This window comes from Coregonus clupeaformis, chromosome 23, assembly GCF_020615455.1.
Source record: "Coregonus clupeaformis isolate EN_2021a chromosome 23, ASM2061545v1, whole genome shotgun sequence".
NCBI classification, from domain to species: domain Eukaryota; kingdom Metazoa; phylum Chordata; class Actinopteri; order Salmoniformes; family Salmonidae; genus Coregonus; species Coregonus clupeaformis.
Window position 1 is genome coordinate 32,128,746 of NC_059214.1, and position 72,089 is coordinate 32,200,834.

The 72,089-nt window shown below is 44.9% G+C and overlaps 2 protein-coding genes across 4 annotated transcripts; both read right to left on the reverse strand.

Annotated features, from left to right (window-relative positions):
* Positions 1-218: 218 nt before the first annotated feature.
* LOC123481705 (nectin-3-like) lies at positions 219-14,817 on the reverse strand. Its single transcript, XM_045206455.1, has 9 exons — positions 14,616-14,817; positions 11,564-11,651; positions 11,190-11,262; positions 9,348-9,695; positions 2,592-2,897; positions 1,530-1,632; positions 1,056-1,210; positions 385-487; positions 219-270 (listed from the first exon to the last, which is right to left on the reverse strand). The coding sequence occupies exons 3-9, from the start codon at positions 11,242-11,244 to the stop codon at positions 219-221; spliced, it is 1,122 nt and encodes a 373-aa protein (XP_045062390.1). The 5' UTR covers positions 11,245-11,262; positions 11,564-11,651; positions 14,616-14,817.
* Positions 14,818-16,217: 1,400 nt separating this feature from the next.
* LOC123481745 (nectin-3-like) lies at positions 16,218-34,294 on the reverse strand. 3 transcript variants are annotated; one of them, XM_045206641.1, is made up of 10 exons: positions 34,056-34,288; positions 33,682-33,754; positions 32,308-32,655; positions 25,546-25,851; positions 24,501-24,603; positions 23,631-23,785; positions 22,948-23,050; positions 22,791-22,833; positions 22,613-22,690; positions 16,218-17,516 (listed from the first exon to the last, which is right to left on the reverse strand). In XM_045206641.1, the coding sequence occupies exons 2-9, from the start codon at positions 33,734-33,736 to the stop codon at positions 22,655-22,657; spliced, it is 1,149 nt and encodes a 382-aa protein (XP_045062576.1). In that variant the 5' UTR covers positions 33,737-33,754; positions 34,056-34,288; the 3' UTR covers positions 16,218-17,516; positions 22,613-22,654. The 3 variants fall into 3 exon arrangements, with proteins under 3 accessions (XP_045062576.1, XP_045062575.1, XP_045062577.1); XM_045206640.1 differs by lacking the exon at positions 16,218-17,516 and adding an exon at positions 22,216-22,500 and having other exon boundaries at positions 34,056-34,287; XM_045206642.1 differs by lacking the exons at positions 16,218-17,516; positions 22,613-22,690; positions 22,791-22,833; positions 22,948-23,050 and adding an exon at positions 23,222-23,262 and having other exon boundaries at positions 34,056-34,294.
* Between the last annotated feature and the right edge of the window lie 37,795 nt (positions 34,295-72,089).

Below are 72,089 nucleotides of genomic sequence, written 5' to 3' on the forward strand. Positions count from 1 at the left end.
TTTTTGTAATATTTCAAAATATAAAAAAATATCATACTGTGTGTTCGCTTACATCATGATACTTCGTCCTTATCCGCCTTCCTGGTTTTTGTTAGAACCCAGACGTCCCAAGTTCATCTTCCTCAACCTTGTCATCAGACATTATAACAGTATAATTACATAGCAAAAGTGGCTGATGTGATAGGGTAATCACGCAACAATGGTGGACTTTAACATAGTCACATACCTGTGGGGGGTGCCTGGAACTGGTGATTGGCCATGATTGAATTCCTTGGATATCGTCCAGAAAAAAATATAATATGAATTTGAGCCAATCATCAAGTGAAAATGAAATGTTTTCATAATGCAAAATGATGTTCATAATATTACAGTAGTTGATATTACCAAGGACACTGTCCGTATTTCCTCCAGTACCATACGAGTGCAACCGCAGTAACAATCAGACATAGAATGACAATGAGTAGAACCCAACAGGCAGCAGAGGTCTCTATGAGGAGAGAGGGGATACAGTTAATATAGGAAATAGTCTGTATTTACAATTACATATAATTGTGTTGACCTAACAAGCATCATGGCTCTGATGCAAACACTTTCCTGCAGAAAGCAAAGAGATAATACTAAGTAATAAGACATGTACATATGCAGTAAGAGATAAGTGTGTATCATGACCATCTTAGTTAGTTGTTATACAGTACCTTCCTGTAGAAAGAGGAATGAGGACATAAGTCTGATACTAACACATGCAGTGAAAGATAAGTGAGCATCTGGCTCAACTTTGTTATCCATGCTACATCACATTTCTCATAACCTCATATATGTGTTTTATGTGTATGCCAGGAATGCCTGTATTGTTGCCAGACAAATTTCCATACAGGACAATAAAGTATTCAGTAAAGTACTCAATCAAGCAAGCAAGCAATCAACCAATCAATCAATCGCATAACAATTATAAGCAACTTATTAAACAGTATAAGCAACCAGTATGAATACTGTGTGTGTGTGTGTGTGTGTGTGTGTGTGTGTGTGTGTGTGTGTGTCTCTCAGGTGCTTCTCACCAGAGGATGTGTGTACATAGAGGGAGCCAGTTGCTCGTCCGTATAGGTTGGAGGCCTCACAGACATAGAGACCATTCAGCTCAGAGCTGAGACTGAGGAGGTGCAGTATGTCTCCCTCTGCTCTCACTGAAGACACAGGCCATGGCTGGACCACTCTGGAAGAGAGAGAGAGGAGAAGAGGGGCTGAGTGTGTGACTGTGTATCTTGTGTGTGTGTGTGTGTGTGTGTGTGTGTGTGTGTGTGTGTGTGTGTGTGTGTGTGTGTGTGTGCGCGTGTGTGTGTATGTGTGTGTGTGTGTGTGTGTGTGTGTGTGTGAAAGACAAATGCATGATTTGACTGCCAGCAAAATTCAAAAACTGTCCTTTAGACATGAACAAACTGAAGCTTCAAGCTAATTTAGATATCACGTCTTAACAAGTTTAGCTAACATTTAGATTTAAACTGGATTGAACTAGTTTACATATGAGTGAGTACCTGCTCCAGGTGTAGTTGGGTTGTGGGTTGCCATCTGCTACACATAGGAAGACTGTGGCTTTAGAGGCCTCACTAAGGGTGATGTTCACTGACTGAGGTGGATCTATGAGAGAGAGAGAGAGAGAGAGAGAGAGAGAGAGAGAGAGAGAGAGAGAGAGAGAGAGAGAGGGAGAGAGAGAGAGAGAGAGAGAGTCAGCCAGCCAGCCTACAGGTAGGAAGTCAGTGACTTAACAGTGTGGAGCCAGGACAACATCTCCCTCAACATCAATTAGACCAAGGTGCTGATCGTGGACTATGGGAGAAAGCGGGGAGAGCACGCCTCCATCCACATTGACGGGCTGTTGTGGAGCGGGTCGAGACCTTTAAGTTATTTGGTGTCCACATCAGTAAGGACTTAACATGGTCCACACTCACCCACACAGCCCTGAAGAGAATGTGTCTTCAGATCCTCAAAGAATTATACAGCTGCACCATCGAAACATATTTTCTGAGTGCATCACCGCCTGGTATGGCAATTGCATCGCCCTTGACCAAAAAGCGCTACAAAGGGTGGAACTAATAGGTGTTAATAAAAGGTGGAACTAATAGGTGTTATTCAAAGGGTTCTCCTATGGGGACAGCCGAAAAAAACATATTTGGTTCTAGGATAGCACGTTATTATCTAAGTGTATAGACAGACAGGGACTGTTTAGAGGGACTACTAGGCTATAGCCAGTGAAGACAGTGAGAGTCTATACTTACAGTGGATGTCTATGGTCTGTGACAGTGATAGTGGAATTTACATTTAAAGTGGATACCGATAGTGTAGGACAGTAGTAGTGGAGTATATACTTACAGTGTCTGTCTATAGTGTAGGACAGTGGTAGTTTAGTATATATTTACAGTGTCTGTCTATAGTGTAGGACAGTAGTAGTAGAATATATTTACAATGTCTGTCTATAGTGTAGGACAGTAGTATTAGAATATATTTACAGTGGATGTCTATTGTGTAGGACAGTAGTAGTAGAATATATTTACAGTGTTTGTCTATGGTGTAGGACAGTAGTAGTAGAAGACACTTACAGTGGATGTTTATGGTGTAGTTGTAGCTCCTTTCTGTTGCCAGGGCAGACTGGTTGACCACACACTGGACCTGCTGCTGATTGGCTGCTCTGGTTGGCACCCCGAGCAGGTGGCTGAGTACTGTGGTAGTTCCATTGGCGTGCTGGGTGGAGTTTGTCATTGTCCTCAACAAACTGCCGAATGTACCTGAAATCCACTTCACTTCTGCCTGTGGCTTGGCACCAGCAGCCACACAGGTTGCCAAGACAACCTCATTCTCCCCAATGACAGGAGGAACATCAACTGTCACCCTCACCACTGGAGGAACTATGACCAGAAAACAAACAAACAGAGAACAGAAAACATGAACAAGTCACTCATTATTGTGTTTCCCATGTAGCTCAGTTGGTAGAGCATGACGCTTGCAACGCCAGGGTTGTGGGTTTGATTCCACAGGGGACCAGTATAAAAATGTATGCACTCACTAACTGTAAGTCGTTCTGGATAAGTGTGTCTGCTAAATAACTACAATGTAATTATAAATGTGGAACTATATGTGAAAAACAACCAAAACACACACAGCCTGTCATGTGAAACTTATCCAAATGCTCATGTTACATGACCAAAAACCCTACCATGTATTCTATCTGGCCAATTGCAATATACATCATTAGTAGCTACACATTTACTGTATTGGAGGTTTGGGCAAATCCGGTTTTAACAGGTTTTAGCTCACCCTGATGAGAGGCTCACCACCTAGAACCTAGAACCCTCTATGCAAGGTTCTTCCATAGAATTAGGAATTAGAATATGATCTCTATGGGTTCCTGATAGATTCCCCTGTAAATGGTTCTGCCTAGAACCCTCTATAAATAATAACATATATTTAAAATGTTTTATTGTCACATACACAAGATAATTGCAGTGAAATTGTCACGGTTTTGTCTTGATGTTGTACACCTGTGTCTAGTTAGTCCTCGTTAGTGTCCTATTTAGTTCTCGTTGTGTGTGTTTGGTGTTGTGTGTGATTGCTCTTCTGTTTTGGTGTTTGAGCTATGTACTTCCCTCCATTGTTTTGGAGAGGTTTTCGCACGTTAGTGCGCCGTTTGTTTGACGCCTGTGTGCGCCTGTATTTCGCCTCCGGGCTTATTGTACTCGTTTACTACGTGAATATTTCACTAAAGTCTTTTGGACTTAGCTTCTGCGTCCTGCGCTTGATTCCTACACCACACCCACCTTCAGCACCTCTTGACAGAATCACACACCATTTGAATGGAATCAGCAGGAGCAACAGCCACGCCTGAGTCGCTGGAGGAACATGTCCGCGGCCAGGATGACCAGATACGACAACTGGGGACCGCTCTACAGGACGTCATCAACACCCTGCACCGATGGGGAGTCCAGAGGGGTACCCACACCTCCACCTACCCTACCACCCCCATAGGCCGGTCCACCAGTCCCAGGTCCGGAACCCAGGGGGATTTGGCTCTCGCTCCCGAGGGCGTATGACGGAACAGCTGCCGGGTGTCAGGGGTTCCTCCTGCAGGTGGAGCTCTACCTGGCCACTGTACACCAGGTGCCCTCGGGACACGAGAGCGTTTCCGCCATCATCTCCTGTCTCACGGGCAAGGCGTTGGAATGGGCCAACGCCGAGTGGAGGAAGATGGACGCCACCACCATCTCCTACGTCGAGTTCTCCCGTCGCTTCAAGGCCGTGTTCGACCATCCACCTGAGGGCAAAGCGGCGGGGGAGCGTCTAGTCCACCTGAGACAGGGGAGGAGGAGCGCACAGGCGTTCGCGCTGGAGTTCCGGACTCTAGCGGCAGACGCAGGGTGGAATGAACGGGCCCTCATCGACCATTTTCGATGTAGCCTACGGGAGGACGTTCAACGTGAGTTGGCCTGCAGGGATACCAATTTTACCTTCGACCAGTTGGTCGATATGTCCATCCGTCTGGACACCCTGCTGGCCACCTGTGAACGTCCCGAGTGGGGTCCGTCCATTCCACCCTCCGGCACCTCCGAGCCGAGCCCTATGGAGCTCGGAGGTGCTGGCGCTAGAGAAAGGAGGAGGAGGAGCCCGAGGGGGCCTGTCTAATGCACCAAGTGCGGTCGTGGAGGGCACACTGCGGCCAGGTGCTGGGGAGGGTTCCCCGAGGGAGGAGACAACAGGCCACGCACTGGGGAGCCCTCCCAGGTGAGTAGACGCCCCACTTACCCAGAGCTCTCTGTTGCGCACTTTTGTATACCTGTTTGTTTTCCACAGGTTGCACCTCATTCCCAGCATAAGGCGCTAGATTCAGGCGCAGCTGGGAATTTTGTTGATCGGAAGTTTTGTTTAGATTTAGGGATCCATCTCCTACCTGTTGACAAACCTTTTCCCGTTCATGCCTTAGATAGCCGCCCGTTGGGGTCGGGGTTGATTAGGGAGGTCACAGCACCACTTAGGATGTGTGCGCAGGGGGTCATGAAAAGACTATACAGCTGTATCTGATCGACTCTCATGCGTACTCCAGTGGTGCTGGGAATTCCCTGGTTACACCCATAACCCTGCTATTTCGTGGCAACAGAGGGCTCTCAATGGGTGGTCTGCTCAGTGTGAAGGGCGATGTCTGGGTGTTTCCGTAGGGGCGACTTCGGTGGAAAGTCCAAACCAAGTGCCCGCACTGCACATTCCGCTTGAATATGGGGATTTAGCTCTCGTGTTTAGTAAAGCTAGGGCGACGCAGTTGCCTCCTCATAGACAGGGGGATTGTGCGATTGATCTCCAGGCAGTAGCAGCGCTCCCATGGAGCCACATGTATCCTTTGTCTCAAGAGGAGAGAAAAGCTATGGAAACTTACAAAGCCGAATCTTTGAGACAGGGATACATTCGGCCCTCCACTTCTCCCGCCTCCTCGAGCTTCTTTTTTGTGAAGAAAAAAGATGGAGGTTGCGCCCGTGCATCGATTACCGTGGTCTCAATCAGATTACTGTGAAATACAGTTATCCACTCCCTCTGATTGCGACCATGACGGAGTCATTGCATGGAGCGCGGTTTTTCACAAAACTGGATCTCAGGAGCGCGTATAACTTGGTGCGCATTAGGAGGGCGACGAATGGAAAACAGCGTTTAGTACCACGTCAGGTCATTTCGAGTATCTCGTCTGCCATATGGGTTGATGAATGCTCCATCAGTCTTCCAATCCTTCGTAGATGACATTTTCCGGGATATGCAGGGGCAAGGGGTGGTCGTGTACATTGATGACATTCTGGTGTACTCGTCTACCCGAGCCGAAAGCATATAACCCTGGTGCGTCGTGTATTGAGGAGGCTGTTGGAGCACGACCTATATGTCAAGGCAGAGAAATGTCTGTTTTTCCAGGAGTTGGTCTCCTTTTGGGTTATCGGTTGTCCGCGTCAGGGGTGAGAATGGGGGTGGATCGTGTGTCCGCTGTGCGTAATTGGCAAACCCCAACCACTGTCAAAGAGGTGCAGCAGTTTTGGGCTTTGCGAATTACTACCGGAGGTTTATCCGGGGGTTTTGGACAGGTGGCAGCTCCCATCACGCCCCTTCTGAAAGGGGGTCCGGTGCGCCTGCAGTGGTCAGCTGATGCGGACAGGGCCTTTAGGAGACTGAAGGACCTGTTAGAAGTCGGCTCCGGTGCTGGAGCATCCGGATCCCGCTACCCTTTCAGGTCGAGGTGGACGCGTCTGAGGCCGGTATAGGGGCCGTACTATCTCAACGGTCCGGCACGCCACCTAAACTCCGCCCCTGTGCTTTTTACTCAAAAAAGCTCAGCCCGACGGAGCGTAATTATGACGTGGGGGACAGGGAGCTGTTAGCTGTAGTTCAGGCCCTTAAGGTGTGGAGGCATTGGCTTGAGGGGGCTCAACAACCTTTCCTCATTTTGACTGACCATCGGAACCTGGAGTACATCTGGGCAGCGAGGAGACTGAACCCTCGCCAGGCTCGATGGAATTTGTTTCTCACCAGGTTCGCATTTAAAATCACGTACATCCCTGGGTCCCAGAATGGTAAGGCAGATGCGCTGTCCCGCGGTATGACACGGAGGAGAGGTCCGTTGAGCCTACTCCCATATTACCGGAGTCTTGTCTTGTGGCACCGGTGGTGTGGGAGGTCGATGCCGAATCGAGCGAAAGCGCTGCGTACCGACCCCAGCCCTCCACAGTGTCCTGAGGGTCGGAAGTACGTTCCGCCCGAGATTCGGGGATCGACTCATTTACTGGGCTCACACGTCACCCTCCTCTGGACATCCGGTATTGGCCGGACAGTGCATTGTCTTAGCACTAAATACTGGTGGCCCACGTTAGCCAGGGATGTGAGGTTTTATGTCTCCTCCTGCTCGGTGTGGTGTGCGCCCAGTGTAAGGCGCCCAGACACCTGCCCAGGGGTAAGTTACAACCCCTGCCCGTTCCACAACGACCATGGTCCCACCTCTAGTGGATTTTGTGACAGACCTTCCCCTCTCTCAGGGGAATACCACCATCCTGGTCGTTGTGGACCGGTTCTCTAAGGCCTGTCGTCTTCTCCCTATGTCGGGTCTGCCTTCTGCCCTACAAACCGCAGAGGCCCTATTTACCCACGTCTTCCGGCATTACGGGTACCCGAGGATATAGTGTCTGATCGAGGCCCCCCAGTTTACCTCCCGAGTATGGAGAGCGTTCATGGAGCGTTTGGGGGTCTCGGGTTAGCCTTACCTCAGGGTACCACCCGGAGAGTAATGGGCAGGTAGAACGTGTCAACCAGGATGTGGGTAGGTTTCTGAGGTCGTATTGCCAGGACAAGCCTGAGGAGTGGGCTCGGTACATTCCCTGGGCCGAGATGGCCCAGAACTCTCTCCGCCACTCCTCTACCAACCTAACCCCCCTTCCAATGTGTGTTAGGTTACCAGCCGGTTCTGGCACCTTGGCAGCAGAGCCAGATCGAGGCCCCTGCGGTGGATGATTGGATGAGGCGCTCGGAGGAGACGTGGGAACGCTGCCCACGTCCATCTGCAGCGGGCTATCCGTCGTCACAAGGCGAGCCGATCTCCACCGCAGTGAGGGGCCGGTGTACGCACCCGGAGATCCAGTCTGGCTCTCTACCAGAAACCTACCCCTCCGCCTGCCCTGCCGGAAGCTGGGTCGGCGGTTTGTGGGGCCTTTTAAAGTCCTGAGAAGATTGAACGAGGTGTGTTATAGGTTACATCTGCCTGTTGAGTATAAGAATATTAACCCCTGCGTTCCATGTGTCTCTTCTCAGGCCGGTGGTAGCTGGTCCACTCCAGGAAGGTGTGATAGGAGAGACTCCTCCGCCCCACTGGACATCGAGGGGGCTCCGGCGTACACCGTTCGGTCCATCTTGGACTCAAGACGCCGGATGGGGGCGTCTCCAGTATCTCGTGGAGTGGGAGGGGTACGGCCCGGAGGAGCGGTGCTGGGTGCCGCGGAGGGACATCCTAGACCCAGCTCTCCTGTCGGAGTTCCACCGGGACCATCCTGCGCGCCCCTGCTCCGCGTCCTCCTGGTCGTCCCCGAGGCCGGGGTCGGCGCACGGCTGGGGCCGCCGCGTCAAGGGGGGTACTGTCACGGTTTCGGCCGAGGCTGCTCCTCCTCCTGGTTCGGGCAGGTTTCGGCGGTCGTCGTCCCCGGAGTACTAGCTGCCACCGATCTATGTTTCATGTTCGTTTGGTTTTGTCTTGATGTTGTACACCTGTGTCTAGTTAGTCCTCGTTAGTGTCCTATTTAGTTCTCGTTGTGTGTGTTTGGTGTTGTGTGTGATTGCTCTTCTGTTTTGGTGTTTGAGCTACGTACTTCCCTCCGTTGTTTTGGAGAGGTTTTCGCACATGTTAGTGCGCCCGTTTGTTTGACGCCTGTGTGCGCCTGTATTTCGCCTCCGGGCTTTCGTTTACTACGTGAACATTTCACTAAAGTCTTTTGGACTTAGCTTCTGCGTCCTGCGCTTGATTCCTGCACCACACCCACCTTCAGCACCCCTTGACAGAAATGCGTTGTTTTACAGGGTCAGCCATAGTAGTACAGCACCGTTGGAGCAAATTAGGGTTAAGTGCCCATTTTTTTATTTCTAAGACATTCTAAGGTTGGTACTGCCACAACCCTACCCCCAACCCCATCAAAGTTGCCCATCCCTGCTCTACTCAGAATAAATTACACAATCACACTCAATTCTCGTTATTAACACCAACTCCTGAATCAACACTAGAAATGTTACACTGAAAAATCTACACTGCTGGTTCACTCATACTTCAATCTATTCTCTCACTCCCTGCTCAATACAATTACAAAATATAATTTATGTCAGTATTGTATTTGTAAAATGATTAAGGGAATCATTGCACAAATCATATGCACAAATATTCCCATATACTGTAGGTACAGTTTTAAACATATTTAAACATTTATCAGATTACTGGAACTCCTGATGTTAAAGTTTAAACAATTAGATAAACACTAATGCTCATGCACTATTTAAAAGTAAGAAAAAAATTACAATAAAGCAAATAACTATTTCTTCCAAAAACAGATCTTAGGATAAGAAAAGGTTATAGGTCGAATCGTATCCCTTTGGAAAGAACCCCTTTGGCACCCTTTTTTCTAAGTGTAGAGAAGATGGATTTTCCTTGGCAAAGCAAAACCTGTAGATGAGGGCTCCGCTCTTGCTTAAATAATGAACCTTCCAACTATTTAGCTTTCTAGCATTGATTATCACATGCAGTCTTTCTACACTGTCAAAAGTAGAAACAGTGATACAAAGAGTGAAGGAAGAGTTCTTACCAAGCACAGTCAGAGGAATCTCTATATTGTATGCTCCACTGGGGAAAATAGTGAAGATACATGTGAAGGTGCCTTCATCCAACAGTCTGACAGCTGTTATTCTAATAGATCCAATGTTTTCTGATGGGTTCCCAATAAACTGGACTCTACCTTTCAATCCATTTGGTGCAATAAAGTTCGTAACCCCATTGGGATTAATCAGCAGAAAATTATGGTTCTGTGTTTCTTCCAAAGTACTTTTCTGCCATGTTATCTGTTCGAGGTCCTCGGTTGTCTCTATCAGTCTGCAGGATAAGTCCACATCCTCCCCCTGTACCACAGTCCTACATCCACCAATCACCCGTATACCTGAAGAGAAAACATAAGGCAAAAACACTGTCCATAAGATACCTGTAGAATAGATGCTTATGAACTCTAATAAACAGAGAAGTTACCTAAACACACCGATAAGACCATGATTTGTATTTAGCTGTGCTTATGAACTATGATATCCTATTGATATTGAATTGTGGTTATTGCAATAACTAATGTGCCAATTTCTCAATATTTGACACAATGCACATTTGGGCAGCCATAGTCAGAGGAGATGGCTAAAGCACATACTGATCTGGGTCCAGTCTAGTCTGAAACTACTTAGTGAATACTGTATGTTATTAGAATAATAAGCCAAAAGCCCTGACATTATTATTACACTTACTCAAGAGTAAGATATTCAATACATTCCCAGATACTTGGGCATGCTCAGCATATCTCAAAACTACTGAGTTAAAAACATAGTAAACATACTGAGTTAAAAACATAGTAAATATACTGATTTAAAAACATAGTAAACATACTGAGTTAAAAACATAGTAAACGTACTGAGTTAAAAACATAGTAAACATACTGAGTTAAAAACATAGTAAACATACTGAGTTAAACACATAGTAAACATACTGAGTTAAAAACATAGTAAACATACAGAGTTAAAAACATAGTAAACATACTGAGTTAAAAACATAGTAAACATACTGAGTTAAAAACATAGTAAACATACTGAGTTAAAAACATAGTAAACATACTGAGTTAAAAACATAGTAAATATACTGATTTAAAAACATAGTAAACATACTGAGTTAAAAACATAGTAAACATACTGAGTTAAAAACATAGTAAACATACTGAGTTAAAAACATAGTAAACATACTGAGTTAAAAACATAGTAAACATACTGAGTTAAAAACATAGTAAACATACTGAGTTAAAAACATAGTAAACATACTGAGTTAAAAACATAGTAAACATACTGAGTTAAAAACATAGTAAACATACTGAGTTAAACACATAGTAAACATACTGAGTTAAAAACATAGTAAACATACTGAGTTAAAAACATAGTAAACATACTGAGTTAAAAACATAGTAAACATACTGAGTTAAAAAACATAGTAAACATACTGAGTTAAAAACATAGTAAACATACTGAGTTAAAAACATAGTAAACATACTGAGTTAAAAACATTGTAAACATACTGAGTTAAACAAAAAAAAAAAAAAACATAGTAAACATACTGAGTTAAAAACATAGTAAACATACTGAGTTAAAAACATAGTAAACATACTGAGTTAAAAACATAGTAAACATACTGAGTTAAAAACATTGTAAACATACTGAGTTAAACACATAGTAAACATACTGAGATGATGTGTGCCTTATTGTACCCTAAAAGGACCAGGACTACAATTTAATGGCGGGATTGTGTGTTTGGTCTGTGTTATTTTCTGCCTAGTGTTAATAAGAAAAAAGTGACAAAAACATGAGCGCAATAATATGACATTTGATTAAATCAATTGAAAACCTACTTTCTGTATCCCTCTGGATGATGAGTAGAATCACACAGCACAGCTTCCGTAACATGCTTTGCTCCTCTCATTGCTAGGGTCACAGGGGAAATGTAATTATGGAATTGTATTACATTTTGAGATTGCCGTTTGTAATAATGAGGTCCTATTCTTTGTTTATGCAAAACAGTTATGTAGGCTATCTCAAATGTTAAATAATGTTGAATGCAATGCAATTTATTTGAGCAATGGTCAGCAATCATCAGTCTTTGATGGAGTAATGCACATCTTGCAAAGTAGCCTACACCTTATTGCAAACATAAACAAACAGTCCTACATTGGTCAGTAATAATGGAATAAAACAGATGAATATGTAAATGTAATAGGCCACTAACCTTTGATGAATGTTAGTTCCTCTGCTGAACTAGCGTAGAGACATTTGTTTTTTGCTGTTTGTGCTGACAGACAAACGTCCTGTTGCACCTGTAGGGAAACCGTTTTTCAGTAAGCCACAGCAGCTATTGCACAATTGGGTGGATTATGGACATGTCTAATCTCCACCCCACTCACAGACTCCTGCCGTTTCATAGGCTGTGTGCTACCTCTTTGAAAGCCCATATCACCATTTACTGGTTCTGAAACATACCCATAGGCCTTATTACAAACAAATGTTTTAAAAAATATATTTATTTTCTTTAAGAAAAACAAAGTTAAATACAACAACAGGCCAGATTCTGTATGACTTGGGACCCCTCTCTCTGATGATACACTATATATACTAATGTATGTGGACACACCTTCAAATTAATGTATTTGGCTGTTTCAACCACACCCATTGCTGACAGGTGTATAAAATCGAGCACACAGCCATGCAATCTCCATAGACAAACATTTGCACTAGAATGGCCTTACTGAAGATCTCAGTGACTTTCAACGTGGCACTGTCATAGGATGCCACCTTTGCAACAATTCAGTTTGTCAAATTTCTGCCCTGCTAGAGCTGCCGCGGTCATCTGTAAGTGCTGTTATTGTGAAGTGGAAACATCTAGGAGCAACAACGGCTCAACTGTGAAGTGGTAGGCCACACAAGCTCACAGAACGGAACCACTGAGTGCTGAAAATCGTCTGTCCTCGGTTGCAACACTCACCATCGAGTTCCAAACTACCTCCTGGACGCAACGTCAGCACAATAAATGTTCGTCGGGAGCTTTGTGAAATGGGTGTCCATGGCCGAGCAGCCACACACAAGCCTAAGATCACCATGCACAATGCCAAGTGTCGGCTGGTGCGGTGTAAAGCTCGCCACAATTGGACTCTGAAGCAGTGGAAAGGAGGTATAATGGTCTGGGGCTGTTTTTCATTGTTCGGGCTAGGCCCCTTAGTTCCACTCAAGGGAAATCTTAACTCTACAGCATACAATGACATTCTAGACGATTCTGTGCATCCAACTTTGTGGCAACAGTTTAGGGAAGGCCCTTTCCTGTTTCAGCATGACAATGCTCCATCCACAAAGCGAGGTCCATACTGAAATGGTTTGTTATGATCGGTTTGGAAGAACTTGACTGGCCTGCAGAGAGCCCTGACCTCAACCCCATCGAACTCCTTTGGGATGAATTGGAACGCCAACTGCGAGCCAGGCCTAATCGCCCAACATCAGTGCCCGACCTCACTAATGCTCTTGTGGCTGAATCGAAGAAAGTCCCCGCAGCAATGTTCCAACATCTAGCAGATAGCCTTCCCAGAAGAATGGAGGCTGTTATATCAGCAAAGTGGTACCAACTCCATATTAATGCCCATGATTTTGGAATGAGATATTCGACAAGCAGATGTCCACATACTTTTTGTCATGTAGTGTATCATACAGAATGAGTGATCAACATCCACAAATGAATGCTTACCATATGAAACGTAACATATCATACTAAATGGAGTGTCTCGCATTTACATATAGAATAATACGAAATGCTCTGAACTAGGAAACTCTGTAATGTCGGACTTGCTATCTGGTTGAATATGGCACGTGCATATGCAGGAACCTCTCTTTATACTTCTATTGGTACATTTAGAAGTTTGGACAGGAGTGAGGTGGGCGCGCTCCAGTACAGTAGGTGGCATTAATGCACAATAACGTTTTTTATTAAAAAAAAAATAATAATAATAATAATAAAAAAAAATAATATATGTATTCACTAACTGTAAGTCGCTCTGGATAAGAGCGTCTGCTAAATGACTAAAAATGTAAATGTAAAAAAAACGTTGGATGCCATCTGGCGATAAACCCCACAGAAGAAGGAGCGGGGGCGACAACGGTAGCAAACTAGCCATACGCCTGTAGACAGTCTCCTTTGCCCCTGCTTGTCAGGCACTGTTTTCCTGCAGTTCTGTTAACGATGGTGAGGGCAGATGTTCAGCAGGCGGAAGTGATGCACACTTTGTCCTACAGTAGCTTAGCCAGCTAGTCCTAAGGACACGGTGTCGCTAACTATCAAGCTAGCCAATACACCGTGTCGCTTTAGCCGGGAGGCAGGGACAACCAGTGTATTTTTAAATATATATTTATTCACAAAATTAGTGCAGTGGGCCTTTAATAATCCTGTATTAGCAGACCGATATAGCCGTCTGCAGTGCCAGCATGTGGAAAAAGATGTCAAGCATTGTCCCAATAAATCAATAAAGTTGCCTTGTATAACCAGACTGGCTGTTATAGTAATCATCTCATCATATAGCTTACAACCAAAAGGCTATAACCATGCAGAAACAGGCCAGGGCTATCATGTTTTATGTGAGGATGCAGAGCCCACTGCCAGGTAGTACCAACTCCACGATTCTGTAAGAGGCTCACAACAACAGGTTTTGAAACCTCTTACCCTGGCAATTTGACTATTAAACTCATGGGTACACTTGCAATGGCTGCCAGTCCTGACTTGATTGGGAACACCAGGCCTATGATTTCTTAATCCGGCCCTGATTGTGTGTAGTTGTGGGAACTGTTGCAGTGGTCAGCATCACTGTGGTGACCTTGTTCAGAGACTGCAAAGTTAATGGTTTACTCTTTACACACACAACCTCGATTTCTCGTTGAGTCTACAACTTCATTCACATTACCTAAACTCAGCAGGAGATACCGTTTTTTTGTGATGTGTTGATGCCTCGAAAATACAAAAAAAAATACAAAAACTCACCTAAGATTAGATATACTCAAGAATACTTAAAGACTGTTCTGAAATAACATTCTTCTCTCCCTGTTGGTTTTCCCTGCTCTTTGCAGACTGTATATTGCACAGGTAACTAACCTAGTACAACCATCCGGAAACATTCTGTGTCGGTGCGCAGCGGTAATCATTCTGGTAATTGCGAGGCTTAGAGACAGAACCCTGGCAGTTAAAATGGTAGGTCAATATAATTGTACTGAAGTTACAAATTGCATGAGCTTTTACATGTACTTACTTACTTAGTCCTCTTCGTCCCAGTGGGATATAAGACTGCAACAATCTTCTGCCATTGAAGTCTATAGTTGTTGTGCTATCAGCCTGGGTGATTTTGCGCTCAGCAGTTTATCTATGGCCAGCCTTCTCTCATCTATTTTCTTCAATGTATCATGTGTTAACCACTTCTTACCCTTCTTCTTTCTAAAGACAATAACTTTCTTTGGTGTTTCTGTGTGTGCATTCTTGATGTTACTCCACGTTGTTTCAACTGTGCCCGGTCTTCTTCTTCTGCATTGGCTAATGGACTGAAGCAATTTCCAGCTCGATTCTAAAAGCTTTCTTTATTTTAGGAGATGTGAGCTTGTTGATGTCAAAGACTTTCTGCCCTTGCTTTATGGTGTGTGTGGCTCGCAGCTTCAGCCTCACCTGGGCTATTAGCAGGTAGTGGTCACTGTTGCCCCACGGTGGACCTTGACATACTGCAGAGACCCTTGCCATTTATTTTTTATAATGATTTGGTTGACGGTGTGACCATCTGGGGATCTCCATATTATCTTATGGATGTCTTTCTGAGGGAAGAGTGTGCCACCAATCACACAGCTGTTATTGAGAGAGAAGTCGACAAGCCTTTCACCATTGTTATTGATGGTACCACAGCCGTGTTTTCACATAGCCTGTTCACAGTCTGTGTTATCGGCTCCAACCTTGGCATTCAAATCTCCCTTTATCACGATCACATCGTGTTGTGGGACCTTGGATACTGCTTGTTGTAGCTGCTCCTCTGCCTTGTTGGTGGGGGGCATAGCATTGCAGGATGGGTTCCCATTCCAAGAGTGATTTGGCAGCTGTTCTACTGATAATGAGGGCTACATCACTAGAGTGGGACTCATCCTTTCCTGAATAGAGTATTGTTGAGCCATCACTTGCCACCTTGCGTCCAGAACCAGTCCACTTGCTTTTGCTTACACACAGGATGTCCACGTTGTACCTGTCCATCTCTCTGATAACTTGAGCTGCGTTTGAAGTTTTAAACATGGTGGGGACGTTCCATGCACCAAGACAGACTGTCGTTTTTGTGCCTAGAAAACTCCTCATTGAGCTCATGATTTCCCGGGTAGGCCTTTCATCTGAAGCCGTTATAGTGCCTATGGATTGGCTGAAGTTTCCTTTTGGGTCCCTTGTTGTTGTAGTTTTCAAAGTTGTTGCAGTTTCTTTAACAATGTGTGTTTTTATGGGCTGGGGTTGTTAGCCCCACACACAACCCCCAACCTGGAGGGCCTGGTGCTGTGTTTAGTCTGGCCTCTCACCTGGAACCAGCCCGGCATGGTTGAACCTGCCTGGGGCCAAAACCCCACCGGTATAGCTTTCAGGATCACTGAAACATGCAAGCTTCCCCACAAATGCCAAGGAAACAGCACTCAGGGAAGAGCTTTTACATGTAATTACCTTTTACTGTGTAATGGTTTGGCACAGGCGTCTGCAGTTCTTTGTTGGTCAGGAGTGGCATTTCAATAGCCTGGGGCCAACTAAAACCAATGTTGACCTGAAGGAATTCCACAGTCTGCTCTTTATGTTCCATCTCTCTATAATGTCATTCACTTTTGTCGTTTTTTTAGGTGCAGCAGGAATGCACAGAGGAGTTGATTGATGAAAACTGTCTAGCAACGGATGCTGAACAACACTGTCAACATGGACCCACAACACTGAGAGAAAAGGAGGCAGAGTAAACAGGAGGAGAACAGAGAGGGCGACTGAGGGGTGGAGGTGTGGGTGAGAGAATGCACAGCACTTCTATTTCAGGCATTGACCACCTGATAACAACAGTGCTGAGTTGATGGAAATATATGGACGTCATTTGTACCAGAGCATGAGCAACAGATACACCTCTGTACTATATAGGCAGAATGTGGTGCTCAGGGTTAATGGCTGTCGAGCCTGTTGTGGGCTAGGATTTCCAGGGAAGATGGAAAGCTAAGGCTTGTTTACTGAAAAACAACAAGCCCATGGGATTTTATTTATGGATCAAATGCAATATATCTCAGTTGTTTCTAGATAGCAGTGTCCCTGCTTTATTTTTCTATTCAGAAGACTATTCAAATAATGTATCCACCCAGTTGATGTGTGTCCAGGCCATGAAATAGACATAAAGCAATAAGAAGGCCTGGTAGCTGGGTGTAAGTAACTAGATCTACATAGTAACATGTCTATTATCAATAACAGCATGAGTAAAGGACAACTACATTTCCTGCACTTGGTAAATAGATCACCATTCAATAAAACATAAACTGTTACCATTATTTACAGTATTCACAGCAGTACAACTGCTCTTGCCTTCTCTCTCCTTTGTGTACTAAGAAAGTAGTGAGCAGAGGGACACAGCTGAACGCTTCACAGCCATAAAGCCATGTGAATGAGTTAGAGGCATTCCCATGCTCTACTGATCTCTGCCGTTACCAAAGGGATGACGTCACGGGACTTTCCATCACAGCCACTAGTCCATATTAGATTACATGGGTTCAGTTCTCAGAGTAACAGCATAATTCTCAAGTTGGGAACCTGGCCGGAGGCATAGTTACTAGCATTCAGTTCTGAATCTGGTGTAGAGGGCGGAGGCTGGTAAACAGTGACTTCTTTGAGGAAAAGAAGAGAGCTTCAATGTCTGTTCTCTGATATCTCTTTCTCTTGTTAGTTATTTTTACTGTTTTATGTTTGGTTTTTCATCAATCTCTCTGTATCACCCCTCTGTCACTGGTTACACATCCCAAAGGGAAACCCCCCCCATCTCCGGGGAACAGAGTCATGTCAGGGAGTCATGTTGTTGCTGTATATGCACTGTACTGTTGAATTCAATGTGTTTTTTTTGTATTTACTGCTAATCCTTCTTGGCCAGGTCTCCCTTTTCTGGCCTCAATGGGTCTTCCTAGTTAAATAAAGGTTAAATAAAAAATGTATAAATCTAGCAATTCTTTACATACTGCACACAACACTTAAATATAATAATAATAATAATAATAATAATAATAATAATAATAATAATAATAATAATAATAATAATAATAATAATAACAATAATGATAATAATAATAATAATAATATATAATAATAATAACATATAATAATAATAATAATAATAATAATAATAATAATAATAATAATAATAATAATAATAATAATAATGACAATACAATAATAATAGGTCACTATAACACACTCAAACTTTTGCATGATATTTAACAGTTTACAGTATGATCAAAAGCACTGAAACTAAAGTGTTGTTAAAAAATATATTCTCAGGAAGGAAACAACTGCTAATCGTCTAACAGATGTTCTCTGATGCAAGTTTGGGGATTGCAACAAAACTGGGGTTTTCCCTGACTTCCTTCCCCTAGAGTGGTCTAACAGCTACTGTTCACTACAGTGCCTGGTCACCACAGATATTGAATTATTTTTCATTTCACTGAAGAACGAAATGCATGCCCCACTCAGTATAGTATAGGTTTAATAAGCATCCAACCAATCAGCATGTGTGAATAACACCAACACAAAGAAATGTACGGACTAGTACTGTACACACACACCAACCACTACCACCCCTAAACCCACACACCTGTCTCTTCTTGTTGATAAAAAGGCAGGTGTGCATACTAGGTTAATCTTTAGGAATGTTTTAACTTGATAAGATTTCATGTATTTTGGAAGATGGTGTTGGGAGGAAGTTGAGGCTAACACAGTTGATGGTTCTGGAGGGAATGAATCTGTCTTGAATCTCCATGTGGTCTATAAGAGCCACTCCCATATCATCTATCAAGCAGACAGAGCACAGCCACAAAGAACCCACAGGCAACAGCTTGTCCCTGTGTGTTTCTAGTTCCAAGGCTGATATCAAAACAGATCTAATTTTATTTGTCACATGCGCCAAATACAACCGGTTTAGACCTTACAGTGAAATGCTTACTTACAAGCCCTTAACCAACAATGCAGTTTTAAGAAAAAGAAGTGAAGTAAAAAATAAAATAACAAACAATTAAAGAGCAGCAGTAAAATAACAGTAGCGATGCTATATACAAGGGGTACCAGTACAGGGGGTACTAACCTGTGTGGGGGCACAGGTTAGTCAATACAAGGACTTCACAGTGCACTAACCAAAGCAAGGCCTTGAGTAAACGTTGAACATGGCATGACATAACAGTCTCTTTCTAACCTGCATTCTAACTATTAATTTAGTGAAAAGATTAACATTGTAACTAGACCTGCATTGTAACTACTAATGTAGTGAAAATACCTGCATTGTAACTACTAATGTAGTGAAAATACCTGCATTGTAACTACTAATGTAGGAAAATACCTGCATTGTAACTACTAATGTAGTGAAAATACCTGCATTATAACTACTAATGTAGTGAAAATACCTGCAATGTAACTACTAATGTAGTGAAAATACCTGCATTGTAACTACTAATGTAGTGAAAGTACCTGCATTGTAACTACTAATGTAGTGAATATACCTGCATTGTAACTACTAATGTAGTGAAAATACCTGCATTGTAACTACTAATGTAGTGAAAATACCTGCATTGTAACTACTAATGTAGGAAAATACCTGCATTGTAACTACTAATGTAGTGAAAATACCTGCATTATAACTACTAATGTAGTGAAAATACCTGCAATGTAACTACTAATGTAGTGAAAATACCTGCATTGTAACTACTAATGTAGTGAAAGTACCTGCATTGTAACTACTAATGTAGTGAAAATACCTGCATTCTAACTACTAATGTAGTGAAAATACCTGCATTCTAACTACCTACAGTAACTACTGGTGGACAAAAAATGCAATGCTACACTAATGCTAGGCTAAAACAACAAATATCGTAGGGTTAATCAAGGATAGGGTTAATGCGTGGATAGGGCTGTGGCAGTCATCAGCCGGTGATTGTCAAGCAAATAACTGCCGGTCTCACGGTTATTGACAGTAATTGACCGTGAATTAACATAAACACATTTAGCATCTCCTGGCTAATACACATAGCCTACAAGACACTGATGCAGACCTTTGGAACATCTACATTTTAAAAAGTCAAATAAATCCATGTAATATAGCCTACACCTTCACAATAAACACATTATTTATTTTAGACAGGTCTAAAGAAACATGATATGTAGAAAATGTAGTCAATTACAGAAGAAGAGAATAGCATACTCTGAGTTGTCCTTATGTTAGGTCCTGATCTGGCTATGCCATATGGCTGTGGGCTACACTAGTTCATTTAGCAGACAAGATTTGCTTAGAATTTCATGGCAATGTTTATAGTATTTTATAGTATGAAGAATAAAATTGAACAAATCTGAATAAAATAGAAAGGATAATTTCTCCAAACAATTTGAGGGAGTGTGCACATGTTGCTATTCTGTGTTGAGCAGTTAACAAAGAAACAGGTCCTCCTATATGCTTAATTTAGAGTTATCTATGTACATTTCATTGTGATACAAACGTTGGGCTATATGTTATGATTTTTAATTCATTCTAAGACTGCATGATGCGACTCTAATGAAGATTTTTTTAAAAGTCGCATGAAAGGCATGAGCTCTGCTTAGTTTTTTGTGCAGGCTGTACACACTTCAACAGTCTCTCATTGACATTTTGACAAGCACTTGATAATGCTTCAAATTTCCCAGCGGCATCCCCTTTGTGTGGCCGTAATGCCCCCTAAAAAAATCCATACCTTTTGCAGCCAGTGGCCTTTGTGCCCTTAGGCTGAAAATAATAATTGTAATTCCCTTCTCCCTGCATGCTGCGTGCTCCGAAGCGCCTCTCACTCACATGGCTCTCTCAAATAGCTCAATTCTTATTAGCCAACGCCCGTCACGTAATCGGGTCTTTCTCACAGGCTACAAGTGAAGACAGACACATCGGGGACGCAACTGTGCGCATCCTTATCCAATTCCGAGGAGCATATTGAAGATATTGGAAGAACTGTCCACATGTACTTTTCGTCAGCCAACAAGATGAGTAGGCCTAATGAACAGTAAAAGCACTAGCCTACAGTGGGGGGAAAAAAGTATTTAGTCAGCCACCAATTGTGCAAGTTCTCCCACTTAAAAAGATGAGAGAGGCCTGTAATTTTCATCATAGGTACACGTCAACTATGACAGACAAATTGAGAAAAAAAAATCCAGAAAATCACATTGAAGTATTTTTAATGAATTTATTTGCAAATTATGGTGGAAAATAAGTATTTGGTCACCTACAAACAAGCAAGATTTCTGGCTCTCACAGACCTGTAACTTCTTCTTTAAGAGGCTCCTCTGTCCTCCACTCGTTACCTCTATTAATGGCACCTGTTTGAACTTGTTATCAGTATAAAAGACACCTGTCCACAACCTCAAACAGTCACACTCCAAAGTCCACTATGGCCAAGACCAAAGAGCTGTCAAAGGACACCAGAAACAAAATTGTAGACCTGCACCAGGCTGGGAAGACTGCATTTGCTATAGGTAAGCAGCTTGGTTTGAAGAAATCAACTGTGGGAGCAATTATTAGGAAATGGAAGACATACAAGACCACTGATAATCTCCCTCGATCTGGGACTCCACGCAAGATCTCACCCCGTGGGGTCAAAATGATCACAAGAACGGTGAGCAAAAATCCCAGAACCACACGGGGGGACCTAGTGGATGACCTGCTGAGAGCTGGGACCAAAGTAACAAAGCCTACCATCAGTAACACAGTACGCCGCCAGGGACTCAAATCCTGCAGTGCCAGACGTGTCCCCCTGCTTAAGCCAGTACATGTCCAGGCCCGTCTGAAGTTTGCTAGAGTGCATTTGGATGATCCAGAAGAGGATTGGGAGAATGTCATATGGTCAGATGAAACTTTTTGGTAAAAACTCAACTCGTCGTGTTTGGAGGACAAAGAATGCTGAGTTGCATCCAAAGAACACCATACCTACTGTGAAGCATGGGGGTGGAAACATCATGCTTTGGAGCTGATTTTCTGCAAAGGGACCAGGACGACTGATCCGTGTAAAGGAAAGAATGAATCGTGAGATTTTGAGTGAAAACCTCCTTCCATCAGCAAGGGCATTGAAGATGAAACGTGGCTGGGTCTTTCAGCATGACAATGGTCCCAAACACACCGCCCGGGCAACAAAGGAGTGGCTTCGTAAGAAGCATTTCAAGGTCCTGGAGTGGCCTAGCCAGTCTCCAGATCTCAACCCCATAGAAAATCTTTGGAGGGAGTTGAAAGTCTGTGTTGCCCAGCGACAGCCCCAAAACATCACTGCTCTAGAGGAGATCTGCATGGAGGAATGGGCCAAAATACTAGCAACAGTGTGTGAAAACCTTGTGAAGACTTACAGAAAACGTTTGACCTGTGTCATTGCCAACAAAGGGTATATAACAAAGTATTGAGAAACGTTTGTTATTGACCAAATACTTATTTTCCACCATAATTTGCAAATAAATTCATAAAAAATCCTACAATGTGATTTTCTGGATTTTTTTCCCTCAATTTGTCTGTCATAGTTGACGTGTACCTATGATGAAAATTACAGGCCTCTCTCGTCTTTTTAAGTGGGAGAACTTGCACATTTGGTGGCTGACTAAATACTTTTTTCCCCCACTGTACATACAGGAGAGTTGTTGTTCCCGCTGAAGAAACAAAGCCCCTCCACCATGACAAGGCGGTCCACGAGAGAAGCTGTGGTGGAGGAGGGGCCGAGCCGAGGTTTCTAATGTCACAGTGAATACTGCTAGGGTCTTTGTTCATTAGATGGTTGGAGAATGTGCCTCTTCTTTGCAAATGGTTAGAACAATGGAGAATGTGCAGACTGGAAATCTTCCCACACCCATTGCATGTCTGAGATTCTTCTGGCATCTGCTCTCAGCCTGTACAGTGATTTCTTTAAAATAGAACAATAAATATACCTCATGAATAGACAATAGCTCCAACAAAATATATTTTTTGTAATATTTCAAAATATAAAAAAATAAGTCATAATGTGTGTTCCTTACATCATGATACTTCGTCCTTATCTGCCTTCCTGGTTTGGAGTGTTAGAACCCAGACGTCCCAGGTTCATCTTCCTCATCCTTGTCATCAGACATTATAACAGTATTATTACATAGCAAAAAGTGGCTGATGTGATAGGGTAATCACGCAACAATGGTGGACTTTAACATAGTCACATACCTGTGGGGGTGCCTGGAACTGGTGATTGGCCATGATTGAATTCCTTGGATATCGTCCAGAAAAATATATAATATGAATTTGAGCCAATCATCAAGTGAAAATGAAATGTTTTCATAATGCAAAATGATGTTCATAATATTACAGTAGTTGATATTACCAAGGACACTGTCCGTATTTCCTCCAGTACCATACGAGTGCAGCCGCAGTAACAATCAGACATAGAATGACAATGAGTAGAACCCAACAGGCAGCAGAGGTCTCTGTGAGGAGAGAGGGGATACAGTTAATATAGGAAACAGTCTGTATTTACAATTACATATAATTGTGTTGACCTAACAATCATCATGGCTCTGATGCAAACACTTTCCTGCAGAAAGCAAAGAGATAATACTAAGTAATAAGACATGTACATATGCAGTAAGAGATAAGTGTGTATCATGACCATCTTAGTTAGTTGTTATACAGTACCTTCCTGTAGAAAGAGGAATGAGGACATAAGTCTGATACTAACACATGCAGTGAAAGATAAGTGAGCATCTGGCTCAACTTTGTTATCCATGCTACATCACATTTCTCATAACCTCATATATATGTTTTATGTGTATGCCAGGAATGCCTGTATTGTTGCCAGACAAATTTCCATACAGGACAATAAAGTATTCAGTAAAGTACTCAATCAAGCAAGCAAGCAATCAACCAACCAATCAATCAATCAATCAATCAATCAATCAATCAATCAATCGCATAACAATTATAAGCAACTTATTAAACAGTATAAGCAACCAGTATGAATATTGTGTGTGTGTGTGTGTGTGTGTGTGTCTCTCAGGTGCTTCTCACCAGAGGATGTGTGTACATAGAGGGAGCCAGTTGCTCGTCCGTAGGGGTTGGAGGCCTCACAGACATAGAGACCATTCAGCTCAGAGCTGAGACTGAGGAGGTGCAGTATGTCTCCCTCTGCTCTCACTGAAGACACAGGCCATGGCTGGACCACTCTGGAAGAGAGAGAGAGGAGAAGAGGGGCTGAGTGTGTGACTGTGTATCTGTGTGTGTGTGTGTGTGTGTGTGTGTGTGTGTGTGTGTGTGTGTGTGTGTGTGTGTGTGTGTGTGTGTGTGTGTGTGACGTGTTTAACTATACATGTGTTGGTCCCCACAAGGTCAAACGCTATTTCTAGTGGGTTTAGGGTTAAGGTTAGAATTAGTGTTAGGGTTAGAATTAGGTTTAGGGTTAGGGTTAGGAGATTGGGTTAGTTTTAGTGTTAGGGTTAGGAGCTTGGGTTAGGTTTAGGGTTAGGGTTAAGTTTTTTTTGGTTAAGGTTAGGGTTAGGGTAAGGGTACGGGTTAATGTTAGGTTTAGGGTTAGGGTTAGGGGTTAGGGAAGATAGGATCTTGAATGTGACTGAATTGTATGTCCCCACATGGTTAGATGCGCAATACTTTGTGTGTGTGTGTTTGTTCGCATGTGTGCGCGCGGGTGCGCGCGTGTGTGTGTATGTGTGTGTGTGTGTGTGTGTGTGTGTGTGTGTGTGTGTGTGTGTGTGTGTGTGTGTGAAAGACAAATGCATGATTTGACTGCCAGCAAAATTCAAAAACTGTCCTTTAGACATGAACAAACTGAAGCTTCAAGCTAATTTAGATATCACGTCTTAACAAGTTTAGCTAACATTTAGATTTAAACTGGATTGAACTAGTTTACATATGAGTGAGTACCTGCTCCAGGTGTAGTTGGGTTGTGGGTTGCCATCTGCTACACATAGGAAGACTGTGGCTTTAGAGGCCTCACTAAGGGTGATGTTCACTGACTGAGGTGGATCTATGAGAGAGAGAGAGAGAGAGAGAGAGAGAGAGAGAGAGAGAGAGAGAGAGAGAGAGAGAGAGAGAGTCAGCCAGCCAGCCTACAGGTAGGAAGTCAGTGACTTAACAGTGTGGAGCCAGGACAACATCTCCCTCAACATCAATTAGACCAAGGTGCTGATCGTGGACTATGGGAGAAAGCGGGGAGAGCACGCCTCCATCCACATTGACGGGGCTGTTGTGGAGCGGGTCGAGACCTTTAAGTTATTTGGTGTCCACATCAGTAAGGACTTAACATGGTCCACACTCACCCACACAGCCCTGAAGAGAATGTGTCTTCAGATCCTCAAATAATTATACAGCTGCACCATCGAAAACATATTTTCTGAGTGCATCACCGCCTGGTATGGCAATTGCATCGCCCTTGACCAAAAAGCGCTACAAAGGGTGGAACTAATAGGTGTTAATAAAAGGTGGAACTAATAGGTGTTATTCAAAGGGTTCTCCTATGGGGACAGCCGAAAAAACATATTTGGTTCTAGGATAGCACGTTATTATCTAAGAGTGTATAGACAGACAGGGACTGTTTAGAGGGACTACTAGGCTATAGCCAGTGAAGACAGTGAGAGTCTATACTTACAGTGGATGTCTATGGTCTGTGACAGTGATAGTGGAATTTACATTTAAAGTGGATACCGATAGTGTAGGACAGTAGTAGTGGAGTATATACTTACAGTGTCTGTCTATAGTGTAGGACAGTGGTAGTTTAGTATATATTTACAGTGTCTGTCTATAGTGTAGTACAGTAGTAGTAGAATATATTTACAATGTCTGTCTATAGTGTAGGACAGTAGTATTAGAATATATTTACAGTGGATGTCTATTGTATAGGACAGTAGTAGTAGAATATATTTACAGTGTTTGTCTATAGTGTAGGACAGTAGTAGTAGAATACACTTACAGTGGATGTTTATGGTGTAGTTGTAGCTCCTTTCTGTTGCCAGGGCAGACTGGTTGACCACACACTGGACCTGCTGCTGATTGGCTGCTCTGGTTGGCACCCCGAGCAGGTGGCTGAGTACTGTGGTAGTTCCATTGGCGTGCTGGGTGGAGTTTGTCATTGTCCTCAACAAACTGCCGAATGTACCTGAAATCCACTTCACTTCTGCCTGTGGCTTGGCACCAGCAGCCACACAGGTTGCCAAGACAACCTCATTCTCCCCAATGACAGGAGGAACATCAACTGTCACCCTCACCACTGGAGGAACTATGACCAGAAAACAAACAAACAGAGAACAGAAAACATGAACAAGTCACTCATTATTGTGTTTCCCATGTAGCTCAGTTGGTAGAGCATGACGCTTGCAACGCCAGGGTTGTGGGTTTGATTCCCACGGGGGACCAGTATAAAAATTTATGCACTCACTAACTGTAAGTCGTTCTGGATAGGTGCGTCTGCTAAATAACTACAATGAAATTATAAATGTGGAACTATATGTGAAAAACAACCAAAACACACACAGCCTGTCATGTGAAACTTATCCAAATGCTCATGTTACATGACCAAAAAACCCTACCATGTATTCTATCTGGCCAATTGCAATATACATCATTAGTAGCTACACATTTACTGTATTGGAGGTTTGGGCAAATCCGGTTTTAACAGGTTTTAGCTCACGCTGATGAGAGGCTCACCACCTAGAACCTAAAACCCTCTATGCAAGGTTCTTCCATAGAATTAGGAATTAGAATATGATCTCTATGGGTTCCTGATAGATTCCCCTGTAAATGGTTCTGCCTAGAACCCTCTATAAATAATAACATATATTTAAAATGTTTTATTGTCACATACACAAGATAATTGCAGTGAAATTGTCACGGTTTTGTCTTGATGTTGTACACCTGTGTCTAGTTAGTCCTCGTTAGTGTCCTATTTAGTTCTCGTTGTGTGTGTTTGGTGTTGTGTGTGATTGCTCTTCTGTTTTGGTGTTTGAGCTACGTACTTCCCTCCGTTGTTTTGGAGAGGTTTTCGCACGTTAGTGCGCCGTTTGTTTGACGCCTGTGTGCGACTGTATTTCGCCTCCGGGCTTATTGTACTCGTTTACTACGTGAACATTTCACTAAAGTCTTTTGGACTTAGCTTCTGCGTCCTGCGCTTGATTCCTACACCACACCCACCTTCAGCACCCCTTGACAGAATCACACACCATTTGAATGGAATCAGCAGGAGCAACAGCCACGCCTGAGTCGCTGGAGGAGCATGTCCGCGGCCAGGATGACCAGATACGACAACTGGGGACCGCTCTACAGGACGTCATCAACACCCTGCACCGATGGGAGTCCAGAGGGGTACCCACACCTCCACCTACCTTGCCACCCCCATCGGCCGGTCCACCAGTCCCAGGTCCGGAACCCAGGGGGATTTGGCTCTCGCTCCCGAGGGCGTATGACGGAACAGCTGCCGGGTGTCAGGGGTTCCTCCTGCAGGTGGAGCTCTACCTGGCCACTGTACACCCGGTGCCCTCGGGACACGAGAGCGTTTCCGCCCTCATCTCCTGTCTCACGGGCAAGGCGTTGGAATGGGCCAACGCCGAGTGGAGGAAGATGGACGTCACCACCATCTCCTACGCCGAGTTCTCCCGTCGCTTCAAGGCCGTGTTCGACCATCCACCTGAGGGCAAAGCGGCGGGGGAGCGTCTAGTCCACCTGAGACAGGGGAGGAGGAGCGCACAGGCGTTCGCGCTGGAGTTCCGGACTCTAGCGGCAGACGCAGGGTGGAATGAACGGGCCCTCATCGACCATTTTCGATGTAGCCTACGGGAGGACGTTCAACGTGAGTTGGCATGCAGGGATACCAATTTTACCTTCGACCAGTTGGTCGATATGTCCATCCGTCTGGACACCCTGCTGGCCACCTGTGGACGTCCCGAGTGGGGTCCGTCCATTCCACCCTCCGGCACCTCCGAGCCGAGCCCTATGGAGCTCGGAGGTGCTGGCGCTAGAGAAAGGAGGAGGAGGAGCCCGAGGGGGCCTGTCTCCTGCACCAAGTGCGGTCGTGGAGGGCACACTGCGGCCAGGTGCTGGGGAGGGTTCCCGAGGGAGGAGACAACAGGCCACGCACTGGGGAGCCCTCCCAGGTGAGTAGACGCCCCACTTACCCAGAGCTCTCTGTTGCGCACTTTTGTATACCTGTTTGTTTTCCACAGGTTGCACCTCATTCCCAGCATAAGGCGCTAGATTCAGGCGCAGCTGGGAATTTTGTTGATCGGAAGTTTTGTTTAGATTTAGGGATCCCTCTCCTACCTGTTGACAAACCTTTTCCCGTTCATGCCTTAGATAGCCGCCCGTTGGGGTCGGGGTTGATTAGGGAGGTCACAGCACCACTTAGGATGTGTGCGCAGGAGGGTCATGAAGAGACTATACAGCTGTATCTGATCGACTCTCCTGTGTACCCAGTGGTGCTGGGAATTCCCTGGTTAAGCACCCATAACCCTGCTATTTCGTGGCAACAGAGGGCTCTCAATGGGTGGTCTGCTCAGTGTGAGGGGCGATGTCTGGGTGTTTCCGTAGGGGCGACTTCGGTGGAAAGTCCAAACCAAGTGCCCGCACTGCACATTCCGCTTGAATATGGGGATTTAGCTCTCGTGTTTAGTAAAGCTAGGGCGACGCAGTTGCCTCCTCATAGACAGGGGGATTGTGCGATTGATCTCCAGGCAGGAGCAGCGCTCCCACGGAGCCACATGTATCCTTTGTCTCAAGAGGAGAGAAAAGCTATGGAAACTTGAATAGCCGAATCTTTGAGACAGGGATACATTCGGCCCTCCACTTCTCCCGCCTCCTCGAGCTTCTTTTTTGTGAAGAAAAAAGATGGAGGTTGCGCCCGTGCATCAATTACCGTGGTCTCAATCAGATTACTGTGAAATACAGTTATCCACTCCCTCTGATTGCGACCATGACGGAGTCATTGCATGGAGCGCGGTTTATCACAAAACTGGATCTCAGGAGCGCGTATAACTTGGTGCGCATTAGGGAGGGCGACGAATGGAAAACAGCGTTTAGTACCACGTCAGGTCATTTCGAGTATCTCGTCATGCCATATGGGTTGATGAATGCTCCATCAGTCTTCCAATCCTTCGTAGATGACATTTTCTGGGATATGCAGGGGCAAGGGGTGGTCGTGTACATTGATGACATTCTGGTGTACTCGTCTACCCGAGCCGAGCATATAACCCTGGTGCGTCGTGTATTGAGGAGGCTGTTGGAGCACGACCTATATGTCAAGGCAGAGAAATGTCTGTTTTTCCAGGAGTCGGTCTCCTTTTTGGGTTATCGGTTGTCCGCGTCAGGGGTGAGAATGGGGGTGGATCGTGTGTCCGCTGTGCGTAATTGGCAAACCCCAACCACTGTCAAAGAGGTGCAGCAGTTTTTGGGCTTTGCGAATTACTACTGGAGGTTTATCCGGGGTTTTGGACAGGTGGCAGCTCCCATCACGTCCCTTCTGAAAGGGGGTCCGGTGCGCCTGCAGTGGTCAGCTGATGCGGACAGGGCCTTTAGGAGAATGAAGGACCTGTTTACGTCGGCTCCGGTGCTGGCGCATCCGGATCCCGCATTACCCTTTCAGGTCGAGGTGGACGCGTCTGAGGCCGGTATAGGGGCCGTACTATCTCAACGGTCCGGCACGCCACCTATACTCCGCCCCTGTGCTTTTTACTCAAAAAAGCTCAGCCCGACGGAGCGTAATTATGACGTGGGGGACAGGGAGCTGTTAGCTTTAGTTCAGGCCCTTAAGGTGTGGAGGCATTGGCTTGAGGGGGCTCAACACCCTTTCCTCATTTTGACTGACCATCGGAACCTGGAGTACATCTGGGCAGCGAGGAGACTGAATCCTCGCCAGGCTCGATGGAATTTGTTTCTCACCAGGTTCGCATTTAAAATCACGTACATCCCTGGGTCCCAGAATGGTAAGGCAGATGCGCTGTCCCGGCGGTATGACACGGAGGAGAGGTCCGTTGAGCCTACTCCCATATTACCGGAGTCTTGTCTTGTGGCACCGGTGGTGTGGGAGGTCGATGCCGAAATCGAGCGAGCGCTGCGTACCGACCCCAGCCCTCCACAGTGTCCTGAGGGTCGGAAGTACGTTCCGCTCGAGATTCGGGATCGACTCATTTACTGGGCTCACACGTCACCCTCCTCTGGACATCCGGGTATTGGCCGGACAGTGCATTGTCTTAGCACTAAATACTGGTGGCCCACGTTAGCCAGGGATGTGAGGTTTTATGTCTCCTCCTGCTCGGTGTGGTGTGCGCCCAGTGTAAGGCGCCCAGACACCTGCCCAGGGGTAAGTTACAACCCCTGCCCGTTCCACAACGACCATGGTCCCACCTCTCGTGGATTTTGTGACAGACATTCCCCTCTCTCAGGGGAATACCACCATCCTGGTCGTTGTGGACCGGTACTCTAAGGCCTGTCGTCTTCTCCCTATGTCGGGTCTGCCTTCTGCCCTACAAACCGCAGAGGCCATATTTACCCACGTCTTCCGGCATTACGGGGTACCCGAGGATATAGTGTCTGATCGAGGCCCCCAGTTTACCTCCCGAGTATGGAGAGCGTTCATGGAGCGTTTGGGGGTCTCGGTTAGCCTTACCTCAGGGTACCACCCGGAGAGTAACGGGCAGGTAGAACGTGTCAACCAGGATGTGGGTAGGTTTCTGAGGTCGTATTGCCAGGACAGGCCTGAGGAGTGGGCTCGGTACATTCCCTGGGCCGAGATGGCCCAGAACTCTCTCCGCCACTCCTCTACCAACCTAACCCCCTTCCAATGTGTGTTAGGTTACCAGCCGGTTCTGGCACCTTGGCAGCAGAGCCAGATCGAGGCCCCTGTGGTGGATGATTGGATGAGGCGCTCGGAGGAGACGTGGAACGCTGCCCACGTCCATCTGCAGCGGGCCATCCGTCGTCACAAGGCGAGCCGATCTCCACCACAGTGAGGGGCCGGTGTACACACACGGAGATCCAGTCTGGCTCTCTACCAGAAACCTACCCCTCCGCCTGCCCTGCCGGAAGATGGGTCGGCGGTTTGTGGGGCCTTTTAAAGTCCTGAGAAGATTGAACGAGGTGTGTTATAGGTTACATCTGCCTGTTGAGTATAAGAATTTTAACCCCTCGTTCCATGTGTCTCTTCTCAGGCCGGTGGTAGCTGGTCCACTCCAGGAAGGTGTGATAGGAGAGACTCCTCCGCCCCCACTGGACATCGAGGGGGCTCCGGCGTACACCGTTCGGTCCATCTTGGACTCAAGACGCCGGATGGGGCGTCTCCAGTATCTCGTGGAGTGGGAGGGGTACGGCCCGGAGGAGCGGTGCTGGGTGCCGCGGAGGGACATCCTAGACCCAGCTCTCCTGTCGGAGTTCCACCGGGACCATCCCGCGCGCCCTGCTCCGCGTCCTCCTGGTCGTCCCCAAGGCCGGGGTCGGCGCAAGGCTGGAGCCGCGCGTCAAGGGGGGGGTACTGTCACGGTTTCGGCCGAGGCTGCTCCTCCTCCTGGTTCGGGCAGGTTTCGGCGGTCGTCCTCCCCGGAGTACTAGCTGCCACCGATCTATGTTTCATGTTCGTTTGGTTTTGTCTTGATGTTGTACACCTGTGTCTAGTTAGTCCTCGTTAGTGTCCTATTTAGTTCTCGTTGTGTGTGTTTGGTGTTGTGTGTGATTGCTCTTCTGTTTTGGTGTTTGAGCTACGTACTTCCCTCCGTTGTTTTGGAGAGGTTTTCGCACATGTTAGTGCGCCGTTTGTTTGACGCCTGTGTGCGCCTGTATTTCGCCTCCGGGCTTATTGTACTCGTTTACTACGTGAACATTTCACTAAAGTCTTTTGGACTTAGCTTCTGCGTCCTGCGCTTGATTCCTGCACCACACCCACCTTCAGCACCCCTTGACAGAAATGCGTTGTTTTACAGGGTCAGCCATAGTAGTACAGCACCGCTGGAGCAAATTAGGGTTAAGTGCCCATTTTTTTATTTCTAAGACATTCTAAGGTTTGTACTGCCACAACCCTACCCCCAACCCCATCAAAGTTGCCCATCCATGCTCTACTCAGAATAAATTACACAATCACACTCAATTCTCGTTATTAACACCAACTCCTGAATCAACACTAGAAATGTTACACTGAAAAATCTACACTGCTGGTTCACTCATACTTCAATCTATTCTCTCACTCCCTGCTCAATACAATTACAAAATATCATTTATGTCAGTATTGTATTTGTAAAATGATTAAGGGAATCATTGCACAAATCATATGCACAAATATTCCCATATACTGTAGGTACAGTTTTAAACATATTTAAACATTTATCAGATTACTGGAACTCCTGATGTTAAAGTTTAAACAATTAGATAAACACTAATGCTCATGCACTATTTAAAAGTAAGAAAAAAATTACAATAAAGCAAATAACTATTTCTTCCAAAAACAGATCTTAGGATAAGAAAAGGTTATAGGTCGAATCGTATCCCTTTGGAAAGAACCCCTTTGGCACCCTTTTTTCTAAGTGTAGAGAATATGGATTTTCCTTGGCAAAGCAAAACCTGTAGATGAGGGCTCTGCTCTTGCTTAAATAATGAACCTTCCAACTATTTAGCTTTCTAGCATTGATTATCACATGCAGTCTTTCTACACTGTCAAAAGTAGAAACAGTGATACAAAGAGTGAAGGAAGAGTTCTTACCAAGCACAGTCAGAGGAATCTCTATATTGTATGCTCCACTGGGGAAAATAGTGAAGATACATGTGAAGGTGCCTTCATCCAACAGTCTGACAGCTGTTATTCGAATAGATCCAAGGTTTTCTGATGGGTTCCCAATAAACTGGACTCTACCTTTCAATCCATTTGGTGCAATAAAGTTCGTAACCCCATTGGGATTAATCAGCAGAAAATTATGGTTCTGTGTTTCTTCCAAAGTACTTTTCTGCCATGTTATCTGTTCGAGGTCCTCGGTTGTCTCTATCAGTCTGCAGGATAAGTCCACATCCTCCCCCTGTACCACAGTCCTACATCCACCAATCACCCGTATACCTGAAGAGAAAACATAAGGCAAAAACACTGTCCAAAAGATACCTGTAGAATAGATGCTTATGAACTCTAATAAACAGAGAAGTTACCTAAACACACCGATAAGACCATGATTTGTATTTAGCTGTGCTTGTGAACTATGATATCCTATTGATATTGAATTGTGGTTATTGCAATAACTAATGTGCCAATTGCTCAATATTTGACACAATGCACATTTGGGCAGCCATAGTAAGAGGAGATGGCTAAAGCACATACTGATCTGGGTCCAGTCTAGTCTGAAACTACTTAATGAATATGTTATTAGAATAATAAGCCAAAAGCCCTGACATTATTATTACACTTACTCAAGAGTAAGATATTCAATACATTCCCAGATACTTGGGCATGCTCAGCATATCTCAAAACTACTGAGTTAAAAACATAGTAAACATACTGAGTTAAAAACATAGTAAATATACTGATTTAAAAACATAGTAAACATACTGAGTTAAAAACATAGTAAACGTACTGAGTTAAAAACATAGTAAACATACTGAGTTAAAAACATAGTAAACATACTGAGTTAAAAACATAGTAAACATACTGAGTTAAAAACATAGTAAACATACTGAGTTAAACACATAGTAAACATACTGAGTTAAAAACATAGTAAACATACTGAGTTAAAAACATAGTAAACATACTGAGTTAAAAACATAGTAAACATACTGAGTTAAAAACATAGTAAACATACTGAGTTAAAAACATAGTAAACATACTGAGTTAAAAACATAGTAAATATACTGATTTAAAAACATAGTAAACATACTGAGTTAAAAACATAGTAAACATACTGAGTTAAAAACATAGTAAACATACTGAGCTGATGTGTGTGCCTTATTGTACCCTAAAAGGAAAATGACTACAATTGAATGGTGGGATTGTGTGTTTGGTGGGTGTTATTTTCTGCCTAGTGTTAATAAGAAAAAAGTGACAAAAACATGAGCGCAATAATATGACATTTGATTAAATCAATTGAAAACCTACTTTCTGTATCCCTCTGGATGATGAGTAGAATCACACAGCACAGCTTCCGTAACATGCTTTGCTCCTCTCATTGCTAGGGTCACAGGGGAAATGTAATTATGGAATTGTATTACATTTTGAGATTGCCGTTTGTAATAATGAGGTCCTATTCTTTGTTTATGCAAAACAGTTATGTAGGCTATCTCAAATGTTAAATAATGTTGAATGCAATGCAATTTATTTGAGCAATGGTCAGCAATCATCAGTCTTTGATGGAGTAATGCACATCTTGCAAAGTAGCCTACACCTTATTGCAAAAATAAACAAACAGTCCTACATTGGTCAGTAATAATGGAATAAAACAGATGAATATGTAAATGTAATAGGCCACTAACCTTTGATGAATGTTAGTTCCTCTGCTGAACTAGCGTAGAGACATTTGTTTTTTGCTGTTTGTGCTGACAGACAAACGTCCTGCTGCACCTGTAGGGAAAACGTTTTTCAGTAAGCCACAGCAGCTATTGCACAATTGGGTGGATTATGGACGAGACTGTCTAATCTCCACCCCACTCACAGACTCCTGCCGTTTCATAGGCTGTGTGCTACCTCTTTGAAAGCCCATATCACCATTTACTGGTTCTGAAACATACCCATAGGCCTTATTACAAACAAATGTTTTAAAAAATATATTTATTTTCTTTAAGAAAAACAAAGTTAAATACAACAACAGGCCAGATTCTGTATGACTTGGGACCACTCTCTCTGATGATACACTATAAATACAAATGTATGTGGACACACCTTCAAATTAATGTATTTGGCTGTTTCAACCACACCCATTGCTGACAGGTGTATAAAATCGAGCACACAGCCATGCAATCTCCATAGACAAACATTTGCACTAGAATGGCCTTACTGAAGATCTCAGTGACTTTCAACGTGGCACTGTCATAGGATGCCACCTTTGCAACAATTCAGTTTGTCAAATTTCTGCCCTGCTAGAGCTGCCGCGGTCATCTGTAAGTGCTGTTATTGTGAAGTGGAAACATCTAGGAGCAACAACGGCTCAACTGTGAAGTGGTAGGCCACACAAGCTCACAGAACGGAACCACTGAGTGCTGAAAATCGTCTGTCCTCGGTTGCAACACTCACCATCGAGTTCCAAACTACCTCTGGACGCAACGTCAGCACAATAAATGTTTGTCGGGAGCTTTGTGAAATGGGTGTCCATGGCCGAGCAGCCACACACAAGCCTAAGATCACCATGCACAATGCCAAGTGTCGGCTGGTGCGGTGTAAAGCTCGCCACAATTGGACTCTGGAGCAGTGGAAAGGAGGTATAATGGTCTGGGGCTGTTTTTCATTGTTCGGGCTAGGCCCCTTAGTTCCACTCAAGGGAAATCTTAACTCTACAGCATACAATGACATTCTAGACGATTCTGTGCATCCAACTTTGTGGCAACAGTTTAGGGAAGGCCCTTTCCTGTTTCAGCATGACAATGCTCCATCCACAAAGCGAGGTCCATACTGAAATGGTTTGTTATGATCGGTTTGGAAGAACTTGACTGGCCTGCAGATAGCCCTGACCTCAACCCCATCGAACTCCTTTGGGATGAATTGGAACGCCAACTGCGAGCCAGGCCTAATCGCCCAACATCAGTGCCCGACCTCACTAATGCTCTTGTGGCTGAATGGAAGAAAGTCCCCGCAGCAATGTTCCAACATCTAGCAGATAGCCTTCCCAGAAGAATGGAGGCTGTTATATCAGCAAAGTGGTACCAACTCCATATTAATGCCCATGATTTTGGAATGAGATATTCGACAAGCAGATGTCCACATACTTTTTGTCATGTAGTGTAGCATACAGAATGAGTGATCAACATCCACAAATGAATGCATACCATACGAAACGTAACATATCATACTAAATGGAGTGTCTCGCATTTACATATAGAATAATACGAAATGCTCTGAACTAGGAAACTCTGTAATGTCGGACTTGCTATCTGGTTGAATATGGCACGTGCATATGCAGGAACCTCTCTTTATACTTCTATTGGTACATTTAGAAGTTTGGACAGGAGTGAGGTGGGCGCGCTCCAGTACAGTAGGTGGCGTTATAACGTTGGATGCCATCTGGCGATAAACCCCACAGAAGAAGGGGCGGGGGCGACAATGGTAGCAAACTAGCCATATGCCTGTAGACAGTCTTCTTTGCCCCTGCTTGTCAGGCACTGTTTTCCTGCAGTTCTGTTAACGATGGTGAGGGCAGATGTTCAGCAGGCGGAAGTGAAGCACACTTTGTCCTACAGTAGCTTAGCCAGCTAGTCCTAAGGACACGGTGTCGCTAACTATCAAGCTAGCCAATACACCGTGTCGCTTTAGCCGGGAGGCAGGGACAACCAGTGTATTTTTAAATATATATTTATTCACAAAATTAGTGCAGTGGGCCTTTAATAATCCTGTATTAGCAGACCGATATAGCCGTCTGCAGTGCCAGCATGAGGAAAAAAATGTCAAGCATTGTCCCAATAAATCAATAAAGTTGCCATGTATAACCAGACTGGCTGTTATAGTAATCATCTCATCATACAGCTTACAACCAAAAGGCTATAATCATGCAGAAACAGGCCAGGGCTATCATGTTTTATGTGAGGATGCAGAGCCCACTGCCAGGTAGTACCAACTCCACGATTCTGTAAGAGGCTCACAACAACAGGTTTTGAAACCTCTTACCCTGGCAATTTGACTATTAAACTCATGGGTACACTTGCAATGGCTGCCAGTCCTGACTTGATTGGGAACACCAGGCCTATGATTTCTTAATCCGGCCCTGATTGTGTGTAGTTGTGGGAACTGTTGCAGTGGTCAGCATCACTGTGGTGACCTTGTTCAGAGACTGCAAAGTTAATGGCTTACTCTTTACACACACAACCTCGATTTCTCGTTGAGTCTACAACTTCATTCACATTACCTAAACTCAGCAGGAGATACCGTTTTTTGTGATGTGTTGATGCTTCGAAAATACAAAAGCTCACCTAAGATTAGATATACTCAAGAATACTTAAAGACTGTTCTGAAATAACATTCTTCTCTCCCTGTTGGTTTTCCCTGCTCTTTGCAGACTGTATATTGCACAGGTAACTAACCTCCTACAACCATCCGGAAGTCTCGCGAGGTTACATTCTGTTACGATGCGCAGCGGTAATCTTTCTGGTAATTGCGAGGCTTAGAGACAGAACCCTGGCAGTAAAAATGGTAGGTCAATATAATTGTACTGAAATTACAAATTGCATGAGCTTTTACATGTACTTACTTACTTAGTCCTCTTCGTCCCGGTGGGACTGCAACAATCTTCTGCCACTGAAGTCTATAGTTGTTGTGCTATCAGCCTGGGTGATTTTGCGCTCAGTAGTTTATCTATGGCCAGCCTTCTCTCATCTATTTTCTTCAATGTATCATGTGTTAACCACTTCTTACCCTTCTTCTTTCTAAAGACAATAACTTTCTTTGGTGTTTCTGTGTGTGCATTCTTGATGTTACTCCACATGGTTTCAACTGTGCCCTGGTCTTCTTCCTCTGCATTGGCTAATGGACTGAAGCGATTTCCTAGCTTGATGCTAAAAGCTTTCTTTATATCAGGAGATGTGAGCTTGTTGATGTCAAAGACTTTCTGCCCTTGCTGTATGGTGTGTGTGGCTCGCAGCTTCAGCCTCACCTGGGCTATTAGCAGGTAGTGGTCACTGTTGTCCCACGGTGGACCTTGACATACTGCAGAGACCTTTGCCATTTATTTTTGATAATGATGTGGTTGATTTGGTTGATGGTGTGACCGTCTGGGGATCTCCATGTTATCTTATGGATGTCTTTGTGAGGGATGCGTGTGCCACCAAGCACACAGCTGTTATTGATGCAAAAGTCGACAAGCCTTTAACCGTTGTTATTGATGGTACCACAGCTGTGTTTCCACATATCCTGTTCACAGTCTGAGTTATCGGCTCCAACCTTGGCATTCAAACCTCCCGTTATCATGATCACATCGTGTTGTGGGACCTTGGATACTGCTTGTTGTAGCTGCTCCTACCAGTCATCCTTGTCCGCCTCCTCTTCCTCGTTGGTAGGGGCATAGCATTGCAGGATGGTGAACTTGCAGCACATGGAGTCAAATCTTGCTCAATGATGGGTTCCCATTCCAATAGTGATTTGGCAGCTGTTCTACTGATAATGAGGGCTACATCACTAGAGTGGGAATCATCCTTTCCTGAATAGAGTATTGTTGAGCCATCGCTTGTCACCTTGCGTCCAGAACCAGTCCACTTGTGTACGCTTACACAGGATGTCCACATTGTACCTGTCCATCTCTCTGATAACTTGAGCTGCGTTTGAAGTTTCAAACATGGTGGGGACGTTCCATGCTCCAAGACGGACTGTAGTTTTGGTCCCTGGAAAACTCCTCATCGAGCTCCTGATTTCCCGGGTAGGCCTTTCATCTGAAGCCATCATAGTGTCAATGGATTGGTTGGAGTTTCCTTTTGGGTCCCTTGTTGTCGTAGTTTTCAAAGTTGTTGCAGTTTCTGTAACAATGTGTGTTTTTAAGGGGTGGGGTTGTTAGCATCACACCCAACCCCCAACCTGGAGGGCCAGGTGCTGTGTTTAGTCTGGCTTTTCACCTGCAACCTGCCCGGCATGGTTGAACCTGCCTGGGGCCAAAACCCTACCGCTATAGCTTTCAGGATCACTGAAACATTTAAGCTTCCCCACAAATGCCAAGGAAACAGCACTCAGGGAAGAGCTTTTACATGTAATTACCTTTCACTGTGTAATGGTTTTTATCTATGGATCAAATGCAATATATCTCAGAAAGTCACACGTTGTTTCTAGATAACTGTGGCGTCCCTGCCATATTTTTCTATTCAGAAGAACATTCAAATAATGTATCCACCCAGTTGATGTGTGTCCAGGCCCTGAAATAGATATAAAGCAATAAGAAGGCCTTGTAGTTGGGTGTAAGGAACTAGATCTACACTTCCAGTCAAAAGTTTGGACACACCTACACATTCAAGTGTTTTTCTTTATTTTTACTCTTTTCTACATTGTAGAATAATAGTGAATACATCAAAACCATGAAATAACACATATGGAATCATTTAGTAACCAAAAAAGTATTAAACAAATAACATTTATTTTGTATTTGAGATTCTTCAAATAGCTACCCTTTGCCTTGATGACAGCTTTGCACACTCTAGGCATTCTCTCAACCAGCTTCATGAAATGGTCACCTGGAACGCATTTCAATTAACATTGTTGCCTTCATAAAAGTTAATTTGTGGAATTTATTTCTGTCTTAATGTGTTTGAGCTAATCAGTTGTTTTGTGACAAGGTAGGGGGTGTATACAGAAGATAGCCCTATTTGGTAAAATACCAAATCCATATTATGGCAAGAACAGCTAAATAAGCAAAAGGAAACAATAGTCCTTCATTACTTTAAGAGATGAAGGTCAGTCAATACGGAAGATGTCAAGAAAGTTTCTTCAAGTGCAGTTGCAAAAACCATCAAGCGCTATGATGAAACTGGCTCTCATGAGGACCGCCACAGGAATGGACGACCCAGAGTTACCTCTGTTGCAGAGGATAAGTTCATTAGAGTTACCAGCCTCAGAAATTGCAGCCCAAATAAATGCTTCACAGAGTTCAAGTAACAGACACATCTCAACACCAACTGTTCAGAACGGACTGTGTGAATCAGGCCTTCATGGTCGAATTGCTGCAAAGAAACCACTAATAGGAGACTCTATCTCTTTTTGTATTAGTTATTTTTATTGTTTTTCGTTTGGTTTTTCATAAATCTCTCTGTATCACCCCTCTGTCACTGGTTACACATCCCAGGGGGAAACCTCCAATCTCTAGGGAACAGAGTCATGTGAGGGACACCGTGAAGTGGATGATCAAACATTAGCAGGCTAATAACAGTACATGCTGCATGTCCCCTTTCTCTGGCCTCTCAGTGATGGCTGCCTAAAAATAAAGCTGGCCTTGTGGGCTGAGTGGCCTTCTGATGCTCATGTGATCTTGTTGTTCCAAACACACCAGAAATAACTGAAAAAAATTGACCAGTGAGAAAGAAAACCCTAAATGAATGATGATGAGTGATGAATACAGCCCACATGCTGTAGAATAAATGTACTCATTCATTCAGGACAAACTGACTTTCTGTCTGCCCTCTGTTATTCAATAGCACTGAGGTTCAACACACAAACACATCATCATACCCAAGGCCTACTGTATCCATAAACCCTATCCTCCTATCCATTTATCAGTATGTTTCTCTTGACTTTCTCTCCCATGCTGGCTTTATAGATACAGTGGGGAAAAAAAGTATTTAGTCAGCCAACAATTGTGCAAGTTCTCCCACTTAAAAAAATTAGAGAGGCCTGTAATTTTCATCATAGGTACACGTCAACTATGACAGACAAATTGAGGAAAAAAATCCAGAAAATCACATTGTAGGATTTTTTATGAATTTATTTGCAAATTATGGTGGAAAATAAGTATTTGGTCACCTACAAACAAGCAAGATTTCTGGCTCTCACAGACCTGTAACTTCTTCTTTAAGAGGCTCCTCTGTCCTCCACTCGTTACCTGTATTAATGGCACCTGTTTGAACTTGTTATCAGTATAAAATACACCTGTCCACAACCTCAAACAGTCACACTCCAAACTCCACTATGGCCAAGACCAAAGAGCTGTCAAAGGACACCAGAAACTAAATTGTAGACCTGCACCAGGCTGGGAAGACTGAATCTGCAATAGGTAAGCAGCTTGGTTTGAAGAAATCAACTGTGGGAGCAATTATTAGGAAATGGAAGACATACAAGACCACTGATAATCTCCCCTCGATCTGGGGCTCCACGCAAGATCTCACCCTGTGGGGTCAAAATGATCACAAGAACGGTGAGCAAAAATCCCAGAACAACACGGGGGGACCTAGTGAATGACCTGCAGAGAGCTGGGACCAAAGTAACAAAGCCTACCATCAGTAACACACTATGCCGCCAGGGACTCAAATCCTGCAGTGCAAGACGTGTCCCCCTGCTTAAGCCAGTACATGTCCAGGCCCGTCTGAAGTTTGCTAGAGTGCATTTGGATGATCCAGAAGAGGATTGGGAGAATGTCATATGGTCAGATGAAACCAAAATATAACTTTTTGGTAAAAACTCAACTCGTCGTGTTTGGAGGACAAAGAATGCTGAGTTGCATCCAAAGAACACCATACCTACTGTGAAGCATGGGGGTGGAAACATCATGCTTTGGGGCTTTTTTCTGCAAAGGGACCAGGACGACTGATCCGTGTAAAGGAAAGAATGAATGGGGCCATGTATCGTGAGATTTTGAGTGAAAACCTCCTTCCATCAGCAAGGGCATTGAAGATGAAACGTGGCTGGGTCTTTCAGCATGACAATGATCCCAAACACACTGCCCGGGCAACGAAGGAGTGGCTTCGTAAGAAGCAATTCAAGGTCCTGGAGTGGCCTAGCCAGTCTCCAGATCTCAACCCCATAGAAAATCTTTGGAGGGAGTTGAAAGTCTGTGTTGCCCAGCGACAGCCCCAAAACATCACTGCTCTAGAGGAGATCTGCATGGAGGAATGGGCCAAAATACCAGCAACAGTGTGTGAAAACCTTGTGAAGACTTACAGAAAACGTTTGACCTGTGTCATTGCCAACAAAGGGTATATAACAAAGTATTGAGAAACTTTTGTTATTGACCAAATACTTATTTTCCACCATAATTTGCAAATAAATTCATTAAAAATCCTACAATGTGATTTTCTGGAATTTTTTTTCTCATTTTGTCTGTCATAGTTGACGTGTACCTATGATGAAAATTACAGGCCTCTCTCATCTTTTTAAGTGGGAGAACTTGCACAATTGGTGGCTGACTAAATACTTTTTTTCCCCACTGTAAGCGTGCTACCAAGAGTTGTGTAACCTTACATGAGCTGTTTATAGGTACAGTGGCTTGCGAAAGTATTCACCCCCCTTCGCATTTTTCCTATTTTGTTGCCTTACAACCTGGAATTAAAATGGATTTTTTGGGGGTTTGTATCATTTGATTTACATAACATGCCTACCACTTTGAAGATGCAAAATATTTGTTATTGTGAAACAAACAAGAAATAAGACAAAAAAACAGAAAACTTGAGCGTGCATAACTATTCACCCCTTTGTAGAGCCACCTTTTGCAGCAATTACAGCTGCAAGTCTCTTGGGGTATGTCTCTATAAGCTTGGCACATCTAGCCACTGGGATTTTTCCCCATTCTTCAAGGCAAAACTACTCCAGCTCCTTCAAGTTGGATGGGTTCCGCTGGTGTTCAGCAATCTTTAAGTCATACCACAGATTCTCAATTGGATTGAGGTCTGGGCTTTGACTTGGCCATTCCAAGACATTTAAACGTTTCCCCTTAAACCACTGAAGTGTTGCTTTAGCGGTATGCTTAGGGTCATTGTCCTGGTGGAAGGTGAACCTCCATTCCAGTCTCAAATCTCTGGAAGACTGAAACAGGTTTCCCTCAAGAATTTCCCTGTATTTAGCGCCATCCATCATTCCTTCAATTCTGACCAGTTTCCCAGTCCCTGCTAATGAAAAACTTATCCACATCATGATGCTGCCACTACTATTCTTCACTGTGGGGATGGTGTTCGCGGGGTGATGAGAGGTGTTGGGTTTGCACCAGACATAGCGTTTTCCTTGATGGCCAAAAAGCTCAATTTTAGTCTCATCTGACCAGACTACCTTCTTCCATATGTTTGGGGAGTCTCCCAAATGCCTTTTGGTGAACACCAAACGTGTTTGCTTATTTCTTTCTTTAAGCAATGTTTTTTTCTGGCCACTCTTCCGTAAAGCCCAGCTCTGTGGAGTGTACGGCTTAAAGTGGTCCTATGTCACAGATACTCCAATCTCCGCTGTGGAGCTTTGCAGCTCCTTCAAGGTTATCTTTGGTCTCTTTGTTGCCTCTGATTAATGCCCTCCTTGCCTGGTCCGTGAGTTTTGGTGGGCGGCCCTCTCTTGGCAGGTTTGTTGTGGTGCCATATTCTTTAAAATTTTTTATAATGGATTGAATGGTGCTCCGTGGGATGTTCAAAGGTTCAGATATTTTTTTTTAACCCAACCTTGATCTGTACTTCACAACTTTGTCCATTACCTGTATGAAGAGCTCCTTGGTCTTCATGGTGCCGCTTGCTTGGTGGTGCCCCTTGCTTAGTGGTGTTGCAGACTCTGGGGTCTTTCAGAACAGGTGTATATATACACTAGATCATGTGACAGATCATGTGATACTTAGATTGCACACAGGTGGACTTTATTAACTAATGATGTGTGTTCTGAAGGTAATTGGTTGCACCAGATCTTATTTTGGGGCTTCTTAGCAATGGGGGTGAATACATATGCACGCACCACTTTTCCGTTATTAATTTTTTAAAATTCTTTGAAAATTCCATTACGTGAAATCCAAATAAAAATCCATTTAAATTACAGGTTGTAATGCAACAGAATAGGAAAAACGTCAAGGGGGATGAATACTTTTGCAAGGCACTGTATGTTTATTTTTTTTATAGCTGGCCTTCTTGGCCAGGTCTCCCTTTTCTGGCCTCAATGGGACTTCTTTGTTAAATAAAATAGCAGTTATTTACATTCTGTACACAACATGTTTAATGTGTCACTAAAACAGACTGAAACTTCTGAATGATATTTAACAGTTTACAATATGTTCAAAAGCACTGAAACTAAAGAGTAGTTAAAACATATCTTATCAGGAATGAAACACCTACTAACCTAACAGCCATTCTAACTGTCATTCTTAATCTCTGATGCCAGTTTGCTGATCGTAACCAAATTGGGGTTATCTACATTTTACATTTACATTTACGTAATTTAGCAGACGCTCTTATCCAGAGCGACTTACAAATTGGATAACTGCTAATGTTCACTACAGTGCCTGGTCACTACAGATATTGAATTCACTTTAATTTCACTGAAGAACTAAAAACATTCCCCAATCACTACAGTATATGTTTAATCAGTATGTGTGAATAAAACCAACACAAAGAAATTTAGACTAGTACTGTACACACACACCAACCACTACCACTACCACCCCAAAACCCACACATCTGTCTGTCATTGTTGATCAAAAAAAGGCAGACTAGGTTCGTCTTTACAGTGCATTCGGAAAATAATTCAGACCCCTTGACTTTTTCCACATTTTGTTATGTTACAGATTTATTCTGAAATGGATTAAATAAATAACAATTATCATCAATCTACACCCCATAATGAGAAAGCAAAATGTTTTTTGGGACATTTTTGCAAATGTATATACATATATATGTTTTAAAATACCTTATTTACATAAGTATTCAGACCCTTTGTCATGAGACCAATTGATCATCCTTTAAATATTTTTACAACTTGATTGGAGTCCACCTGTGGTAAATTCAATTGATTGGACTTGATTTGGAAAGGCACACAACTGTCTATTTAAGGTCCCACAGTTGACAGTGCATGTCAAATCAAATCAAATTGTATTTGCCACATGCGCCAAATACAACAGGTGTAGACATTACAGTGAAATGTTTACTTACAAGCCCTTAACCAACAATGCCATTCTTAAAAAAAATTAAAAAAATTAAAAAAGTGCTAAGTAAAGATAGATAAGTAAGTCCGGGTAGCCATGATTAGCTGTTCAGGAGTCTTATGGCTTGGGGGTAGAAGCTGTTAAGAAGCCTTTTGGACCTAGACTTGGCGCTCCGGTACCGCTTGCCGTGCAGTAGCAGAGAGAACAGTCTATGACTAGGGCGGCTGGAGTCTTTGACAGTTTTTAGGGCCTTCCTCTGACACCGCCTGGTATAGAGGTCCTGGATAACAGGAAGCTTGGCCCCAGTGATGTACTGGGCCGTACGCACTACCCTCTGTTGTGACTTGCGGTCGGAGGCCGAGCAGTTGCCATACCAGGCGGTGATGCAACCAGTCAGAATGCCCTCAATGGTGCAGGTGTATAACTTTTTGAGGATCTGAGGACCCATGCCAAATCTCTTCAGTCTCCTAAGGGGGAATAGGCTTTGCCCAAATTTAACAGAACATGTGAAACAATATATTTTTTAATATGTCACGTGCATACAATACAACATTGCCAAGGTGACACCACTTAAACCTGGTAATTTCCCCTCACCTAGTGGCCCATTTACACACAGTGCAATGGATTTTATTGATATGACTGAGAGAAAGGAGAGAAAGCATTATTGTTTAGTAATAATTGACTGATTCACAAGATGGGTAGAGGCATTTCCTACTACCCACTGTGATGCCAAAACAGAAGCTAAAATTCTGGTAAGGGAAATATTCCCTAGATTTGGAATCCCAGAAACTCTGTCTACAGAAAATGGCAACAATTCCACTGGAGATGTCATAGCCCAAATTGCCCTTGTGCTGGGGATAGATCAGATGAAAATGCGGATTAGCCCCAATAGAGGCACTGGGTATAGCCCTCATGAGATGTTAACAGGCCGTCCCATGAATGTCCCATCTCATAGGCCCATGACTGACAAACAGACTGACCTGACTAGACTGGAATATAGACTGGATATATGAAGGAACTAACTTCTACTGTTAGGTCTGTATTCTCACAGGAAAGCCCAGGAGGTGCTAGACAGAGAGGACAGAGACGAATGAGAAAATACCGTGAGCCACACAAATCTGTGCTCTGCTTGCTTCCTCAGTCTCGGGGGTAGAAATACAGAACAACCAATTGAAGTCAACCAATTCCTGGGTTAATATGCTGCAGGGCCTGGGTAGGAGGGCAACACCAAATGGGTCCAAAATAATTATGTTCCCAAAACTTTCTCTTCCAGGAGAATGTGGGTTTCATTAGCTCTCTTTGGAATGTTTCACGAGTCTGTGGGCTGGGGAGAGCAGTTAGTGAAATTCGGCTGTTTTATAAGTATACGAGTATCTGGATTAGTCTGTAGAAGGGGTGCCCAATTAATTAAGGCCTGGCCATTTTTGTTTGTTTTTACCATATGGTTTGCAAATAACCACACACAACACACTTGTTATGAATATTTGTTAGGGGTGTTAATACGTGTTTGACTTACTGAGTGGACTATTTCATTTGGTTTAGTGGGTTTTCACGGGTTAGTGCCGAGGTATCTTAAAGGGGCACACATATAGAATTTTTGGACGTTTTCATTTTCTGAGTGAGTTTTAAACACATGGGATTTATTTTGATAAGAACTGTACTGAAGACTTACTGTACACCTGGGATACGACATTTATGAAATGTTTGACTGTTTTTAATGATTAGTCTGCTATAGAATAAAACACTTGTTTGAAGGGTTTGAATGACCTCTGTCATGACTTTCTAGTGTGGTGAAATAGGGTGCAGGCCAGGCAGCAGGCTGTTAGCCAACCTGCCAGCTTAGTGGAGTCTGCCAATAGCATAGTCAGTGTAGTCAGCTCAGCCATACCCATTGAGACTGTGTCTGTGCCTCGACCTAGGTTGGGCAAAACTAAACATGGCGGTGTTCGCCTTAGCAATCTTATTAGGATAAAGACCTCCTCCATTCCTGCCATTATTGAAAGAGATCGTGATACCTCACATCTCAAAATAGGGTTACTTAATGTTAGATCCCTCACTTCAAAGGCAGTCATAGTCAATGAACTAATCACTGATCATAATCTTGATGTGATTGGCCTGACTGAAACATGGCTTAAGCCTGATGAATTTGCTGTGTTAAATGAGGCCTCACCTCCTGGTTACACTAGTGACCATATTCCCCGTGCATCCCGCAAAGGCGGAGGTGTTGCTAACATTTACGATAGCAAATTTCAATTTACAAAAAAAAAATGGCGTTTTTGTCTTTTGAGCTTCTAGTCATGAAATCTATGCAGCCTACTCAATCACTTTTTATAGCTACTGTTTACAGGCCTCCTGGGCCATATACAGCGTTCCTCTCTGAGTTTCCTGAATTCCTATCAGACCTTGTAGTCATAGCAGATCATATTCTAATTTTTTGGTGATTTTAATATTCACATGGAGAAGTCCACAGACCCACTCCAAAAGTCTTTCGGAGCCATCATCGACTCAGTGGGTTTTGTCCAACATGTCTCTGGACCTACTCACTGCCACAGTCATACTCTGGACCTAGTTTTGTCCCATGGAATAAATGTTGTAGATCTTAATGTTTTTCCACAAAATCCTGGACTATCGGACCACCATTTTATTACGTTTGCAATCGCAACAAATAATCTGCTCAGACCCCAACCAAGGAGCATCAAAAGTCGTGCTATAAATTCTCAGACAACACAAAAATTCCTTGATGCCCTTCCAGACTCCTTCTGCCTACCCAAGGACGTCAGAGGACAAAAATCAGTTAACCACTTAACTGAGGAACTCAATTTAACCTTGCGCAATACCCTAGATGCAGTTGCACCCCTAAAAACGAAAAACATTTGTCATAAGAAACTAGCTCCCTGGTATACAGAAAATACCCGAGCTTTGAAGCAAGCTTCCAGGAAATTGGAACGGAAATGGCGCCACACCAAACTGGAAGTCTTCCGACTAGCTTGGAAAGACAGTACCGTGCAGTACCGAAGAGCCCTCACTGCTGCTCGATCATCCTACTTTTCCAACTTAATCGAGGAAAATAAGAACAATCCAAAATTTCTTTTTGATACTGTTGCAAAGCTAACTAAAAAGCAGCATTCCCCAAGAGAGGATGGCTTTCACTTCAGCAGTAATAAATTCATGAACTTCTTTGAGGAAAAGATCATGACCATTAGAAAGCAAATTACGGACTCCTCTTTGAATCTGCGTATTCCTCCAGGGCTTAGCTGTCCTGGATCTGCACAGCTCTGCGAGGGCCTGGGATCGGGAGAGACACTTAAGTGTTTTAGTACTATATCTCTTGACACAATGATGAAAATAATCATGGCCTCTAAACCTTCAAGCTGCATACTGGATCCTATTCCTACTAAACTGCTGAAGGAGCTGCTTCCTGTGCTTGGCCCTCCTATGTTGAACATAATAAACAGCTCTCTATCCACCGGATGTGTACCAAACTCACTAAAAGTGGCAGTGATAAAGCCTCTCTTGAAAAAGCCAAACCTTGACCCGGAAAATATAAAAAACTATCGGCCTATATCGAATCTTCCATTCCTCTCAAAAATTTTAGAAAAAGCTGTTGCGCAGCAACTCACTGCCTTTCTGAAGACAAACAATGTATACGAAATGCTTCAGTCTGGTTTTAGACCCCCATCATAGCACTGAGACTGCACTTGTGAAGGTGGTAAATGACCTTTTAATGGCGTCAGACCGAGGCTCTGCATCTGTCCTCGTGCTACTAGACCTTAGTGCTGCCTTTGACACCATCAATCACCACATTCTTTTGGAGAGACTGGAAACCCAAATTGGTCTACACGGACAAGTTCTGGCCTGGTTTAGATCTTACCTGTCGGAAAGATATCAGTTTGTCTCTGTGAATGGTCTGTCCTCCGACAAATCAACTGTACATTTCGGTGTTCCTCAAGGTTCGGTTTTAGGACCACTATTGTTTTCACTATATATTTTACCTCTTGGGGATGTTATTCGAAAACATAATGTTAACTTTCACTGCTATGCGGATGACACACAGCTGTACATTTCAATGAAACATGGTGAAGCCCCAAAATTGCCCTCGCTAGAAGCCTGTGTTTCAGACATAAGGAAGTGGATGGCTGAAAACTTTCTACTTTTAAACTCGGACAAAACAGAGATGCTTGTTCTAGGTCCCAAGAAACAAAGAGATCTTCTGTTAAATCTGACAATTCATCTTGATGGTTGTAAAGTCGTCTCAAATAAAACTGTGAAGGACCTCGGCGTTACTCTTGACCCTGATCTCTCTTTTGACGAACATATCAAGACTGTTTCAAGGACAGCTTTTTTCCATCTACGTAACATTGCAAAAATCAGAAATTTTCTGTCCAAAAATGATGCAGAAAAATTAATCCATGCATTTGTTACTTCTAGGTTAGACTACTGCAATGCTCTACTTTCCGGCTACCGGATAAAGCACTAAATAAACTTCAGTTAGTGCTAAATACGGCTGCTAGAATCCTGACTAGAACCAAGAAATTTGATCATATTACTCCAGTGCTAGCTTCCCTACACTGGCTTCCTGTTAAGGCAAGGGCTGATTTCAAGGTTTTACTGTTAACCTATAAAGCGTTACATGGGCTTGCTCCTACCTATCTTTCCGAGTTGGTCCTGCCGTACATACCAATACGTACGCTACGGTCACAAGACGCAGGCCTCCTAATTGTCCCTAGAATTTCTAAGCAAACAGCGGGAGGCAGGGCTTTCTCCTATAGATCTCCATTTTTATGGAACAGTCTGCCTACCCATGTGAGAGACGCAGACTCGGTCTCAACCTTTAAGTCTTTACTGAAGACTTATCTCTTCAGTAGGTCATATGATTGAGTGTAGTCTGGCCCAGGAGTGTGAAGGTGAACGGAAAGGCTCTGGAGCAACGAACAGCCCTTGCTGTCTCTGCCGGGCCGGTTCCCCTCTCTCCACTGGGGTTCTCTGCCTCTAACCCTGTTACAGGGGCTGAGTCACTGGCTTGCTGGTGCTCTTTCATGCCGTCCCTAGGAGGGGTGCGTCACTTGAGTGGGTTGAGTTATTGACGTGATCTTCCTGTCTGGGTTGGCGCCCCCCTTGGTTTGTGCTGTGGTGGAGACCTCTGTGGGCTATACTCGGCCTTGTCTCAGGATTGTAAGTTGGTGGTTGAGGATATCCCTCTAGTGGTGCGGGGGCTGTGCTTTGGCAGAGTGGGTGGGGTTATATCCTTCCTGTTTGGCCCTGTCCGGGGGTTTCTTCGGATGGGGCCACAGTGTCTCCGGACCGCTCCTGTCTCAGCCTCCAGTATTTATCCTGCAGTAGTTTATGTGTCGGGGGCTGGGGTTAGTTGGTTATACCTGGAGTACTTCTCCTGTCTTATCCAGTGTCCTGTGTGAATTTAAGTATGCTCTCTCTAATTCTCTCGTTCTCTCTTTCTCTCTGAGAACCTGAGCCCTAGGACCATACGTCAGGACTACCGGGCATGCTGACACCTTGCTGTCCCCAGTCCGCCTGGCCTTGCTGCTATTCCAGTTTCAACTGTTCTGCCTGCGGTTACGAAACCCCTACCTGTCCCAGACCTGCTGTTTTCAACTCTTAATGATCGGCTATGAAAAGCCAACTGAGATTTATTCCTGATTATTATTTGACCATGCTTGTCACTTATGAAAATTTTTGAACATCTTGGCATGGTTCTGTTATAACCTCCACCCGGCACAGCCAGAAGAGGACTGGCCACCCCTCATAGCCTGGTTCCTCTCTAGGTTTCTTCCTAGGTTTTGGCCTTTCTAGGGAGTTTTTCCTAGCCACCGTGCTTCTACACCTGCATTACTAGCTGTTTGGGGTTTTAGGCTGGGTTTCTGTACAGCACTTCGAGATATTAGCTGATGTACGAAGGGCTATATAAAAAATAAAATAAATTGATTGATTGGATGAGGAATTTAAGGTCATTTGTAATACTGATAATTATGAAGAAGTTTATAGTTCATAGCCATATTTGTGATTCGGACCATTTACATTTACATTTTAGTCATTTAGCAGACGCTCTTATCCAGAGTGACTTACAGTTAGTGAGTTTATACATTTTCATACTGGCCCCCCGTGGGAAAAGAACCCACAACCCTGGCGTTGCAAGCGCCATGCTCTACCAACTGAGCTACAGGTAGACTACATGACAAGGACAGAGAGAGAGCGCTAGCCCTGAATGAGGGAAATCTGTCGCTAGTCAATTTTACTATTCCTTGAAATACCTTATGGGATACAATTAAGTTAAGATGTTATCAAGGGTTGTCATTCTAATTTCATTTGTTATATTGATTTAACAGGCAGTGTTGTCTAGTTTTTTGGGCGCATGAATCACGATGTGAATCATGTGTCCAAAGGGGTAATTACTGGTCCCTGGGGCCTTTTGGTGAATACATAAATTGTATTAAGAATATGAGCAGTAGTAATTAATGGGTTATGGGTTCAATGGAATGTTTTATGTGCAAATGTATTTGTGGCCGGCGACAAAGTACAAATGGGTGCCTGTCTCTGAAACTAGTGGACTGCAGCAGGCTGCAAGAATGTGCACTTCCTAACATCAAGGCTTCTCCAGAAAGATAAGAAAACATGGTACAGTAGCGCACTGTGTCTCACTTAACAATGTTCTTAGGACTCTCTTCCCACGGTTGAAGGCTTCTCTGCCCAACCTAGCAGGAGAATCTGAGCAATGTCTGCACCCTGGAGACTTTGTGGCGGTAGAAGACTACAGAAGAAAGATCTGGAAAGACCCTAGGTGGAGAGGCCTATACCAGGTGTTGCTGACATAAGTAGCAGAGAGAGATACCTGGATCCATGTGTCCCACTGTAGGAGAGTTCCAACCCCAGAAGAGGAAGATGGCCCTGCCACTGCATAGCATTGTTTTATTTTCAGTCTGTCCATGTGTCTTTGCAGCAGTGACTTTAAGCTTCCCTATTGGTGCGCTGCCAGAAGGACAGACTCAACAGACCGATGTTGATAAATTGAGAAAGACTCTGCCTGAGCCCGAGACCCTAGTGACGGAAGAAGGTCCTGAGCCAAAGGGAACCGACGCTGGCCCGGAGTAGTGGCCCAGAAGTAGATGGTCATCGTATAAGGAGTCCTGAGCGAAAGGAACCAACACCGGCCCGCAGTAGAGGCCCAGAAGTAGATGGTCATCGTCGAAAGAGAGCCCTGCTGGGCCCTCACAACAATGAGGACAATTTGTTCTTATCTAGAGCAGAAATGGTTGTTAATCTTACATCTGGACAAAAAGAGTGCTGGGTGTGTGGGTTGGGGCCGGTTAAGATAGGAGCAGGTTTACCGCTTGTGGGAGTTCCCATAGGGGTACATCTGAATATGCAAATAGACTTACCATTCTTAGTGGAGATACCATGTAACCCTGACCCCATTATGTTCTCTGTATTACACAACCACACAGGCCCACCATCGTTTGCTAGGCCAGATAATACCAGGTTTGGAGGGTGGATCATGCAACTGTGTCTGACCGTTGTTTTAGTGTCACGCCCTGACTCATGTTGGCCGGTGTGGTTCCCAATCAGAGGCAGCTGTCGCTCGTTGTCTCTGATTGGGGATCATACTTAGGCAGCCTATTGGCACTCGTTAGTTGTGGGATCTTGTTCCGTGTTTAGGCTTGTTTTGTGTTCAGCCTTTGGACTTCACGTTTCGTTGGTTTGTTGTTTTGTCGTGTGTTTATTCGTTGTGAAATAAACATGTATGCATATCACGCTGCGCCTTGTTCTGACCCGTCCTTAAACTAACGTGACAGAAGATCCCACCAAACAAAGACCAAGCAGCATGCCCAGAAGGAGCAAACGCCTGGGACTCAACAGGAGGTAACCTTAGTAGATGTCCTCCTCGGTTGGGGGAGAATTACAGAGGAGGAGGCCGTCCGTTATCGGGAAGCAATGAAAGAGAGTGTAGCCGATAGAGGATCCTGGGTGAAGGAGGAAGCCCGGGCAGGAGAGGAGAGACGGAGCCAACAGTGCCGACAACGGTGACCGGAGAGGCAACTCCAAGAACATTTTGGGGGGGCACACAGGGTGGACGACGAGGCAGCAGGAGGCCATGAAAGGGCGGATCTGCAGGTTAAGGAAGAAGGAAAGAGTGGAGGCACGGAGAGAGGAGCTGGTTAGGCAGCAGAAGGAGCGGGGGTTAATAAAGGAACCAAGTCCTGCTCCTCACACCAAGCCAGTGGTGCGTGTCGACAGTCTGGCCCGGCCCGTTCCTGCTCCTCGCACCAAGCCAGTGGTGGGTGTGTGCGTATTCCCAGTCCGGCCCGGCCTGTTCCTGCTCCTCGCACCAAGCCAGTAGTGCGTGTTCCCAGTCCGGCCCGGCCCGTTCCTGCTCCTCGCACCAAGCCAGTGGTGCGTGTTCCCAGTCCGGCCCGGCCTGTTCCTGCTCCTCGCACCAAGCCAGTGGTGCGTGTCGCCAGTCCGGTCAGGCCTGTTCCTGCTCCTCGCACCAAGCCAATGGTGCGTGTTCCCAGTCCGGCCCGGCCTGTTCCTGCTCCTCACACCCAGCCAGTGGTGTGGGTTCCCAGTCCGGCCCGGCCTGTTCCTGCTCCTCGCACCAAGCCAGTGGTGCGTGTCGCCAGTCCAGACCGGCCCGTTCCTGCTCCTCGCACCAAGCCAGTGGTGCGTGTGTGCGTGTTCCCAGTCCGGCCAGGCCTGTTCCTGCTCCTCGCAGCAAGCGAGTACTGCGTGATCCCAGTCCGGCCCGGCCCGTTCCTGCTCCTCACACCCAGCCAGTGGTGTGGGTTCCCAGTCCGGCCCGGCCTGTTCCTGCTCCTCGCACCAAGTCAGTGGTGCGTGTCGCCAGTCCAGTCCGGCCCAGCCTGTTCCTGCTCCTCGCACCAAGCCAGTGGTGCGTGTCGCCAGTCCGGTCAGGCCTGTTCCTGCTCCTCGCACCAAGCCAATGGTGCGTGTTCCCAGTCCGGCCCGGCCTGTTCCTGCTCCTCACACCCAGCCAGTGGTGTGGGTTCCCAGTCCGGCCCGGCCTGTTCCTGCTCCTCGCACCAAGTCAGTGGTGCGTGTCGCCAGTCCGGTCTGGCCCAGCCTGTTCCTGCTCCTCGCACCAAGGCAGTGGTGCGTGTTCCCAGTCCGGCCTGTTCCTGCTCCTAGCACCAAGCCAGTGGTGCGTGTTCCCAGTCCAGCCCGGCCTGTTCCTGCTCCTCGCACCAAGCCAGTGGTGTGTGTCGCCAGTCCGGCCCGTTCCTGCTCCTCGCACCAAGCCAGTGGTGCGTGTTCCCAGTCCGGCCTGTTCCTGCTCCTAGAACCAAGCCAGTGGTGCATGTCGCCAGTCCGGCCCGTTCCTGCTCCTCGCACCAAGCCAGTGGTGTGTGTTCCCAGTCCAGCCCGGCATGTTCCTGCTTCTCGCACCAAGCCAGTGGTGCGTGTTCCCAGTCCGGCCCGGCCTGTTCAAGCACCTCGCACCAAGCCAGTGGTGCGTGTCGCCAGTCCGGCCCGGCCCGTGCCCGTTCCCCTCCGGAGGCAGAGCAGTCCGCTCCACCGGTGCCTGATCCAGCTCCGGTCAGCAGCTCCACTCCGGAGCCAGAGCAGTCCGCTCCACTGGTGCCTGATCCAGCTCCGGTCAGCAGCTCCACTCCGGAGCCAGAGCAGTCCGCTCCACCGGCGCCCGGTCCACATATGGAATCATGTAGTAACCAAAAAGTTGTTAAACAAATCAAAATATATTTCAGATTTTAGATTCTTCAAAGTAGCCACTCTTTGCCTTGATGACAGCTTTGCACACTCTTGTCATTCTCTCAACCACCTTCATGAGGAATGCTTTTCCAACAGTCTTGAAGGAGTTCCCACATATGCTGAGCAATTGTTGGCTGCTTTTACTCCACTCTTCGGTCCAACTCATACCAAACCATCTCAATTGGGTTAAGGTTGGGTGATTGTGGAGGCCAGGTAATCTGATGCAGCACTGCATCACTCTCCTTCTTGGTCAACTAGCTTACACAGCATGGAGGTGTGTTTTGGGTTATTGTCCTGTTGAAAAACAAATGATAGTCCCACTAAGCGCAAACCAGATAGGATGGCGTATCGCTGCGCACATCGCTGCCAAATGATATGGTAGCCATGCTGGTTAAGTGTGCTGTGAATTCTAAATGAATCACCGACAGTGTCACCAGCAAAGCACCCCCACACCACCACACCTCCTCCTCCATGCTTCACGGTGGAAACCACACATGCAGAGAACATCCGTTCACGTACTCTGCATCAAACAAAGACATGGCGGGTGGGACCAAAAACTCAAATTTGGACTCATCAGACCAAAGGACATATTTCCATCGGTCTAATGTCCATTGCTCGTGTTTCTTGGCCCAAGCAATTCTCTTCTTCTTATTGGTGTCCTTTAGTAGCAGTCCTCATGAGAGCCAGTTTCATCATAGCGCTTGATGGTTTTTGTGACTGCACTTGAAGAACGTTTCAAAGTTCTTGACATTTTCCGTATTGACTGACCTTCATGTTTAAAGTAATGATCAACTGTCATTTCTCTTTGCTTATTTGAGCTTTTCTTGCCATAATATGGACTTAGTCTTTTACCAAATAGGGCTATCTTCTGTATACATTGTCACAACACAACTGATTGGCTAAAAATCAATTAAGAAGGAAAGAAATTCCACAAATTAACTTTTAAGAAGACACTCCTGTTCATTGAAATGCATTCCAGGTGACTACCTAATGAAGCTGGTTGAGTGAATGCCAAGAGTGTGCAGAACTGTCATCAAGGAAAAGGCTGGCTACTTAGAAGAAACTCAAATATAAAATATATTTTGATTTCTTTAACACCATTTTGATTACTACATTATTCCATATTTATTATTTCATAGTTTTGATGTCTTCTGTGTGCTATAGTTGATGTTTATATGATGTAGTTGTTTTTAAGTATATGTTTTGTATTATTTAGAAAATATTTTTAAAAAACTTTTTAGCTGTCAAGTTTTGATTATCACACACAGCCTTTATAGACTTTCAAAATTAGAAACAGTGATACAAAGAGTGAAGGAATAGTTCTTACCAAGCACAGTCAGAGGAATCTCTTTATTGTATGCTCCACTGGGGAAAACACTGAAGATACATGTGAAGGTGCCTTCATCCAACAGTCTGACAGCTGTTATTCGAATAAATCCAAGGTTTTCTAATGGGTTCCCAATAAACTGGACTCTACCTTAAAATCATTTCGGTGCAAAGATCTCTGGAAGGCAAACCAGAGTCCTACATCCTCAACTCAACTATCGAGGACAGCAACACGTAAATTCATGCTGCATTTCTAATCAGAATGAGCGATTATTAGAGTACATAAATATTATGATTACTGTGAGCGTTGTTTCCAAAGTACCTACGATAGTTTGAATCTGCCTCTCCCTTCGATTCTGACCCCTCCACTACCCAAGCATTCATACTAATGTTAGTCCAGTCCAGCTAGGGACCTGTTTTCATTGTATTACGTTAGTAATCAATAACCTATGTGTGTTTGTATTGTGTTATTATTTAGTTAGTTAGCAAATAAATAATTAAGCCAATTAGTGTTTTGCTGATTCATCAATAAGGAAAGGGTTCTTGCAGGTTCAAGGATTATGCGACGTTCAGAATGAGACTGATAAGAGGTAATTATTTAATAAGTGACTGTTATCGATATATAACATATATACAGTTGAAGTCGGAAGTTTACATACACTTAGGTTGTAGTCATTAAAACTCGTTTTTCAACCACTCCACACATTTCTTGTTAACAAACTATAGTTTTGGCAAGTCGGTAAGGACATCTACTTTGTGCATGACACAAGTCGTTTTTCCAACAATTGTTTACAGACAGATTATTTCACTTATAATTCACTGTATAACAATTCCAGTTGGTCAGAAGTTTACATACACTAAGTTGACTGTGCCTTTAAACAGCTTGGAAAATTCCAGAAAATGATGTCATGGCTTTAGAAGCTTCTGACAGGCTAATTGACATCATTTGAGTCAATTGGAGGTGTACCTGTGGATGTATTTCAAGGCCTATCTTCAAACTTAGTGCCTCTTTGCTTGACATCATGGGAAAATGAAAATAAATCAGCCATGAACTCAGAAAAAATGTCTGGTTCATACTTGGGAGCAATTTCCAAATGCCTGAAGGTACCACGTTCATCTGTACAAACAATAGTACGCAAGTATAAACAACATGGGACCACACAGCCGTCATACCGCTCAAGAAGGAGACGCGTTCTGTCTCCTAGAGATGAACGTACTTTGGTGCGAAAAGTGTAAATCAATCCCAGAACAACAGCAAAGGACCTTGTGAAGATGCTGGAGGGAACAGGTACAAAAGTATCCATATCCATAGTAAATCGAGTCCTATATCAACATAACCTGAAAGGCCGCACAGCAAGGAAGAAGACACTGCTCCAAAACCGCCATAAAAAAGACAGACTACGGTTTGCAACTGCACATGGGTACTGGTGCACTTCACAAAATAGATGGCATCATCTACCCTGTGGATTTTTTTTTACATCAACCTTTAGCAAGGCACTTAATACATCGTAGACATTAAATGGTTGAAATTAAAATATAGTATGTGAGTCTGTTTAGTGCATCATTCTATACAATCTGTTCTGAGGTGACTAAAGGACTCCCTCTAGTGGAATGATATACATTTTCAGAGACTATACTTTCAAACAGGTGGCCAGCTGAAGCAAAATGGTTATTAAAAGCACTACACATTTCCTTTTTGTCTACTATGGGATCAGAGACTGTCAAAACTTGCAGGGGCAATGAGGGGGTGGAGTTTTGTTTCAAAGATTTGACCACTTTCCAGGAATGAGCTGGATTACCACCACTCTCCAATACACAATTCAATAAATATGTTGATTTTGCTTTTCTAACCAGAGATAGACATCTATTTGTCAAATGTCTGAAGGACTGCCAATCAGACGTCTAGCCTTAGCCCAAGTTACATTAATTTTTTAATTCATGTGTGAACCAAGGAATAGATTTGTCTTTTATCCTTAGCCTTTTGTACACCACATGTTTATCTGCAACTGTGTTAAACATGGAAATAAAATAATTAAGGGCCTGATACGGGTCAGTGATAGTTGACGCAACCCACAAGTCACACCAGCTCAGACAAAACGTTTTGCTCATTAAAATTCCTATTATTTAGCTTTGTAATAATGCATGTGCGAGATTTAGGTAACTTAACATCTTTTAAACTCTGTAACTGTTTAAAAGTCAGCATTGGCCTCATGGTGAAATCCCTGAGGTGCCCTTCTTTGCTAAGCATTTGAAAAACCTCCTTGGTCTTTATAGTTGAATCTGTGTTTGAAATTCACTGCTCAAGTGAGGGACATTAAAAATAGTTGTATGTGTGGGGAACAGAGATGAGGTAGTCATTCAAAAATCATGTTAAACACTTTTATTGCACACAGAGTGAGTCCATGCAATTTATTATGTGACTTGTGAAGCACATTTGTACTCCTGAACATATTTATGCTTGCCATAACAAAGGGGTTGAATACTTATTGACTGATGACATTTCAGCTGTTCCTTTTTTATTAATTTGTAAAAATGTATTTTGTGTAGATTTTGTGTAGATCAGTGACACAAACTCTTTCTCAAAAACCTAGAGTATCGAATACAAATGAATTGGTTGAAGTATTTCCATTATCCATTTAGGCACATTGCACATTAATAAATTGGTGACAGCCTGTTTGCCCTCCCACCTCTCCGTTTCATGTCTGATAGCCAACAAAAGCCAGCATGGATAGAATGCAAGAATTGACTAATACGGTATTTGTATCCAGCAAACCAGAAAATGAATGCAAAGCAATTCAGGCATTCCTGAAAGTCAAAACAATCCTTGTCCTGCAAAGAAACATACTTTTTATTGTTGAAAATTTGATTTAGCAAGTGGTAGGCATTTAGATTTTGGAGTGGAGCTTTATAGTTACTTGATGAGACTGATGACATCACGTGCCCCGCGTACCTTCAAAATTATTTGGCAAACATCATTTATTAGAAAAACACCTTTTTCATCATCAGTTGTTGTAATAAAGAAAGTTAGACAAAAGAAAAATCCACCCCTGTCAAATGGATAAAAATGTTGTTGATCTTCAGAACATTTCTCCTACAGCTGCCGTTTCCATTACACATGTCACAATGTTTTTTTGTTGCAATATTGTTTTGTCGAATAAACCTGGGTCAAAGGAAACTTGCCTAATTGTAAAACTCACTCACCAGTTGCCACAGCTCTCACTCCATTTCTATGTCCAACACATCCAACATATAAGCATTTCTAAGAGTGTCAAGATGCTGTGTATATTATTGGTATAATTAGCAAATAATTATTCAACACACAATAAATAATAATAGATAAGAAAAAATGTAATTAATGAATAATGAAAATAATAAACCATAGAAATGTGAGAACTAATGTTCACACAGCCACAGCCACACCTGTCTCTTCTTGTTGATAAAAAAGGCAGTTAGGCAGACTAGGTTAATCTTTAAGCATGTTTCAGCTTGATAAGAGTTAACATATTTTGTGGGAGGGTGTTGGGAGGAAGTTGAGGCTGGAACTGTTCTGGAGGGAGTCAATCTACCATCAAACCCCCATGTGGTCTATAGGGGCCCCTCCCATAACATCAGTCAGGCAGACAGAGCAGAGCCACAAAGACCAGGCAACAGCTTTTCCCTGTGTGTTCCTAGTGCCAAGGCTGAAATACAAGGACTAACCAAAGCAAGGCCTTTTGTCAACTTTGAACGAGGCATGACAAAACAATGCAAACTATTTCTACATTATACCACAGCACTGTTGAATACTCGTTTCTGTTTGGTTAGAAGGGCATTCTAGAATGGACATTCAAATCAGATAACGGGACAGTTGGGGCACCTTGCAGACCGTACTTGCTATAAAGTTACAGAAAGCTAAACTAACAAATACACAAACTAAAATTGGATACATTGTAGCTAGCTAGCATTGATTTGTTTTTGCAGAGACATCTTGTTTTTTTTAGCATCTGAGGATCTAAAGTGGTGAATGATGAAGATGAATTTGCCGCTAAAGCTGTCAAATCCTCCCACATTTACAGTGGGGAGAACAAGTATTTGATACACTGCCGATTTTGCAGGTTTTCCTACTTACAAAGCATTTAGAGGTCTGTAATTTTTATCATAGGTACATTTCAACTGTGAGAGACGGAATCTAAAACAAAAATCCAGAAAATCACATTGTATGATTTTTAAGTAATTAATTTGCATTTTTATTGCATGACATAAGTATTTGATACATAAGAAAAGCAGAACTTAATATTTGGTACAGAAACCTTTGTTTGCAATTACAGAGATCATACGTTTCCTGTAGGTCTTGACCAGGTTTGCACACACTGCAGCAGGGATTTTGGCCCACTCCTCCATACAGACCTTCTCCAGATCCTTCATGTTTTGGGGCTGTCGCTGGGCAATACGGACTTTCAGCTCCCTCCAAAGATTTTCTATTGGGTTCAGGTCTGGAGACTGGCTAGGCCACTCCAGGACCTTGAGATGCTTCTTACGGAGCCACTCCTTAGTTGCCCTGGCTGTGTGTTTCGGGTCGTTGTCATGCTTGAAGACCCAGCCACGACCCATCTTCAATGCTCTTACTGAGGGAAGTAGGTTGTTGGCCAAGATCTCGCGATACATGGCCCCATCCATCCATCCTCCCCTCAATACGGTCCTGTCCCCTTTGAAGAAAAGCATCCCCAAAGAATGACGTTTCCACCTCCATGCTTCACGGTTGGGATGGTGTTCTTGGGGTTGTACTCATCCTTATTTTTCTTCCAAACACGGCGAGTGGAGTTCAGATCAAAAAGCTCTATTTTTGTCTCATCAGACAACATGACCTTCTCCCATTCCTCCTCTGGATCATCCAGATGGTCATTGGCAAACTTCAGACGGGCCTGGACATGCGCTGGCTTGAGCAGGGGGACCTTGCGTGCGCTGCAGGATTTTAATCCATGACGGCATAGTGTGTTACTAATGGTTTTCTTTGAGACTGTGGTCCCAGCTCTCTTCAGGTCATTGACCAGGTCCTGCCGTGTAGTTCTGGGCTGATCCCTCACCTTCCTCATGATCATTGAGGCCCCACGAGGTGAGATCTTGCATGGAGCCCCAGACCGAGGGTGATTGACCGTCATCTTGAACTTCTTCCATTTTCTAATAATTGCGCCAACAGTTGTTGTCTTCTCACCAAGCTGCTTGCCTATTGTCCTGTAGCCCATCCCAGCCTTGTGCAGGTCTACAATTTTATCCCTGATGTCCTTACACAGCTCTCTGGTCTTGGCCATTGTGGAGAGGTTGGAGTCTGTTTGATTGAGTGTGTGGACAGGTGTCTTTTATACAGGTAACGAGTTTAAACAGGTGCAGTTAATACAGGTAATGAGTGGAGAACAGGAGGGCTTCTTAAAGAAAAACTAACAGGTCTGTGAGAGCCGGAATTCTTACTGGTTGGTAGGTGATCAAATACTTATGTCATGCAATAAAATGCAAATTAATTAATTAAAAATCATACAATGTGATTTTCTGGATTTTTGTTTTAGATTCTGTCTCTCACAGTTGATGTGTACCTATGATAAAAATTACAGACCTCTACATGCTTTGTAAGTAGGAAAACCTGCAAAATCGGCAGTGTATCAAATACTTGTTCTCCCCACTGTATCTAGTTTGACATGCTGTTTTCAGCAACTCATATTTTTTAATTTGGTTCATATTTGGTCATATTAGCAGGTTTGCTAGCAACAAACTATTTTGCTCGCTTCTAGCCTAGTGTTTGATATGCAATGCGATTTCCTTGTAAGTAGTCAGTTGACGAGTGTCTTGACGAGAAGGCAAACTTTCCTAGCTATGCCAGGAAAACTTGTGCATTATCAACTCATTGTTATGGATGTATCCTCTGGCTGCAGAGGTTGTGACAGCGTTAGCCATAGCTAGTTGGCTAGCAAGCAAGGGATAAGAACGTTACCAGCAAGCATGGCATCGGAACATAAAGAACAAACGACTGGGTAGCGTCTCTAGCAATCAAAAGATGAGAAAGTGTGAATTTGCATATATAAATAAAAATATCAACAAACATTTTTTATTTCTACCAGTAAATGTGTGCTTAGTATTGTTTTCTTTGGCAACTGTAGTATAAGTGGGATGAACAGCTTAAACAAACGCAACGGATTAAACGCTGTTATTTGGCTGCAGAGGTCATGACTGTGTTAGCCGTAGCTAGTTGGCTAGCTAGCAAGCAAGGGATAAGAACGTTGCCAGTGAGCATGGCAACGGAACATAAAGAATGAACGACTGGGTTGCGCCCATACATTTCGAACTAATCGAATGAAAAATTGAGTCTAGTCTCTAGCAACCAAACGATGATAACGTTTTTGCTTATAAAAATAAAAATATCAACGAAAAAAATAATTTAGACTGGTAAATGTGTGCTTTCATATTGGCTTCTTTAGCAACTGTGGTATAAGCGGGATAAACGCCTCCATTCCGTACATTACTGTCACGATCGTTGTAATGAGTGGACCAAGGCGCAGCGTGAAATGCGTACATCTTTTATTGAGTACTATTAACAAAAACAACAAAACGAAACGTGAAGTCCTCGGTCATAAACACAAACCTACACGGAACAAGATCCCACCTGGGACAAGTGCACAACAGGCTGCCTAAGTATGGTTCCCAATCAGAGACAACGAGCCACAGCTGTCTCTAATTGGGAACCACCCCGGCCAACATAGAAACACATAAACTAGAACAAGAACATAGAAAACGAAACATAGAACCTAACACCCAGAAACTAACACATAGAAACTAACACCCTGGCTCAACATATAAAAGTCCCCAGAGCCAGGGCGTGACAATTACCTTGGAAAAATGTACTCCGCAAAGGGACTCGTCTCCACCTTGTCCTGCTGCGTCGTCCATTATTTACAAGGTAATGTACAGAACGTCTGAGATTATCCCTTACTTAAAGGCATGCATATTCACTACTAACTATGTACAGTACTTACTGATGATAAAAAATGCCATGCTGCACTAATGCTACGCTAAACCAAAACACGGTGGGTTCATCAGGAATACGGTTAAGGAGTGGATCACAAGGCCGCTGTTAGTGGAGGTTCTGTTCCCAGTGGATCTCTACTATCACACTCTTGATGTTATGATTCCTATTATAACTAGTCCCTGTATGAACACTGCATAAAACTGCACAATATGAAGAATTGCATTTTGGAGCAGCTGCAAGAAGTACCATCAGCCAGCGGCGTGGCTAGGTATTACTAACAAGGTTCTCCATTTTGTACCTTGGTAATTAGCTAATACCTGGGCTCCCTTGAGTTGACAAACCCCCTCTATCATGGCAAGGCGGAGTCCATGAAAGGTGAACAGAAAATCTGAAACGATGGCAAGAACTGGGCACAGCTGTGGTGGAGGAGGGGCCGAGCCGAGGTTTTAAATGTCACAGAGAATACTCAGTAGGGTCCCTGTTCATTAGATGGTTGGAGAATGTGCAGAAATTGAATTCTGCCCATTCCCAGTGCTGAGAGATGAGTAGATGAAAGAAAACGGTTGTTATTTGCGCCAGTACCATACAAGTTCAAAAGCAGCAGAAACAATCAGACATGGGAAGGAGATGACATTGATTAGAACCCAACAGGCAGCAGAGGTCTCTGTTTATTTTTATTTATTGTTTATTTCACCTTTATTTAACCAGGTAAGCCAGTTGAGAACACGTTCTCATTTACAACTGCGACCTGGCCAAGATAAAGCAAAGCAGTGCGATAAAAACAACAACAACACAGAGATACATATGGAATAAACAAAACGTACAGTCAATAACACAATAGAAAATAAAATCTATATACAGTGTGTGCAAATGTAGTAAGTTATGGAGGTAAGGCAATAAATAGGCCATAGTGCAAAATAATTACAATTTAGCATTAAGTATTAACACTGGAGTGATAGATGTGCAGAAGATGATGTGCAAATAGAGATACTGGGTTGCAAATGAGCAAAATAAATATCAATGTAAATAACAATATGGGGATGAGGTAGTTGGGTGGGCTAATTAATTACAGATGGGCTGTGTACAGGTGCAGTGATCGGTAAGCTGCTCTGACAACTGATGCTTAAAGTTAGTGAGGGAGATAAGTGTCTCCAGCTTCAGAGATTTTTGCAGTTCGTTCCAGTCATTTGCAGCAGAGAACTGGAAGGAATGGCGGCCAAAGAATAAATAAATTGGTCATTTAGCAGACGCTCTTATCCAGAGCGACTTACAGGAGCAATTAGGGTTAAGTGCCTTGCTCAAGGGCACATCGACAGATTTTTCACCTAGTCGGCTCGGGGTATTAGAACCAGCGACCTTTCGGTTACTGGTACAACGCTCTTAACCACTAAGCTACCTGCCGCCCTAGGAGGTGTTGGCTTTGGGGATGACCAGTGAGATATACCTGCTGGAGCGCAGACTATGGGTGGGTGTTGCTATGGTGACCAATGAGCTAAGATAAGGTGGGGATTTGCCTAGAAGTGATTTATAGATGACCTGGAGCCAGTGGGTTTGGCAATGAATAGGAGGCTTTGTTGCGAAACAGGAAGCCCATTCTAGATTTAACTTTGGATTGGAGATGCTTAATGTGAGTCTGGAAGGAGAGTTTACGGTCTAACCAGACACCTAGGTATTTGTAGTTGTCCACATATTCTAAGTCAGACCCGCCGAGAGTAGTGATTCTAGTCGGGCGGGCGGGTGCAAGCAGCGTTCGATTGAAGAGCATGCATTTAGTTTTACTAGCCTTTAAGAGCAGTTGGAGGCCACGGAAGGAGTGTTGTATGGCATTGAAGCTCGTTTGGAGGTTTGTTAACACAGTGTCCAATGAAGGACCAGATGTATACAAAATGGTGTCGTCTGCGTAGAGGTGGATCTGAGAGTCACCAGCAGCAAGAGCGACATCATTGATACACACAGAGAATAGAGTCGGCCCTAGAATTGAACCCTGTGGCACCCCCATAGAGACTGCCAAAGGTTCAGACAACAGGCCCTCCGATTTGACACATTGAACTCTATCTGAAAAGTAGTTGGTGAACCAGGTGAGGCAGTCATTTGAGAAACCAAGGCTATTTAGCCTGCCAATAAGAATGCGGTGATTGACAGAGTCAAAAGCCTTGGCCAGGTCGATGAAGACGGCTGCACAGTACTGTCTTTTATCGATCGCGGTTATTATATCATTTAGGACCTTGAGCATGGCTGAGGTGCACCCATGACCAGCTTGGAAACCAGATTGCATAGCGGAGAAGGTAAGGTGGGATTCGAAATGGTCGGTGATCTGTTTGTTAACTTGTCTTTCAAATAGGTCTGTAACAGTTTGGATCTAGTGTCACCCCCTTTGAAGAGGCGGATGACCGCAGCAGCTTTCCAATCTCTGGGGAGCTCAGACGATACGAAAGAGAGGTTGAACAGGCTACTAATAGGGGTTGCTGTCACGGTTTCGGCCGAGGCTGCTCCTCCTCCTGGTTCGGGCAGGCTTCGGCGGTCGTCGTCCCCGGAGTACTAGCTGCCAACGATCGATGTTTCATGTTCGTTTGGTTTTGTCTTTATGTTGTACACCTGTGTCTTGTTAGTCCTCGTTAGTGTCCCATTTAGTTCTCGTTGGTTGTGTTTGTCTTTGTGTGTGATTGCTCTTCTGTTTTCGTGTTGGAGCTACGTACTACCCTCCAGTGTTTTGGAGAGGATTTTCGCACATGTTAGTGCGCCGTTTGTTTGACACCTGTGTGCGCCGTGATTTCGCCTTTGGGCTAATTGTGCTTATTTTCTACGTGATTATTGCACTAAAGTCTTTTTGACTGAGCTTCTGCGTCCTGCGCTTGATTCATGCACCACACCCACCTTCAGCACCCCTTGACAGAATCATACACCAGAATGGAATCAGCAGGATCTGCAGTTACGCCTGAGTCGCTCGAGGAGCATGTCCGCGGCCAAGATGACCAGATACGACAACTGGGGACCGCTCTACAGGACGTCATCAACACCTTGTACCGATGGGAGGCCAGCGGGGTACCCACGCCTCCACCTACCCTGCCAACCCCATCGGCCGGTCCACCAGTCCCAGGTCCGGAACCCAGGGGGATTCGGCTCTCGCTCCCGAGGGCGTATGACGGAACAGCTGCCGGGTGTCAGGGGTTCCTCCTGCAGGTGGAGCTCTACCTGGCCACTGTACACCCGGTGCCCTCGGGACACGAGAGCGTTTCCGCCCTCATCTCCTGTCTCACGGGCAAGGCGTTGGAGTGGGCTAATGCCGAGTGGAGGAAGATGGACGCCAACACCATCTCCTACGCCGAGTTCTCCCGTCGCTTCCAGGCCGTGTTCGACCATCCACCTGAGGGCAAAGCGGCGGGGGAGCGTTTAGTCCACTTGAGACAGGGGAGGAGGAGCGCACAGGCGTTTGCTCTAGAGTTCCGAACTCTAGCGGCGGACGCAGGGTGGAATGAACGGGCCCTCATCGACCATTTTCGATGTAGCCTACGGGAGGACGTTCAACGTGAGTTGGCCTGCAGGGATACCCATCTTACCTTCGACCAGTTGGTTGATATGTCCATCCGTCTGGACACCCTGCTGGCCACCCGTGGACGTCCCGAGGGGGGTCCGTCCATTCCGCCCTCCGGCACCTCCGAGCCGAGCCCTATGGCGCTCGGGGGTGCCGGCGCTAGAGAAAGGAGGAGGAGGAGCCCGACGGGGCCTGTCTCCTGCACCAAGTGCGGTAGTGGAGGGCACACTGCGGCCAGGTGCTGGGGAGGGTTCTCCGGGGGAGAAGACAACAGGCCACGCACTGGGGGGGCCTCCCAGGTGAGTAGACGTCCCACTTACCCAGAGCTTTCTGTTGCGCACTTTTGTATACCTGTTTGTTTTCCACAGGTTGCACCTCATTCCCAGCATAAGGCGCTAGTAGATTCAGGCGCAGCTGGGAATTTTGTTGATCGGAAGTTTTGTGTAGATTTAGGGATCCCTCTCCTACCTGTTGACAAACCTTTTCCCGTTCATGCCTTAGATAGCCGCCCGTTGGGGTCGGGGTTGATTAGGGAGATCACAGCGCCACTTAGGATGTGTGCGCAGGGGGGTCATGAAGAGACTATACAGCTGTATCTGATCGACTCTCCTGCGTACCCAGTGGTGCTGGGAATTCCCTGGTTAAGCACCCATAACCCTGCTATTTCGTGGCAACAGAGGGCTCTCGATGGGTGGTCTGCTCAGTGCGAGGGGCGATGTCTGGGTGTTTCCGTGGGGGCGACTTCGGTGGAAAGTCCAAACCAAGTGCCCGCACTGCACATTCCACCTGAATATGGGGATTTAGCTCTCGTGTTTAGCAAGATTAGGGCGACGCAGTTGCCTCCTCATAGACAGGGGGATTGGGCGATTGATCTCCAGGCAGGAGCAGCGCTCCCACGGAGCCATGTGTATCCTTTGTCTCAAGAGGAGAGAAAAGCTATGGAGACTTACATAGCCGAATGTTTGAGACAGGGATACATTCGGCCCTCCACTTCTCCCGCCTCCTCGAGCTTCTTTTTTGTGAAGAAGAAAGATGGAGGGTTGCGCCCGTGCATTGATTACCGTGGTCTCAATCAGATTACTGTGAAATACAGTTATCCACTCCCTCTGATTGCGACCATGACGGAGTCATTGCATGGAGCGCGGTTTTTCACAAAACTGGATCTCAGGAGCGCGTATAACTTGGTGCGCATTAGGGAGGGCGACGAATGGAAGACAGCGTTTAGTACCACGTCAGGTCATTTCGAGTATCTTGTCATGCCATATGGGTTGATGAATGCTCCATCAGTCTTCCAATCCTACGTAGATGACATTTTCCGGGATATGCAGGGACAAGGGGTGGTCGTGTACATTGATGATATTCTGGTGTACTCGTCTACCCGAGCCGAGCATGTAACCCTGGTGCGTCGTGTATTGAGGAGGCTGTTGGAGCACGACCTATATGTCAAGGCAGAGAAATGTCTGTTTTTCCAGGAGTCGGTCTCCTTTTTGGGTTATCGGTTTTCCGCGTCAGGGGTGAGAATGGAGGTGGATCGTGTGTCCGCTGTGCGTATTTGGCAAACCCCAACCACTGTAAAAGAGGTGCAGCAGTTCTTGGGATTTGTGAATTACTACCGGAGGTTTATCCGAGGTTTTGGACAGGTGGCAGCTCCCGTCACGTCCCTTCTGAAAGGGGGTCCGGTGCGCCTGCAGTGGTCAGCTGATGCGGACAGGGCTTTTGGGAGACTGAAGGACCTGTTTACGTCGGCTCCGGTGCTGGCGCATCCGGATCCCGCATTACCCTTTCAGGTTGAGGTAGACGCGTCTGAGGCAGGTATAGGGGCCGTTCTCTCTCAACGGTCCGGCTCGCCACCTAAACTCCGCCCCTGTGCTTTTTACTCAAAAAAGCTCAGCCCGGCGGAGCGTAACTATGACGTTGGGGACAGGGAGCTGTTAGCTGTAGTTCAAGCCCTTAAGGTGTGGAGGCATTGGCTTGAGGGGGCTCAACACCCTTTCCTCATTTTGACTGACCATCGGAACCTGGAGTACATCCGGGCAGCGAGGAGACTGAACCCTCGCCAGGCTCGATGGAGTATGTTTCTCACCAGGTTCGTATTTAAAATCACGTACATCCCTGGGTCCCAGAATGGTAAGGCAGATGCACTGTCCCGGCGGTATGACACGGAGGAGAGGTCCGTTGAGCCTACTCCCATACTACCGGAGTCTTGCCTTGTGGCACCGGTGGTGTGTGAGGTCGATGCCGACATCGAGCGAGCGTTGCGTACCGACGCCAGCCCTCCACAGTGTCCTGAGGGTCGGAAGTACGTTCCGCTCGAGATTCGGGATCGACTCATTTACTGGGCTCACACGTCACCCTCCTCTGGACATCCGGGTATTGGCCGGACAGTGCATTGCCTTAGCACTAAATACTGGTGGCCTACTTTGGCTAGGGATGTGAGGGTTTATGACTCCTCCTGCTCGGTGTGCGCCCAGTGTAAGGCGCCCCGACATCTGCCCAGGGGTAAGTTACAACCCCTGCCCGTTGCACAACGACCATGGTCCCACCTCTCGGTGGATTTTGTGACAGACCTTCCCCTCTCTCAGGGGAATACCACCATCCTGTCGTTGTGGACCGGTTCTCAAAGGCCTGTCGTCTTCTCCCTATGTCGGGTCTTCCTACTGCCCTACAGACCGCTGAGGCCCTATTTACCAACGTCTTCCGGCATTACGGGGTACCCGAGGATATAGTGTCTGATCGAGGCCCCCAGTTTACCTCCCGTGTTTGGAGAGCGTTCATGGAGCGTTTGGGGGTCTCGGTTAGCCTTACCTCAGGGTACCACCCGGAGAGTAACGGGCAGGTAGAACGTGTCAACCAGGATGTGGGTAGGTTTCTGAGGTCGTATTGCCAGGACCGGCCTGAGGAGTGGGCACGGTACATTCCCTGGGCCGAGATGGCCCAGAACTCTCTCCGCCACTCCTCTACTAACCTAACCCCCTTCCAATGTGTGTTAGGTTACCAGCCGGTTCTGGCACCGTGGCAGCAGAGCCAGATCGAGGCCCCTGCGGTGGATGCTTGGATGAGGCGCTCGGAAGAGACGTGGAACGCTGCCCACGTCCACCTGCAGCGGGCCGTCCTTCGTCACAAGGCGAGTGCCGATCTCCACCGCAGCGAGGGGCCGGTGTACGCACCTGGAGATCGAGTCTGGCTCTCTACCAGAAACCTACCCCTCCGCCTGCCCTGCCGGAAGCTGGGTCGGCGGTTTGTGGGGCCCTTTAAAGTCCTGAGAAGATTGAACGAGGTGTGTTATAGGTTACATCTACCTGTTGAGTATAAGAATATTAACCCCTCGTTCCATGTGTCTCTTCTCAGGCCGGTGGTAGCTGGTCCACTCCAGGAAGGTGTGATAGGAGAGACTCCTCCGCCCCCACTGGACATCGAGGGGGTTCCGGCGTACACCGTTCATTCCATCTTGGACTCCAGACGCCGGATGGGGGGTCTCCAGTATCTCGTGGAGTGGGAGGGGTACGGCCGGAGGAGCGGTGCTGGGTGCCGCGGAGGGACATCCTAGACCCATCTCTCCTGTCGGAGTTCCACCGAGACCATCCCGCGCGCCCTGCTCCGCGTCCTCCTGGTCGTCCCCGAGGCCGGGGTCGGCGCACGGCTGGGGCCGCGCGTCAAGGGGGGGGGTACTGTCACGGTTTCGGCCGAGGCTGCTCCTCCTCCTGGTTCGGGCAGGCTTCGGCGGTCGTCGTCCCAGGAGTACTAGCTGCCAACGATCGATGTTTCATGTTCGTTTGGTTTTGTCTTTATGTTGTACACCTGTGTCTTGTTAGTCCTCGTTAGTGTTCCATTTAGTTCTCGTTGGTTGTGTTTGTCTTTGTGTTTGATTGCTCTTCTGTTTTGGTGTTGGAGCTACGTACTTCCCTCCAGTGTTTTGGAGAGGGTTTTCGCACATGTTAGTGCGCCGTTTGTTTGACGCCTGTGTGCGCCGTGATTTCGCCTTCGGGCTTATTGTGCTTATTTTCTACGTGATTATTGCACTAAAGTATTTTGGACTGAGCTTCTGCGTCCTGCGCTTGATTCATGCACCACACCCACCTTCAGCACCCCTTGACAGTTGCGACAATTTCGGCGACTAATTTTATAAAGAATGGGTCCAGATTATCTAGCCCAGCTGATTAGTAGGGGTCCAGATTTCGCAGTTCTTTCAGGACATCAGCTATCTGAATTTGGGTGAAGGAGAAGTGGGGGTGGGGGTGGGGCATGGGCAAGTTGCAGCGGAGGGTGGAGAGCTGGTGGCCGGGGTAGGGGTAGCCAGGTGGAAAGCATGGCCAGCCGTAGCAAAATGCTTATTGAAATTCTTAATTATCGTAGATTTATTGGTGGTGACAGTGTTTCCTAGCCTCAGTGCAGTGGGTAGCTGGGTGGAGGTGCTCTTATTCTCCATGGACTTCACAATGTCCCAAAACTTTTTGGAGTTAGTTCTACAGGATGCACATTTCTGTTTGAAAAAGCTAGCCTTTGCTTTCCTAACTGATTGTGTATATTGGTTCCTGACTTCCCTGAAAAGTTGCATATCACGGGGGCTGTTCGATGCTAATTGTCACGAGAATTTCTATCTCTAATTAATCAAACTTAATGCTCTGAATAATTCCCAGAGGGAGTAAATTCTCTGGTTTAATCATGAATTAAACAAAGGTCCGTAACCAGCAAGAATGATCTGTATTTTTAATCATGGAGAGCTCTGGCACCAAAAAATACATACACAGCCTTTATACCCCTGACACACAAAGGCACTTTGCTCCGCCCACCTTTAAACAGCTTCTCAGTCCCCTTCACCCTGGAATGCTTTCTCAGCAGTTTCTAACTCCTCCCCCTCTGTTAGTGGGTTGACACTACATTATAACTCTAACACCGTTCACACATTTATACTGTATTTGGGGTGAAATCCTTTAGTCATTATTCTTAAAATACAAATTAATCTATCACTAATGCAGTACGCCACAGGATGTTTTTGTGCTGGTCAAGGGCAGTCAAGTCTGGGGTGAACCAGGGGCTATATCTGTTCTTAGTTCTGAATTTTTTTATTATTAGTTTTTTTTTAGGAGAGAGGGGATACAGTTAATATAAGAAACATGTTAGATTTAAACCTATACCACAGACATATGAACACGGGCCTCATCTAATCGAAGCAATCATCACAGCTCTGATTCAAACACTTTCCTGCAGAAAGGGACATAAGATGAGATAAAGACTAACGGAGTAAGAGAGTGTGCATCATGACAGTCTTTGTTTGATTACACCACCTGTTCAAAGGGGAATGAAGTCACACGCCTGATACTAATACGCAGCACACAACGCTACATAACATTTCTCACATTTCTGTAACTTAAAAATGTAGTGTAAGCAACGAGTTGAGCAAGTGTCTGTGTGTGTGTGTGTGTCTCTCAGGTGCTTCTCACCAGAGGATGTGTGTACATAGAGGGAGCCAGTTGCTCGTCCGTAGGGGTTGGAGGCCTCACAGACATAGAGACCATTCAGCTCAAAGCTGAGACTGAGGAGGTGCAGTATGTCTCCCTCTGCTCTCACTGAAGACACAGGCCATGGCTGGCCCACTCTGGGGAGGGAGTTTAAGGGGAATGTCTGACTGTGTGTGTTTGACTGTGTATGTGTGTCAGTATATGGTTGGAGTTGTGTATAAGTGTACATACAGTTCCAATGCTTTATTTATATATTACCCTTCCGCACCAGCTTTTTGGTATTTTCCCAGATACAAATTAAAGAAATGCCCGATGATATATGGTACACACAGAGTGGAAATTCACTCTAACCTCAACACCTACAAGGTCTGTAAAGCCAATTAAGCCAAGTCCGGGACCTACCAATAAGCAACATAAGCAACCGCTTGTGTACCCGCAGCCGCTTCCCCCGTCTAAATTTGGTAGTGCATCAGATGTTTTGTTATGTCAGTCACTGACAGTCACTCAATTAGCCCATGCCAGCTAACATGTTTTAGATTGCTAGGTAAGTTAGTCTCTGACCTCCAGGGGGCCCCTATTGAATTTGTTAGTTACTCTCACCCAAATATTTTATGAACATGGCCTTAGTCATGGCAAAATAGGTAGAATTGCATGAAAATAGCTTTAAATCTGCAAACATTTCTCTCCACGCCATGGCAATATGAGTAGAATAGCATGAAAAATACCAACCAAAGGCTAGGG

Coding starts and splice junctions, on each gene's coding strand:
- LOC123481705 (XM_045206455.1), bottom strand. CDS start 11,244: ATGTTACGGAAGCTGTGCTGTGTGATTCTACTCATCATCCAGAGGGAT. Junction 488..1,055: donor CTATGTACACACATCCTCTG/GTGAGAAGCACC, acceptor CTCTCCTCATAG/AGACCTCTGCTGCCTGTTGG. Junction 271..384: donor AAATACGGACAGTGTCCTTG/GTAATATCAACT, acceptor ACGATATCCAAG/GAATTCAATCATGGCCAATC.
- LOC123481745 (XM_045206641.1), bottom strand. CDS start 33,736: ATGTTACGGAAGCTGTGCTGTGTGATTCTACTCATCATCCAGAGGGAT. Junction 25,852..32,307: donor GATTCCTCTGACTGTGCTTG/GTAAGAACTCTT, acceptor TTCTGGTCATAG/TTCCTCCAGTGGTGAGGGTG. Junction 22,834..22,947: donor AAATACGGACAGTGTCCTTG/GTAATATCAACT, acceptor ACGATATCCAAG/GAATTCAATCATGGCCAATC.